The following is a 72,089-nucleotide window of genomic DNA, read 5'->3' as shown; positions in this document are numbered from 1 at the left end:
GATCATTGATGGCTTCTGTGGGCATAAGGCTTAGTTTTTATCATAATGTACATATTTTCCATTCCTCCTTTAAGGAATGTCCTCTCTGGTAATGTTAATGACTCCATGATAATCAGAGACAACATGGGCCCAGGAGGCAAAGGTGTGGCTAATGTCTCAGCAAAATGGTAATTGCTGGGACCTTCACAAAAGCTCTTGCGGCTATGGAAAAGAACTCTAAAAACATGGGTTTAAAAATATATAATTTCTCAACTATGCAAAAGATATGAATGCAATATGAATTATATAAGGGGCTTCACAAAAGTAGAGGAACAGAGGAAGCTACACTATACGCCTGTCAGAAAGATACAAAAGCAGGCAGATACAAATGCAGGCATATTGAGTTCAAAGTCAGCCTGGGTCAGAGCAAGATTAAGCCCATGTGTGGTAGAAATAGTAATTTTAGGACAGGGTCCCAACCAACTAGTTTATTGTCTGTGCTTAAGGGCAGGCAGATCTCTGAATTCTTTGCAATGATAAAAGAAAATGAGTGCTTACTGTCTCCATAGAACTGAAGAGCTGAGGCCATGTGATGCTGATTCATAGGAGAATCTAAAGAGAATGTGGAATAAATAACTGAATTGATATGCAAATAAAAAGTGGAAGGCTGGTTGGGGATTTAGCTCAGTGGTAGAGTCTTGCTTAGCAAGCACAAGGCCCTGGGTTCGGTCCCCAGATCTGGAAAAAAAAAAAAAAAAAAAAAAAAAAAAAAAAGCAGAAAGCTTTTGGTTTAGATGAAATGAGCTAGCAAAAAGTGACAGCAGTTAGTCTTTCTTTAGAATTTTTCTAGCCAGAGCTGGAGATCTCAGGAGAGCAAGAACAGCTCTTAAAGAATTGCTTTCTGATGGGAATTCTGGATTCTAGAAGATCTATGGAGAGCGAACAGATTTGTTTTTGAATCTTTCATAGTTCCTTTAGAATTTTTTCTAACAGGATTTCTTGCTCAGAAATTCCAAGAATTAAGAGAGCTGACACAATGTTTTAAACGTTCTTTTAAAATGTTTTCCAGCAGTTCTTCAAAGGCTGTCTGAAGAGCGAACACATCTCTTTGAGAATTGTTTGGGATGTTGATTGGAAAACCCAAAAATTACTTTTAGAATTTTTCTAACAGGATTTCTGACTTGCTTCAAAGATTTAAAAAAAAAATCATAACAGCTTTTCTGATTTTGGTTACAAAACCCATGAGCAATACAGAGAGCTTTTAGAATTTTTATGAGCAGAGAGAGCTGTCTCAATGAGAGAGTTTTTAGAATAGCAAGAAAAAGCTATGTAGAGCAATGCAGAGAGGGAGGGAGAGTGGGAGAGGAGAGGGGGAAGGCGGAGGGGGAGAGAGGGAGAGAGGGAGAGAGGGAGAGTAATGGAAAGTGATCTCAGCAGAACCTAGGTCACCAGCCTGAACCCATGATTTGACTGATACATGGTAAGTACACAGCACCATAGAATGACATTAAATAAATATCAATACTTTATGTCATATGGATTTTACTCATAAGAAATGAGTCTTGAGAAAAAGTGAGAGGCTGAGTCACACAGTCAAGTTTGGAGTGAGTTGTCAGACAGAGAGGTAAAAAGGTGGAGAGTTTCAAAGAATGTGAGCATGTGTTTTGGTTCTGTTTGATTTACGGGCATGAAACAAAATTAAGGCTGAAGTATGAGTTTATTTTTAAAGGCAGCAGGGAGGAAAAGCAGGAGTACAGGTAAAAGTTAAAAATGTACAAAAATATGGAGTTCAATCGTGGCTTTTTAAGTCAGAGAGAAGAAATAGGTCCGTTAAATGTAAATAGTTTTTATTATTTTCCTGTGACTAAGTAGCATTCACTTCAGTTAATCCCAGGGATGTCAAAGTCATAATGAAACGTGAAAGAGTCTTTGGAAATCATGACAGGTTCAGCCTGACAGGAGTTGAGGACTCCCTTCGAGACAGTACTGGCATGATTTGTGGGTATAGGCTGTTCTATAGTAATATGAGTCATCTGTTTTGCCCAAGATGCAAAATTCCAAGAAAAAAAATGTGATGTGTGTTTCAATGTTGATATCTTCCTGGCTGGGTAATATCTCTTTAAAGCCCAATGTGTTTCCCTCTAAATCATCTGGCTGTAGTCTTAAGCAAGAATAACTCATTTTTCCTTTTTGAAGAGAGAAGACAAGCACAAACATGGCCTTGTCTCCCCTTTTCTCTGGGTAACACTCTACTGTAAATAATCAAAAAGACTTCATTACTAAGCCACTCTTCTAGAAAAAAAAAAAAAAAAAGGTAGTGTGATTCAGTTTACTTCAGCAAGCAAAAGAAAGCACCTTACAAAAATTTATGCCTCATTCCATTCTACTTATTCCTTGTTCTTTCCCCGACCTCCACCTGTATCTCATAATTCTGATGAGCCAAGGTTTTCCATGAAGTCATCAGTATTTCAGTAAGCAAAGAGATTGTACAGAAATAGCTAGAGATCCCAAAAGAATAAGGGAATATATTTCCCCAACTTGAAGTGTTTATAATCTAGCTGATGAAAAAGTAAGCAAGGGGACATTTTTTTTTTCCTTTTTCTTTTTTTTTCGGAGCTGGGGACCGAACCCAGCAAGGGGACATTTATAACAGAGTTTATTTCTTATTCAAAAATATGTGCAGCTTTTTAAAAAGCTACTTACTGGGCTGGAGAGATGGCTCAGCAGTTAAGAGCACTGACTGCTCTTCCAGAGGTCCTGAGTTCAAATCCCCAGCAACCACATGGTGGCTTACAACCATCTGTAATGGGATCTGATGCTCTTCTGGTGTGTCTGAAGACAGTGAGTGTACTAATATAAATAAAATAAATCTTGTTTTTAAAAAAGTTATTCACTAGTGTGCATCTAGTTTTCTTTCTTCCACTTAAAAATGTAAGCTACCAAGAGAATCACTGGGAAATAAGAGCACAGGATATGTTACGTAGAAATATTTTTAAGTGATATAAAGGAGAATAAACTTGGTTTGGAAAAATCTAAATAAAGTTAAACATGGCTGTTCTACTAGCATGAAAAATTTATATAAAGCAAATTGTGTATTGTGACCATTGTTTATATCTTGGTACTTGAGAATACAAATACTTGGTACAGGTGAATACAAAGCAGTGCTTTAAGATCTAAGTTACACTTGATATGATTCTTCAGGAACCGAAACCAATAGGAAATGACTGAGAAAGATGAGGATAGATAGATGATAGTTAGATAGAAGTTAGATGACAGATGATAGGTAGGTAGATAAATAGATGGTTGATAGATAGATAGAGATAGATGATAGATAGAAGTTAGATAGATGACAGATGATAGTTAAGTAGATAGATTGATAGACATGATAAATAGAAAGATAGGCAGACATGATTAATAGAAAGAAAGAAAGAGAGAGAGAGAGAGAAAGAGAGAGAGAGAGAGAGAGGAAGGAAGGAAGGAAGAAAGAAAGATTGTTCCATGAGATTAGGGAGGCTAAGTTGTTTCACTATTGTAGTCGACCCATGACCACCAGTCAACATAGAGACCTCGAACAGGAATCTGGGAATTAAGGGACAAGGACAAGAGAAGAAAGGAGCCAAGACAAAGTTCTGATCAAGGCTCAACTTTATTGCAAAACAGCGGGCTTATAAAGGCAAAAATCCTAAACCCAACCCCTAGACATGACAGATGACATAAATCACCTCATGTGGGCTGCCGATGGCATAGGTTTCCATTTCTTGGCACAGGTCTTTCTCATAAGGCCAAAAGCAGAACTCCCAACTCGGGTGGGAAATTTCACCAAGTGCTGTGATAGCAAAAATAGCTGTATGTAACAACTCCTGCTATGCAGGTCAGGGCAGAACCTCCACACATTACAAGTTCTCTGAGACCTCAAAACACCAGTACTATAGCTTATCTCAAGTTGAAAAGCCTCCAAACCAAGGAAGCCAATGGGGTCACTATCAGTCTGATACTTGAGGGTCACTGGTACAAGTCCAGAATCCAAAGACCAGAAACTCAAAGTTCTGGTCTAAAGATCGGAGAAGAGTGTCCCAGCTGTAGAAGAAAAATAACAAAAACAAAAACGAACAACAAAAAAACCAAACTGACCTTCCCTCTGCCTTTACCCTCATAGGATTGGCACGTTCACTGCCCACATTGGATGACAGCAGATTTTCCTTACTCAGTTTACTAATTTAAACTTCCATTTCTTCCAGAAATACCTTCACGGTTAGACTCAGCAATAATGTTCTCCAACCATCTATGTACCCCTTAGCTCAGTCAAGGTGACAACTGAAAACAGCCATACAGTCTATAAGAACCAAAATGAAGAGTACTTGTTCAAATTCACAAACCCTCCAAGTATTCTGAGCATCTAATCTTAATCCCACAAGTTTATGTATTTTATATCTTATTATGCAATTAACAGAACTATATTTTTTGAATTATTACTGAAGAGTCCCCTGAATAAAGCAATAGCAGGCCCTAGAAAAAGTATGAAGTATGTATTGTTTTCATAACTTTGCTCATCGTAATTGTGGGACTATTTTTCAAGGGCTAATAGTCATACCTTCTAGTTCCTACTCAGTTTAATTAAATATAAGCAACAATAAACAACATTAAAACCACTTCCCAAAGTCCAGAAATGGTGGCACACTTTGTTAATATCAGCACTCAGAAGTTGAGACCTTTTCTCAAAAACAAATCAACAGCAACATTAACAACATAAGCATACCACTTTCCTAAATATCATGTATTAATTGCAGGTTATTTTGTTCTTATTTAACAATTTCATTATTTATTAGTCTTTACTCTGCCCACTACAAAAGGCATTCTAAAGAAAGAACACAACATTTTATAGTATCTGTTTTTAATTCACTATATCATTGAGGTATAAATTTTATTCAAATAAATCTCAAAATGAAGCCCAAATTGAATATAAGAATTATATAAAATAACAACAATAAATCAATGCTTTAAAATAATTCTTTCACAAAGCAAAGAGATTTCAATGCTTTCAGGAGAAATACATCTATACAAGTTATATTAGTGAATTATTTCTCATTGTCTTAGTTAATGTCAATGAGGGTGCTGAGGGTACCTGGAAGAGAATGAGGGCCAAGAGACACAAAGAAGGACGCCAAGACAAGAGTCTGATCAAGGCGACAATTTTATTTTTCCCCAAGGCTGAATTTATACCATAACAGAGGTAACAGAGGGAGGGGGGAAGTAAGAAACATTTACGCAGGCCAAGGACACAGTATTTGTGTGGTCAACTGATGTCAATTGGATGTCAGAAAGGTCATATCTATTAGTCAGTAGGATGTTGGTTTCTCAGAAAGGTTACAGGTTACATTGGGCATCTCAACGTCAGATGTATTTTTTAGCAAGGTCAGAACTTTATCATATCTTTATTCAACCTGACCACCAAATTTGTATTAGTCTTCTGCAGCTAGCTGGGTATTTTCCATGAACCTAGTCATACTTAATTCTAACCATAATAATAACATCAATAATAGAGAGTTTCAAGGGCATCGCTCCCAACAAGTTAAGGTTTCTGTTACTATGAAGAAACACTACAATCATGGCAACTGTTATATAGGAAAGCATTCAAGTGGGGCTTCTTACTGTTCAGAAATTTTGTCCATTATCATTTTGGCAGGAAGCATGGATGCAAGCAAGCAGACATAGTGATGAAGAGATAACTGAGAGTTCTACATTCAGATTGGCAGATAGCAAGAAGAGAGAAAGAGACACTGAACCTGGCTTAAGCATCTGAAATCTCAAAGCCCACCCCAGGTGACATACTTCCTCCAACAAAGCTACGTCTACTCCAAAAAGACCATACCTATTAATAGTGCCACTTTCTGGTGACCAAGCATTCAAGCCTATGAGTCCATGGGGGCCATTTTTACTCAAAGTACCACACCAAGGTTCTTTATCTTCCTTGTAACATAATTTGTAACATCAGCATGTGTTTGTTTTTTTAAAATTGTATTTTATTAAAGCTAATTAAAGATCTAAAGATTGAATCAGCAGTTAAGAGCTCTCATTGCTCTTACAGAGGACTTCGGTCTAATTTCTAGAACCCATATTGCAACCATCTGTAATTCCAGTCCCCTAGGCTCCAATGCCCTATTCTGACCTCCTCAGAACCAGGTAGGCAAAACACTCACATATGTAAAAAAAAAAAGAAAATAATAAACATAAAAGAAATTAAGGCTGGTTAAACTTAAGAATTTTTAATCCTTTTGTATCTGTGAGGGGTGTGTGTGTGTGTGTGTGTGTGTGTGTGTGTGTGTGTGTGTGTGTGTATTTAATCCTATTTTATAGTTTTATGAACTCAGTCTGGAGATCATAATTTCTCAAGTTAATATACACTTTAACCCACTATCTATAGTGCAATGTAGACATTGTACTTTACAGTACAAAACCTATATATATACCCCTACTGTCTAAATGTCCATCAAGTTCCTTTCAACATTATTATATACTGCAAGAAAGCTGTTATCTATTGAATGTTCATTCTCCAAAGGTCATGTGTTGAGATATAATTCTAATCCCTAGTACCTCAGAATATGAAAGAGCACATTTGATGATAAAGTCCTTATAAATGCTGTCTTAGGTAGGGTTTTACTACTGTCAACAAACACCATGACCAAGGCCAGTCTTATAAATGGCATTTAATTGGGACTGGCTTACAGCTTCAGAGGTTCAGTCCATTATCAAGGTGGGAGCATGGCAACATCTAGACAGGTATGGTGCCGGCAGAGCTGAGAGTTCTACATCTTCTTCTGTAGGCTGCTAGTGAAGACTGACTTCCAGGTAGCTAAAGTGAAGGTCTTAAGCCCACACCCACAGTGGCACACCTAGTCCAAAAAGGCCATACTTCCTAATAGGGCTACTCCCTGGACCAAGCATTTATAAACCATCATAAATGCTATCATTATTTTATTGGATATTTTATTTATTTCCATTTCAAATGTTATCCCCTTCCCAGTTTCCCCTCCAAAAATACCCTAGCACATCCCCTCTACCCATGCTTCTATGAGGGTGCTTCCCTACTCACCCACCCACTCCTACCTGACTGCTCTGGCATTCTACACTGGGGCATTGAGCCTCTTCGCAGGACCATGGGCCTCTCCTCCCATTGATGCCCTACAAGGCCATCCTCTGCTACATATGCAGCTGGAGCCAGGAGTCCCTTCATGTGTTACTTATTGGTTGATGGTTTAGTTCCTAGGAGCACTGGGGAATCTGGCTGGTTAATATTGTTTTTCTTCCTATGGGGTAGTTAAGACACATCATTTGAATTGGGCTCAATTCAGTATGACTGGTGTCTATGTAAGAATAAAAGAAATATGGAGGCACAGGGATGAATCTATGATGACAGGAAAAATCCAGGTAATTACAAACTGAGAAGAAAGATTTAAAAGAATATTCCTCAGAGTGCCCAGAAAAATCAACCCCCATTCAGATCTTGATTTTGGATTTTGAACCTCCAGAAATCCAAGTTAATAAATTTTGCTGCTTAAGTCATCTCATTAATGGTTTTACATACTATACATGAAATAGATCTTCTCTAAATCACATAAATTCATACCTGTACACTGATTCCTTTATCTCTTCTTTCATAGACATCATTTCTTCCTCTTCCCTGGTCTTGATGTTAAAAGGATTTGTACCTATTCTTCAAACTAGTATAACATGAACAGAGACAGAAACAAGTAAACACAGTCTGGATTCCTAAAACTTACTATAAAACTACCAGAATGTACTTTACATTGGAATACTTTAAGGAATAAATGGTAGAATCATCATGTTACTTGTGAATACAAAATTAGAAAACATGCTCTCAGTGGCCACTGACAACATCCATGATAAACTTTTGAAAGTGATCCATGTTTTTTAAAACATAGAAAAGTAAAAATTAGTGAGAAATTTAAATATAAAGCATTAAGTTATGTTTTTGGAAACCAATAATAAATTTTACCTAATGGAGAATCAGGAAAACAAACCCTATAAAACTCAAGAAAAATGTTAGGATTATTATAATATTCTGAAAACTCTGACCAATATAATAAGTAAAATAAATGAGGTACACGTAATAACAAAGTACTAGTATCTTAATAATTATGTGTTCCTTGGTCGTCAAAGAAATTGAATAAATAATATTCCAATTAAATGGAACATACAGTGAGGTGGCAAATTATACCATAAATAGCAGAGGATAGCCGATATTTATGAGACAGAAGAAATTTCTATAGCTTCAATAAGAAATGCAAATTTTCTGATAGTAAAATGTACAGGAAAAAGGAAACAATAAAAATTCAGAAAATGATGTACAAGTTTCTGTATCTCACTATTTACCTAAACTATAATAAAAGGCTAAGTTGTAACTCAGTTATTGGAATCCTTGTCTACCATGTGTGGCATCCAAGGTGCTATCCTCAATACCAAAACAAACAAAACTTCCTTCTGTTTCAAAATATAGCCTTTCTGGGGTTTGGGATTTTTGACATATGGATATGAATGTGACTTAGTTGATGGCATACGTATACAAAGTACTCACTTTGCATCTGTTCCTTGACTGTTCTAAACTGGGTGCTAAATAGAAGGATGCTTTGGCAAACAAAGAGTGTGGAATGAGAGAAGGGGAAGGTAGCCATACACAGCCTGTGAGATACTTCTCAGTCATATCCGCTGACTCCATTCATGAGGTTTCTATTTAAAACAAATACCCATAAAATTTCCTCCATCTTTCCATCCTTCCTACCCTCTTCCTTCTTTCTTCCTTTCCTCTTCCTTCCTTATTTCTTCATTCTTTTCAGACTCCTTTCTTTCATGTGTGATTGGGTTTTGTTTGTTTGTTTGTTTGTGTTTGTTTTATCTTTTTGAGACAGGTTTTCTCTGAGTAGCTCTGGCTATCTTCGAACTCACTCTTGAGACCAAAGAGGCCTCCAATTCAGAAATGTCCACCTGCCTCTGCCTCTTTAATGATAGGATTAAAGGCACATAAAAATATGCCCCACAGCCAGGCATATTTATTTTTTAAACAGTGACTCGATACTTTGTCAAGGCTGGCCTTGAACTTCTGACAATCTTACTTTTGCCACCCTCTAGAGTCTAAAGTCATATACCAAGAGACCCTGCACACAAACTTTCTTTTGACTTACTAATTAGCTTTTATTGTCAACTTGACACAACCTAGAGTCACTTTGAGTAACTCAGTTGAAGAACTGCCTAGTTCAGATTGGCCTGCAGGCTTGTCTGTGGAGCTCTGTCTTGTTTCCTAACTGATGCAGGCAGGCTAAGCCTACTGTGGGTACCATAATTTCCTGAACAAGTGGTCCTGGACTGTCAAAGAAAGCTAGCTAAGCAGGAGTTTGTGAGAAAGCAAGTAGCATTTCTCCATGGTTCTTGCCTCCAGGTTCCTGTTTTGAGTTCCTGCCTTCAATTCCATCAGGAATGGATTGTGACCAACATACTGTAAGCCAAATCATCCTTTCCTCCTCTAAGTTGCTTTTGGCCATGTTGTTTTACCACTGCAATCAAATGAAAATAAGATAAATATCAACACTAAACATTAATTTTTGATGCATCAGATAATTTACAGATATTAACAGAACGTTATTTAAATCATTTATTATTATCAGGGCCATATGTTCAAGGCTTATTCCCCAGTGTATTAGAAATGTTTTCTATTCTACCACCAAAACATCATGACCAAGAAGAAAGTTGGGGAGGAAAGGGTTTATTCAGCTTACATTTCTACATTGCTCTTCATCACCAAAGGAAGTCAGGACAGGAACTCTCACAGGGCAGGAACTCTGAGGCATGAACTGATGAAAAGGTCTTGGAAGGTGCTGCTTACTGGCTTGCTTCCCCTGGCTCACTCAGCTTGCTCTCTTATAGAACCCAGGACCACCAGCCCAGGGATGGCACCACCCACAATGGGCTGGGCCCTTCCCTCCTTGATCACTAATTGAGAAAATACCCTACAGCCAGTTCTCATGGAGGCATTTCCTCAAGGGAGGCTCCTTTCTCTGGATAAGTCTAGCTTGTGTCAAGTTGACACATAAAACCAATCAGTACACCCAGCCTGTGGCATCGTTAGGAGTTGGAAGAATCTGTAGAAAGTGTGACATGGTGGGATGATGCTATGTTATTGACCAGAGTCCTTGGAGAGTGTATTGCCACCACACACGCCCACCCCCTGCTCCTTCTCATCTTTCTCCTAAGGTACTCTCTCACAGGCAAACCCAAAACCTAGAGTCCAAAGAGCATGAACTGAAACCATAAACTAAATTAAGTCACACCTTTCTGAGTTGTCACCTGCTTTGTGAAATGAAAACTGACTAACACATCTAAGAAGAACCACACAAGACACTTTGCCCATTTGAGTTGGGTGTCTAACATTCTTTTCATCTCCAAATCTAGCTATCTTTATATCTGTGATTTGTTCCATCTCACAATGCAAGTGTCCAAAGAAAGACAATGTTTGACAAATTGTGTGCTCCCCATGAATACAGGAGTTTTTTTTTATTGCCCCCCTAGCTTTTTGCATCTAGAAAGTGCTCAGGATCTGTGTTTGTGTTAGACAAGAGCTGGACAAGAGTACTGAACTTGAGAGGAACAAAAGATTTGAGACAAGTGGCTCAGTTGACTTCTATTATTACATAGCTTAGGAATTTCAGCCCGAGGGAAAAGTTATTTGGCAGCGTTCATACAAGTCTTCACACAATGACATTTAGATAGGAATGGCTTCCTATCTTCTCTTACAGGGAAACCCTGGGTGGAAAATAAATTACAGTCTATGATCTCTAGCAGCTACTTGGCCATGAGCTCCACCTCTAAGCCATTAATGCACCATCTCCACAGATCAACATCCTCACTGTGGATAAATTATCGAGGTATTATTACCCTTCTCTACTCTTTCCTTCTCTTTCTCCATTGTCTATTTCTGTTGGGTTTTCTCTTTCTTTCTTTCTTTCTTTCTTTCTTTCTTTCTTTCTTTCTTTCTTTCTTTCTTTCCTTTCCTTCCTTCCTTCCTTCTTCCTTCCTTTCTTTCTTTCTTTCTTTCTTTCTTTCTTTCTTTCTTTCTTTCTTTCTTCCCATCCTTTTTTCTTTGCTTTTACTTTCTGTAGTTGGCACAGAGAGCTTTGTGCTCTGTTCACAGATAAACACTAGTGAAACCAGGAATGTTTAAACATGCTTCAAAGGAGAAAAGACTGGGAATGGGAGTGGTTAACGGCCTCTTGACATCCATGTTATCAGTATGGCCAGGCTGGACCAACCTCTCCCAGACTCTTTCTTACCTTACTCATCCTCTCTAGATTTGTATCTTTGGCATTGTTTCTCAGTCAATCTACACAATCCATTTTTAAGGGAGATGTCACATGTACTTTACGAACAGGAGCATCAGAGAAGACAATTGGAAAGACAGGACTGGACTGTAGGGAAATTTAATAGAAATCCACATGTGTCTTCATTCAGTCCACAGCTCACTAAACTTTCATTGGGAATTCATTTCTCCCTCCTTAGTAATCCTCTGCAAAGGTTGATTTCTCTGTTACTGACCTTACCAAACTCAGACTCTCTTAGAATCTCTTGTGCATGAGTCAGCTCCTCTGGACTAAATACACCATAGTAGGAGTAAGATATTTTTCTCTCCTGTTTTTCAAGATAATCTCTAGTTCAACATTCAATGTACATGAGCGAGATAATGACGCAATTTTCATAGTTCAATATTATCACACTATCTTGGTCATATTAATATGTATCAAAGCCTCACAGGACTCCGACACAGACAAGTTCACCTTACCTTTGTACTCTGAAAACACAAACACAAAATAGGTAGACACTGATACTTTCATAGCCAATCCAATTTTTCAAAGATAAGGTCTCTGGAAATTTGAACATTGCTATATCAGGTAACCTCTGTGACTGACCATCAAAGCAGTCTCCTTGAGGAGGGAAGGACTGATATGAGAGCCCTGACAGAAGCTGCACTGCTTTCATTTCCTAAGACAACCTGGAAAAAAAACAATTGAAACTCCAACGACTGCGAATCTGAGAGTTGTTTATCAAGCCCAGATGAGTGTTATTTCCTAGATTCGTGTGTATGTATCGCATATATATATATATATATATATATATATATATATATATATTATCCTATATTCCTCACTGTACATAGGAAAGTTTTTCCTTCTGATACAAAATCTGGAATTGATCTCCAGCACTGCCTATATGTATAGCATTATTAAATGAGAAGTACAGAATCTCCAAAATGTGATTTATCTGTGCCTTTGTTTTATTAACAGATTTTAACTAATTATGTATAATTCTGTGTTTTGCTATCTCATTTCATGCATGTACAAAATGTATTTTGATCATATTCACTGTTTTATTCCTCACTGTTGAGTGTGTGTGTGTCTGTGTGTGTGTGTGTGTGTGTGTGTGTGTAGTGGGTGGGGGTCATGCAAATGTGGAGACACAGGGTACCTTTCTTTTTTTGCTTGCCTTCTTAATTTTTGAGATACTATTTCTTACCAGACCTTGAGGTATTTTCTGCTGGATTGGCGGCCACTCAGCCCCTGTAATCTACCTGTTTCTGTTTCACTCCACCAATTCTGTGTGTTGAAATACAGGGAACTACACCTGGCATTTTGTGACTACCAAGGACCCTAATGCAATTTGTTCTCTTGATTGTACAACACCAACTTAATCCCCTCAGACATCATCTTGGTCCCATCCTTCCCTTTTACACCAGCCTAATCAGTAGTCACCTACTATTCTTCATCCTATGTAGCAGGAGAAAAGTTGCACCCCACCACAACCCACACAATGTGCAGCAGGTTAATGGTACTCAGGGTGTTTTTACTCTTGCTCTCCTTCCCTTTCTGAGCCCCACTCTACAACCAACATAACCATTCACCAAGGATTTCCAATTTCCAGTCTTTCAGCTGGAGTTCTACTATGCTGTGTGAAGACTTAGACATCTGCTATCTAATTCTAGGCTATGAGTAGTTAAAATGAAGAAACTGCTCATGTATTTTAAAAATATGTATCCTTTTATTATGTTTCATGTGATGCAAAATATCTACAGTAAAATAAAATTCAATTTCTCAGATAGCAATGACGCATCTGATACACACCTGAAATGACTCCACTCCGAAGCGACAAAGCAGCCTGACACTTGTTATGCACTGTCAGCAAATGTTTGACAATCTTACCTTCGTGTTTCTTTCATTACAAAGCTGGAACATGTAACATTATCGAACATCTGTCTTATCATTATCACTTTGTTAAAAAATCTACTTTTGGTCACATTTTTAACTTCAACAATCCCATTCAAGCCACCTATAGTTGTTAAAATCCAATGTGAAGGACAACTATGAATTTGCTGATGTATTCACTCTCCGTCCCACCATTAAGAACAGCTGCCTTTCTGACTCTGACCTTATGTGCTCTAAACAGCCTAGGTTGAGTTATGTGCGCGCCCAATGTTCACACCCCCCTTACAGCATAACCTGATGTCTTGGAGAGAAACCAATGCCTTTGAGACAACATTCATGTGTTGCTCCAGTGAAAATGTGCCCCTGGTCTCTAATTTGGTGAAGGTGTTGGCTCAAGTGTAAAGCCAGGTGAAAGAAAAATGAAGCCTAAACTAGGCGCTCCTCACACCTCGGAATTACTTTAGAATAAAGCTTTGAGACCTTCCTTCCAATTCTCATGCAGTATGCTATCAGCTCTGTCGCTGTCATGGGCAAAAAGCAACAATAAAAAGACAGTGTCGCTCTCCAGCTGTTAGCATTTAGTCCCTTGAACTTTTGTTTCGGTTTAACTGATTCGTCTTCTGAGAAAAACAGAACATTTAAATACTAGTTCCATGATGATGAATCTTACCTTTAAAAAAAAAAAAAAAAAAAAACCAAAAAACTAAAGCCGTGTCATTTATAGGAAATAAATTGAAATTTAAATGTTTCATGTGTTTTGTTATTTAATTTCTAGACAGCAGTGAGTACAAGACTTTTCAAAAATGCGACTTATATAACAAAAATCTGAAGGACAAAGTACCACATCATATTTAAACATGCATATCACACATGTAATCCTGTCATTTGGTGATGGAAACATGAACAAGAGCATAATTACAACATGAAAAGAGAGATTAGAAGCCTAGGAAACAGACTTTAGAAGTTCTTCTGGATTTTCCTCACTGACGGACAGGAGTGAGCTCTAATGTCATTATGTTTGGAAATGGCTTCATCCAGATCCAACTGTACCCCGTTGATGTTCACTTCCATGCAGCCGCTGTAAAAAGCATTCACTGGTGTGGCACTGAAGGAAATATCTGTGGAAACAGTGTCTGACAATTAACCCGATATTTCTGCATCTTATTTGTTTACAGTTAAAAGAATTATTCAGACTTCATAATTCCAAACAAATTCCTACCGGAAAAATTACTAATGTGAATCTATTCAGCAATGTTATGTTGGGCATGGAGGTCAGTGTATGAGTCCTTCTGATTTCATAACTGCTATCATTGCCAACCAAACTAAAGGGAAATGTTCACACTTGAAGAGGAGGAGAGAGCATATGCTTATGATATTCCACATTTACTATAAAATAATATATGTTGGTTTCTTTTTAAATGTGAGCAACATCTCTGAGTGATTTCACCACCTCTTCGACTCGAAATTGTGGGGGCTTAGAAATCCTTTTAGAATGCCATGGCAAACACACCCTTGTATAATTTCTGAAATAAAAACTGGTTTTCATATTTCTCAAGAAATAGTTGCTGGCTGAGCATAAAAGCAAGTCATAATAAGGGACTGACTTTTATGTGATACTATTGTCCCACAGAACAAAGTTTTGGATTGCTCCTAAGTGAGTCATTTGAGGTCATTGATGCCTTTGGGCTTCACTGCATTGGAATCCCATTACCAGGGTTTGTCCTAGTTGTCGATTTAGCTTCCTTGTCTCCTTAGAACTACACTCCAAGACACCTTCCACTCTTTTGGCATTTCCTCCTATGGATTTGAATTTACAGTGAACATCTCTTGTGCTTCTTTCTCAAAGCATATTATGCCAAAAATATATACCTTAAAATTTCTAAAGACAGTGACAAAATCTGTATCTAGGAGCTAAATGCATATTTTAGGAATCCTCTTCAAGCCTGGCTGATGTCCCTGACATTATATATACATTATTTTAACCACAATGTTATCACTCATTATGACATGGCCCCCAAGAGTATATATAATAACTACATATTATAAACAAAAATTAGTTTTTAAAAAAAATCTTTAAATCAATTTTCTTTTAATTTTCACTTATCAAAAGCAATTTAAACATGACTAATTTCTATATAAGTAATTTATTCAAGCAGTGGTGGTGCACAGCTTTAATCCCAGAACTCAGAAGATGAATGCAGGTAGATCTCTGAGATCAAAGCCAGCCTGGTCTACAGGATGAGTTCCGGTATAGCCAGGACTACACAGAGAAACCCTGTTTTAAAAAACCAAGTTTTGCCGAATGGCTGAGAAGCACCTAAAGAAATGTTCAACATCTTTATTTAGTCATAAGGGAAATGCAAATCAAAACAACCCTGAGATTCCACCTCACACAAGTCAGAATGGTTAAGATCAAAAATTCGGGTGACAATAGATGCTGGCAAGGATGTGGAGAAAGAGGAAAACTCCTCCATTGTTGGTGGGATTGCAAGCTGGTAAAACCACTCTGGAAATCAGTCTGCAGGTTCCTCAGAAAAGTGGACATAGTACTACCTGAGAAACCAGCTATACCACTCCTAGGTATATACCCAAAAGATGCTCCAACATGTAACAAAGACACATGCTCCACTATGTTCATAGCAGCCTTATTAATAATAGTCAGAAGCTGGAAAGAATTCAGATGTCCCTCAACAAAGGAATGGATACAGAAAATGTGGTATATTTACACAGTGGAGTACTACTCAGCTATCAAAAACAATGGCTTTATGAAATTCATAGGCAAATGGATTGAACTAGAAAATATCATCCTGAGTGAGGTAACCCAATCACAAAAAGGCACACATGGCATGTACTCACTGATAAGTGAATATTAACCCCAAAAGTTTGAATTACCCAAGATACAATCCACAGACCACATGAAGCTCAAGAAGGACCACCAAAGTGAGGATGCTTCAGTCCTTCTTAGAAGGGGGAACAAAATTATTCATAGGAGGAAATATGGAGATGAAGTTTGGAGCAGAGACTGAAGGAAAGGCCATCCAGAGACTGCCCTACCTGGGGATCCAGCCCCTATACATACAACCACCAAGTCCAGACAATATTGCTGAGGCTAAGAAGTGCATGCTGACAGGAGCCTGATATAGCTGTCTCCTGAGAGGTTCTGCCAGAGCCTGACAAATATAGAGACAGATGCTCATAGCCAACCATTGAACTGAGAATGGTGTCCCCAATGGAGGAGTTAGAGAAAGGATTGAAGGAACTGAAGGGGTTTGCAACCCCATAAGAACAAGGATGCCAACCAACCAGAGCTCCCAGGGACTAAGCCACTACCCAAAGACCATACGTGGACTGACCCTGGACTCCAACTGCATAGGTAGCAATGAATAGCCTAATTAGGGCACCAGTGGAACGGGAAGCCCTTGGTCCTGCCAAGACTGAACCCCCAGTGAACATGATTGTTGGGGGGAAGGCAGTAATGGGGGGAGGATGGGGAGGGGAACACCCATATAGAAGGGGAGGGGAGGGGTTAGGGGGATGTTGGCCTGGAAACTGGGAGAGGGATTAACAATTGAAATGTAAATAAGAAATACCCAATTTAATAAAGATGGAGAAAAAAATTAAAAAAAGAAAGAAAAACCAAGTTTTGAAAAAGAAGAAGAAATAACTTATTTGTTTGATAGTTTATATTCTAAAATATTTCAATTTTCGTTTCCTCTCAAGTTTGCCTCAATCTTTCTTTAAATTCAACTACTGTGTTATTAAAAATTTTGTATTTTTATATCTTTTCAATAAATTCATTGTTTATTTGATTTCCTAAAAATGCATTCAGCTAATTTGTGAGTAACTCTCAATACAGCCTCAGTTCACCCAATTTCACTGCTGTCATGCTTCCTAATAACTAACCAGACTGGTAACTTGGACTCTATATCCCTTTTCTACTTGTAACGTTTGAAACCCCTTCCCTTCCATGCCCCAAAATACTAGAAAGGAGGTCCACATGTGTGGCATTAACCTTGAGCATTTAGAGTGTAAAAAATCAAGGTTGTTAAGATTCCCAACTCAGAATTCTCCAAAAAAGAGTAATCTATGAGCAGGACTGAAAGAAAAAAAATGATCCTAAATATCTTTGTGCCCCCTTTTTTTTATTTGACATTTAAAGTAACATGTTGATGCTAATGTCAGAGGTCCAATATTAAGTTAAACATGGACCTGAGTTTCCTCCAATTTTCCCCACTTTGAAAATGTAATTCTATCACAAAACTATTAATGTCAGAGTTATCCTTTGCTTACCTGTATTCTGGTTATGAAATTATACTGATTTTACTTCTAGATCTCTATTGGATTCACTTGATTCAATGAAGAATGCTACCACCCTAGTCCAAAGCTTCCTTTTTGCCAGGTGAACCTTCCATATCACTATTATGAACAATAAAATAATTGAAACATTGGATGGGTTTGGCCCCTATAGACTCATGTTTTGAATGTTTGGCCTGTAGGGAGTGACACTATTAGAAGGTGTGTCTTTGTTAGAATAAGTGTGGCCTTTCTGGAGGAAGTGTGTCATTGTGGGGTTGGGCATTGAAGTCCTATGCTTAAGCTCTGCCCGTGGCAGAAAAGACCCTTCCTCCTAGATGGCTGGGGAATACTCCCCTCCTGGCTACCTTCTGTTCAAGATGTTGAACTCTCAGCAACTTCTCCAGCTCCATATCTGTCTACACACTGCCATGTTTCCTGCCAGTGAACCTTGGAAACTGTACCAGACCCAATTAAATGTTGTCATTTATAAAAGTTGCCTTGGTCATGATGTCTCTTCCCAGCAACGAAACACAAACTAAGACAAGGACCCTGAATGGTATGAAGACTACCATGCACTGGTAGAGGTACTGTGACGTTGACACTATTATCACTATGTCCTCAGGCTATCCTATAGCCCCTGAACTCAATTGAACTATACATACTTAGGCTTTCCCCACTCGGAATTATTCATCCAGAATTAAAATTTGAAATTATAATATTTATATGCCCTAACTTGTTTTAAACACTGTAATGACACGTCTTCCACAACAAAACCCTAACTCAAGTCTGTAAGTCACCCATTTAGCCATTTTATAGACTCATCTTGCACTACCTCCTGTCTCAGATTGCCTTAGTCATCCTCTCATATTCATCTATGCACACACACTGACCATTCTACCTATATACACTGCAGTATCCACCCATCTCTACCACCTAGTTAAGTTTACTTAAGTCTTTAAATGCCAGAGAGATAGATAAATTGATAGATGATCTTTTATTCAGAGAGATTGTTCCTGGCCCTGTCCTCACCACCAAGTCAAGTCCTTATTTTTATGCTCTAAACTTGATTTGTAATTACTTTCTTTCATAGAATTCATTATAATTTTAATTATTTTGAAACCTCTTTACTGAGTTGCTGCATGTCTACCTCCTCAACTAAACTTTAAAAGCCCCAGTTGCAGCAACTATAACTTTTTGCTTATTTGGGTTTATGCTCTTAATGGATGAATTAAATGTAGAGTAAACAAACATACTAGTGATGAATAAAGTCAATAAGTATTTATCTTACAATATTATCATGAGACTGGGATTAAATGACATATTCCCTTTGGTATAGATCACCAAATGCGCCAAAGGTATCACATTACCACTAAAATTATACCTATTGATAACATGCTGGGAAAAGTCTCCAAATCAAGTGTAAGGGATATTTCAAGTTTATCTTCATTTTCAATGCCTTGTTACTAAAATTCCAGGTTTAAGATATTATTGATTTGACCAGGCATGGTAGTATATGTCTTTAATCCCAGCACTCATGAAGCAGAGGTAGGTGGATCTCTGAGTTCAAAAGGCCAGTCTCATCTACATAGTGAGTTCCAGGACAGCCAGAACTATGAACAAGATATTTGCTTCAAAACATGCTTGTAGAACTGAAGAAAAATACCTGGAACGCCACCCAGGTAAGTGGCCACGGTTCCTTTCATTGTTTTGTCCAAGATGGCGAGTTGCCTTTGGAGATCTTTAGAGTAAATGACGTCTTTTCTAACTGGGGTCCACAGTTCCAGTCCATTTCTGTTAATGTTACATTTCAGCTGGGATGGCTGTTCCGAGCACAGAGTTATGGCTTCTAAGTGAGCTGCTATTGAATTTTCAACAAATACCAGAATATCCTAAACAGAAGAGCAAAGACTTCATATAAACAGCACTGAAGGCAAAGCCACCTAGGGATGACTTTGTGCTTTGGAAACTCCAACCTAAATTTCAATAAAAGAAAAAAATGATAGAGACTCTACATTTAAATGTAAAGTTGCTTAAATTTTAATAATTAATTTTCAAACATCAATTTATTTTACAAGCTCTAGGTATAAGACATAATGTATGCTGAATTCTGAAGATTCAATTCCATCATCTGAGTTGGGTGGCCAAACAGAAGAATGTAACATGATGTGCCTAAGTCATACTTAGGTCTCCAAGTCTTCCTAATTTCAAAAGTTACATATGAAAAAGGAAGAGTGAACTTTGTGTTGAGGAAAATTTGAGTTCTTTAGTACACATTGAAGGGTCATCCAAGTTATCACACAGACAGTGAAAGAGGCCTGAGAAAGAGACCTGCATTGTGAACCTCACTTACAGTAGGAAGCTGAAGTCTCAAAAAAGAGAAGAGTTTTATTTTGCTGGAATTTTCAAAATATTCGACTTGTTCGGAGTGACCTCTGTTGCTAACTTAAGATGGTGAAGAGGAAATTAAACCAAAATAGAGAATACTATGATGCTTCCCATACAGTAAATGTAGTCTAAAATGGCCTCCTAGGTTAAGATATTTATGGTGAGAGGGAAAAGACTATACTTCTTGACTGCAGATTACTTAAGGGAATCTTTAACTTTACAAATACTCATATCCTTAAGTCATTAAAAGAGAAAGCCAAGTCAGGTATTTGGTTAATTCCTTTAATCACTGCACTCTGCAATTGGGAGGCAGAAAGCAAGTGGATTTCTGTGAGTCTATGGCCAGCCTGATCTACATAGATCAGTTTAGCCAGGGATACATAGAAAGACTGATGGTGGGGCTTAGAGTAGAGGTTACTTAACAGAAACTCACTTCGAATTACACTCTAATTTGCAAAATGAACCCACTGTTTTTGTTGATTACAGTTCAAACAAGGAATCCAATCTTAGCATAAATTTAAGCTTTTTGCAATGCATACGTGCGGTACATAAACAGAAAGCTATTAGCACTACTAGAAATTGGAATAGCATAGATCTCCTAAGAAAGTTTGCTTTTCTTTGTATCAAAGACTCTCCTTTTCTCCCTAATTTTAAACTGGAGTTAGCAAAAAAGAAATCAAGTGGGACAGTTTCAGTTCTCTCTTCTTTTCTTCTGAATCACTCATAGGGTAAAAGATAAACAAGTGCAAAAGAGAACAAACAATGGTATACTACACAGTCGAGAGTGGACTGTTATCATGTCCTTATTCTATATGCAGATGAATTCCCATACTCCTTCACAGATTCTGTCTCGGTAGACTTCTAGGCACTTTGTCATACCTCCAAGCAGCTTGTGTATGAATCTACCAAACCAAAGATCCAGAAGTTAAGGTTTCTCAGTACCCCAATATTGTCTATTCCTTGCAAATCAGTCAACAAGTCAGGAAATAAAAGAGATTCATCTAGGTTGGAAATAAGGTTACCTGAGAAGTTCCAGAGCCAGAATCCACCAAGGACAAGGCAAAGGGCACTGTGTCCCCAGAAACTAAAGCAAGCATGACTCCAGTGCCAGTGGACGGGCGAATATTCAAGGTCACATTTATTTGCCAACCCTCTGCATTAGTTACATTATCTATTCAAAATGATAAAATGAGACAGAAAATAATTGTTTCAGTTACAATTGGGACAATAATAATTATTATAATCTGGTTAATATTCACAGGTAGTTTCTGAAGTGCTAAAAACTTTAATGCTTTCTCTCAATGACATACATTACCTAAGCAAATCAAAAGATGGTTGTTTTATTTGCTAAATGCAAGTGGTGTCCCCACATTTCCATTCTTCCAAGAGAAAAATTCTGCACTGTGGTAAGGAGTACTCCACACTTGCCATTTCCTCTTTAACAACTCTTCATTTCATGCAAATTCACCAGTGTTCAGACCTCAGAATGGTCAGACCTTACAGCACAGATTTATAAGGAAGTTTAATAGATTTCCTGTATTCTTTCTGAGAAAAAAAATAGAGGTACAGAAGTAACTGCACCCCATCATCACTAATTCTACAGCAATGGAAACAAAAAATATGTTCTATATACAGAGAAAGGTAGATAGTCTTAGGGGAATACCATGGAGTCCACAGTTAGTTTTCAAATTAGGTTGGGGACATTTGCTCTGTGATAGTTTTGTTTTAATCTTTTAATCTTTTAAATGTCTTGGCTAATTATCTACCAAAGTGGAGTGCAGGCAATCGGATGTATGCATCTCTATCATCACTGTTTTTCAAAGAAGACAATAAATATTCATTGAATTTGTGTTTGCAAAGTACAGTAATGCACCACATAATTATAATCTGGCCAATGATGGAGACATATATAAGTCTGTTCTGTGATGTTCACCAAATGATGAAACTGCTCGGTGATTTTGTGATGGTCAGCTATAATCATCACCTTAACATAACCTAGGATTAACTGGGAGAAAATTCTTAATGAGAGAATGTCTACTTTGGATTGGCCTATGGGCATAGCTGTGGAGGACAGATTGTCTTAATTACACTAATTGATATAGAAAGACCCAGCCCACTACAGGGAGCGGCATTCCCTAGGCAGGTGAACCTAAACTGTATAAGAGCAGCAAACCACTGAACTGAGAACGGGACCCCGTTGAAGGAATCAGAGAAAGGACTGAAGAGCTTGAAGGGGCTTGAGACCCCATATGTACAACAATGCCAAGCAACCAGAGCTTCCAGGGACTAAGCCACTACCTAAAGACTATACATGGACTGACCCTGGACTCTGACCTCATAGGTAGCAATGAATATCCTAGTAAGAGCACCAGTGGAAGGGGAAGCCCTGGGTCCTGCTAAGACTGAACCCCAGTGAACTAGACTGTCGGGGGGAGGGCGGCAATGGGGGGAGGGTGGGGAGGGGAACACTCATAAGGAAGGGGGGGAGGGAAGGGGATGTTTGCCGGGAAACCGGGGAAAGGGAATAACACTGAAATGTACATAAGAAATACTCAAGTTAATAAAAAAAAAAAAAAAAAAAAGAGTGACTATGTTGAGCTGAGCATAAACAAACAAGCAAGTACCATGCATGCATTCTTTTCTCTCTACTCTTGAGTATGGATGGGACAAACTGTTTCAAGTTGCTGCTCCTGTTATTTCCCTACTATGACCTGGCACTGCAAGCTGAAAGAAAACCTTTTCTCCTCTAAGAAATAAGGACATGACACATTTTTACAGGACATAGTCACTTATTAAAGTTCACAAAAAACTACCTAAACTAACCTCAACTGCTTTTAAAAATTAGTTTACAATATTCATAAGTCTTTCTCGTTTATTATTGTGAAGTAATAAATATATAATAAATTCCATATACTACTTGGAAATGTTTTTCTTTGACTAAATATTCTTCCATTTAGTTACATATAATGAGAATACACTTCTCATTATAATTCTTACCCAAAAAGAATTTATGGAATTATTGTGAAAAAATTAAACAAAGTATTTCAAATTCATATTAAAGTGAATATTAAAATGTGTGGAAGTTATAACATTAAACATTAGTTATGAAGTATACTGGTTTCAAATTATCCACAAAATAACTTAAGAAAGTAATTTTTAGCTACAATGTAACATTTAAATTTCTTTTTCTGGAAAATTTTCTTTAGCAAATCAGGTTCTGGGAAGGGGACCTCCAGGGATTATTTCTGCTTTGCTTTTTACCTGCAAGCCAGAGCTCACCAAAGCTCCAGAGTTACAGTGAATGACAATTGATGTCCTACTCACGCGTAAGAGATAGAGGAGCTTCCTACCTGTCCCTGGCGCATCAGGAAGGAAAACACTCTATTCACACTGCACCTGGGGTATAGTTTTTCTAACAATTACAAGGATAATACAAAGAAAACTCAATTAACAGTTTTACTAATGTTAAAAATAATTTGAGTTTTTATTAGCAAGGTTTCTAGTATTGGAGGATGGGCCATTTGACCTCTAGTGATCAAAGGCTAGTTGAAGTTGCTGAATTCTCCCTTATTGCCCTCACTGCCTTGAACAAAAAGTCTATCACTCTAATCCCTGCCAGACTTGCCTTATGCCAGCACTAGCTATTTAAAACACTCTGTAGATACTTTTAGGATAATTACACAACAACTGAAGGTAATTGCTCAGCTCTGGATAGTAAGCCTCTCCTGCCAGGCCTGTTTTGCTATCACAGCCCTCTGTGAATGACCTTCTGCATGACCCTGTAATGATTTCCACTTAGACCAGAGTAGGGGCACTGACCCTGGACAGCCCAGCAGAAACACTTAGAAAGCAAGTACTAAAGAGCCAAACATGGCGATTGGTGGGAAGGTGCCTACTGTGGCTATAGATGTAGGCTGTTTGGCTCACTGTGCTAAGTCCTCTGGTGTTGAAACCCAAGAACTAGCAAAGGGCTTTTCTGAAGTGGTCTTTTCTTCCCTACTTTTACCAATGTGCACTAAACTGTTAATATGAGTGAAGAAGCATTACAAAGAGCATCAAGGCAGCCAGGTAGAGGTTGTTGAACTACAGTGGCTGCAGGAACAACAGAAGAGTCGCCAGCAGGGTTAGCTGAAATAGCAAGGCCAGCAGCGCTTGACAGCGGAAGAAGTAGCCTTGGTGTGGAGGAGGAAGTAGAAAATAGCAGAAGCAGAGAGGGTAGAGAACTAAGAATGAAAATTAAAGGTTATAAAAAAGCCAGAAGAGAAGTCCTGTAGGCCATAGTTGCTGGAAAAGTTCTAAAAACTGTAATACCTTTAGGGACAAAGGGTCTCAGCCCAGAGCCAGGAATTATAAAATCAGCTGCTGTTAAGGATTGTGGAATTGTGGAATTTCAACTTCCTTGAGCTGTGATGACAGAACTAAGGATCCTAGTTCTCAAAACCAACAGAAGAGCTGTAGTTCTAAAGGGTGCTTGCTACCTGCTGCTGCTGCTCCGGCTGCCACCGTTTACCACTCACTGTCAAACACTAAAGCATGAAAAGCTGCCAAGGACAGGACCAGAGAGGCTTTTCGTTGCGCACTCTTGATTTCTCTGCAGGTAGAGCAAAGATCTCAGCTAGTCTGTGACTAAAAAGATCTGCCTCCTGGGTACCTGCTTTATCCGAAGTAAAAGCTGATCACGACTAATCCATTCATCACTAAGAATGAACATTGCCCAGTCTGGTCCAGATATTCTCTGTAAGTTTGAATTCCTCATTTGCACAAAAGGACCTGAACAGGACTTCCAGGCAAGACTCTTTCCTACACCAATAGACCTAGTCCTTTGTTCCTGAGGCTGCTACCTGGCTCACTGATGGTCAGAATCGCATCTTTCATTCAGCTCGAGCAGATATCCTGACAACCCCTTAGTGCCCAGACTCATGTCTCCTGTTCCTGAACCTAAGAATTTGATTTGGTCACACATAAGTAATCACTACTAATATGTGAAAAGGACTTCAACATAAATAGAAATTAGGACAGTAGCATTTAAAACTATAAAATGTAAATTCGATCAGATTTGGAAACTTTTGAGCATGAAATTTCTGCTTTTAGTAATTTTTGCAATTAAAAATCTTTAGAAGAAAATGCAGTAAGTCGGATACGAATAATATACCTGCAAGCTCTTTGACAGAGAAAATCTAATTCTAAGTTCTCTCATAAAAAGTGCAGGATGTGCATTCAGACATATCCACAGCAGGTTATTTGTAAAGGGGCACCCAATTTAAGGATACTTTCAACTCTCCTTACAGAAATAAAAATACATAAATAAATAAAAATCTAATCTCTAGTAAAGCAGCCCCGAAACAATCAAATTGTATTAGCACACTTTCCAAAGATATTAAAAAAAATAATAAGTGAAACTAGTGACATATTTTAAACAGACATTTATGTGGCTCAGAGTTGTGGAGGCTGGACATCGACATAACATGATGGTGGCTCTGGAGAGGCTTGAGGCAGATGGAGGGCCCACTACATAGCGAAAGATCTCAGGAAGGCAATGAATCTAGGGAACAGGATCCTTCATGAAAGGTTCTGCTCTATTATAAAATCCACCCCTCAAATAATAATTCAACAAACGGTTCAAATCCTCACTAAGTTAAGCAATGTCCCCCAACATTCAAAAAAGAGCTGTGCCTATTTCCAGACACAAGTAATATTCATTTCAGTCTCTACCACTGCATGTAAAATACCCATCCCTGAAGCAAAACATTACAGGACACACAAAAACATGTGAGAAGACAAAATACAATAAGCAAGCAACCTGACCACAGATGCTACAAAGAAAGATATGTTGATAGATTGATAGATAGATAAAAAAATTTAAATAAATAAATTTATAATTATAAATATGGCGAAGGCTCAGAGTGAGCTACACAATTTGTACATAGGCAATCAAATCAGAGCCAGAAAATTTAACACAGATAAATGGAAACGACAGACATGAAAATCAATGCCTTCCATGCCTTGACTAGTGAATTAAAACCAACTGAAAAACCAACTGAACTTTAAAACTGGTCAACTGAATCTACCCCCGGTGAACCAGGCTATATGCCAGTCAACTTTGAATAATAGTGTGTACAGTTAATTGTCCATATAGTTTTCCCTAAAACACCTGAAAATGTTGTAAGAAGTAGTTAACCTCACAAATAAGACAATGCCGGCCATAACAGCTACTCACTAGGCAATGCTAGCAGAAGAAATCATCACAGTTGGTCAAGGATGTGTTTAATGATTAATGAGAGAAGAGAAATGTGGCAGGAATCACTTACTGTAGTCTATGCTGAACTGAGCAATTCCTGAACCAGGGTAGTAGGAGCCCTTCTCCACAGTGAGGAAGCAATGTTTATTTTGTTTTCCTTCAACTATTTCCTTTGCACCCAAAGCTCCTTGTTTCATCAAATTCCAGCCTCGTATACATCCATCCAGACGAGGATTAATCTAATGCAACAAGATATAAGTCAAGGAGTAGATTTTCAACTTACGCAGGAATGAAAAATGGCTTTAATTGATTCTCAGTAGAGGTTGCATTTGGAAGGAAACCCCTTTTCTTTGATAGCTTATTAAAATACTTTTAATTGGATCTAATTTTTTCTCCTTTTCTGATAGATAGTATTTGTCAGTAAAATAGACTGTATCACTGCAGGCCTGGAGTTGGATCCTGATGATATTTATAATCTGAGTTCCAATCTGCTACTTGACTTCAGCCAGATCCAGCAGTCTTTTCTCTCTGTGCTTCTGGCGTGGCCCTGGGTTCTAAACCACTTCCTGTCTTCTTGCTGTATGTGCAAAGGTTCAGGTGGCCCAGGAATTTTCTAATCTTCTTCAGGAACAAAAGACTCACATTCTTTAGGCTTCACCAAAGCATCCAGGCAGGTTCAAGATGCGTGGTAGCCATTTTATAAATGGTTGTTCTTTTTGAATAATTTGCTTTCTCATTAAAGTACCATAATTTTTCAATTTCAAAAATTTGGAATATTCATCCTGGCAAGGTTTCATTAATCCAATTTGATGCTACATTGAAATCTGTTAAAAGTTAAAGCAACTGCAAGTTGTGAAGACAGAAGAGTAGATAGATATAGAGTAGTAAACATTTAAATTAGATCAACCAATTCATCTGGCAGAACAATGAATTCAAATGACATTTGAAAACTCTTCAAAGATGGTGATTAATTTCTTTAATTCTATTCAGTGGTTATTTGAGAGGCATTGTATTCAGAACACTGTATTCATCTGCTGTAACTAATATTTCTTATAATGTGTTCAATCCATACTATGTGCTTGTACCTGTTACCCCAAATTTATGTCTTAAAATAAAGCTAAGAAAGATGGTGTGTGTGTGTGTGTGTGTGTGTGTGTGTGTGTGTGTGTGTGTGCATTCTTTTGTAACTTTAATGGCTGAGTGTACAATACTATAATGAATACTGAGCTGACAACTTGAGAATGTAAAATACCCACTGCTTAATGAACAATACAGCAATTTAAATGGACACAAACCCAAAAGGATCATTTTCTTATTTTCTTTCTATACTTCCAATGGTCTAAAGTTCTTTTGCATGTTCAAGACAAGTTGTCACACTTGCTATGTGTAGCAAAATGACTTTCCAGCAAGTATCATGAAAACACATCTTTGAACCTATGGCAGATAAAGGAATCCACCCAAGATGAGAGGAGCAAACCGCATCATTACCGGCTTAATGAGTGCACTTTCCACCTTCCGAGGTAATCCTGCAAAGTATATTTTGGTGTCCAGAAATCCATCGGTAGGTTTAAAAAGACTCCCAAGTTTATTAATATTCATCACGGCCTCCTTAGCTATTTTAATGCTAACACTGTCGTCTAATTCTTCCACAGACACCTACAATTAAAAAGACAGAGCCACATGATATATTGGATTGAAAAAAATCATAGAATTCCATTATGTAATTTTATATAACAATTAATTTAATATAATTTCTAATTTGTTCAAACCCACTAGGAGAGCATAACTGTGATAAGTGTGATTAAAAAAAAACATCTTTTTTTTTAATCTTAATTAACTTCAGTATTTCTTATTTACGTTTCGATTGTTATTCCCCTTCCCGGTTTCCCAGACAACATGCCCCTAACATGCCCCTTCTATGTGGGTTTCCCCTCCCCATCCTCACCCCATTACCACCACCCCCCCAACAATCACATTCACTGGGGATTCAGTCTTGGCAGGGCCAAGGGCTTCCCTTCCACTGGTGCTCTTACTAGGCTATTCATTGCTACCTATGAGGTTGGATCCCAGGATCAGAAGATGTGTAGTTTTTGGGTAGTGGCTTACTCCCTGGAAGCTCTAGTTGGTTGTCATTGTTGTTCATATGGGGTCTCGAGCCCCTTCAAGCTCTTTCAGGCCTTTCCCTGATTCCTCCAACGGGGGTTCCGTTCTCAGTTCAGTGCTTTGCTGCTGGCATTCGCCTATGTATTTGCTGTATTCTGGCTGTGTCTCTCAGGAGAGATCTATATCCGGTTCCTGTCAGCCTGCACTTCTTTGTTTCATCCATCTTATCTAGTTTGGTGGCTGTGTATGTATGGGCTACATGTGGGGCAGGCTCTGAATGGGTGATCCTTCTTCCTCTGTTCTAAACTTTGCCTCCCTATTCCTGCCAAGGGTATTCTTGTTCCCCTTTTAAAGAAGGAGAGAAGCATTCACATTTTGGTCATCCTTCTTGAGTTTCATGTGTTCTGTGCATCTAGGGTAATTCAAGCATTTGGGCAAATAGCCACTTATCAATGAGTGCATACCATGTGTGTTTTTCTGTGATTGGGTTAGCTCACTCAGGATGATATTTTCCACTTCCAACCATTTGCCTATGAATTTCATAAAGGCATTGTTTTTGATAGCTGAGTAATATTCCATTGTGTAGATGTACCCCATTTTATTTAATTCATTCCTCTTTTGAAGGTCATTTGGGTTCTTTCCAGCTTCTGGCTATTACAAATAAAGCTGCTATGAACATAGTGGAGCACGTGTCTTTTTTATATGTTGGGGCATCTTTTGGGCATATGCCCAAAAGAGGTATACTGGGTCCTCAGGCAGTTCAATGTCCAATTTTCTTAGGAACCTCCATACTGATTTCCAGAATGGTTGTAGCAGTCTGCAATCCCACCAACAATGGAGGAGTGTTCCTCTTTCTCCACAATCTGGCCAGCATTTGCTGTCACCTGAGTTTTTGATCTTAGCCATTCTCACTGGTATGAGGTGAAATCTCAGGGTTGTTTTGATTTGCATTTCCCTTATGACTAAAGATGTTGAACATTTCTTTAGGTGTTTCTCAGCCATTCTGCATTCCTCAGCTGTAAATTCTTTGTTTAGCTCTGAACTCCATTTTTTTCTGAATCCCATTTTTAATAGGGTTATTTGTCTCCCTGCGGTCTAACTTCTTGAGTTCTTTATATATTTTAGATATAAGCCCTCTATCTGTTGTAGGATTGGTAAAGATATTTTCCCAATCTGTTGGTGGCCGTTTTGTCCTAACAAGAGTGTCCTTTGCCTTGCAGAAGCTTTGCAGTTTTATGAGATCCCATTTTTTGATTCTTGATCTTAGAGCACAAGCAATTGGTGTTTTGTTCAGGAAATTTTCTCCAGTGCCCATGTGTTCGAGATGCTTCCCCACTTTTTCTTTTATTAGTTTGAGTGTATCTGGCTTGATGTGGAGGTCCTTGATCCACTTGGACTTAAGCTTTGTACAGGGTGATAAGCATGGATCGATCTGCATTCTTCTACATGCTGACCTCAAGTTGAACGAGCACCATTTGCTGAAATTGTTATCTTTTTTCCATTGGATGGTTTTGGCCATAGGTGACCATAAGTCTGTGGGTTCATTTCTGGGTCTTCAATTCTATTTCACTGGTCTATCTGTCTGTCTCTGTACCAATACCACACAGTTTTTATCACTATTGCTCTGTAATACTGCTTCAGTTCAGAGATAGTGATTCCCCCAGATGTCCTTTTATTGTTGAGGATAGTTTTAGCTATCCTGGGTTTTTTGTTATTCCAGATGAATTTGCAAATTGTTCTGTCTAACTCTCTGAAGAATTGCATCGGTTTTTTGATGGGAATTGCATTGAATCTGTAGATCGCTTTTGGTAAAATGTCCATTTTTACTATGTTAATCCTGCTAATCCATGAGCATGGGAGATCTTTCCATCTTCTGAGGTCTTCTTCAATTTCTTTCTTCAGAGTCTTGAAGTTCTTATCATACAGATCTTTTACTTCCTTGGTTAAAGTCACGCCGAGGTATTTTATATTATTTGGGACTATTATGAAGGGTGTCGTTTCCCTAATTTCTTTCTCGGCTTGTTTCTCTTTTGTGTAGAGGAATGCTACTGATTTATTTGAGTTAATTTTATACCCAGCCACTTTGCTGAAGTTGTTTAGCAGCTTTAGTACTTCTCTGGTGGAACTTTTGGGATCACTTAACTATACTATCATATCATCTGCAAATAGTGATATTTTGACTTCTTCTTTTCCAATCTGGATAACTTTGATCTCCTTTTGTTGTCTGATTGCTCTGGCTAGAACTTCAAGAACTATATTGAATAAGTAGGGAGAGAGTGAGCAGCCTTGTCTAGTCCCTGATTTTAGTGGGATTGCTTCAAGTTTCTCTCCATTTAGTTTAACGTTAGCTACTGGTTTGCTGTATATGGCTTTTTTTACTATGTTTAGGTATGGGCCTTGAATTCCTATTCTTTCCAGGACTTTTATCATGAAGGGGTGTTGAATTTTGTCAAATGCTTTCTCAGCATCTAATGAAATGATCATGTGGTTTTGTTCTTTCAGTTTGTTTATATAATGGATCACGTTGATGGTTTTCCTGTATATTAAACCATCCCTGCATGCCTGGGATGAAGCCTACTTGATCATGGTGGATGATCGTTTTGATGTGCTCTTAGATTCGGTTTGCCAGAATTTTATTGAGTATTTTTGCATCAATATTCATAAGGGAAATTGGTCTGAAGTTCTCTTTCTTTGTTTGGTCTTTGTGTGGTTTAGATATAAGAGTAATTGTGGCTTCATAGAAGGAATTCAGTAGCACTCCATCTGTTTCTATTTTGTGGAACAGTTTGGATAGTATTAGTATGAGGTTTGGTATGAAGGTCTGATAGAATTCTGCACTGAACCCATCTGGACCTGGGCTCTTTTTGGTTGGAAGACTTTTAATGACTGCTTCTATTTTGTTAGGAGTTATGGGGTTGTTTAAATGGTTTATCTGTTTCTGATTTAACTCGGTACCTGGTATCTGTCTTGGAAATTGTCCATTTCCCACAGATTTTCAAGTTTTGTTGAATATAGGCTTTTGTAGTAGGATCTGATGATTTTTTTTAATTTTCTCTGATTCTGTAGTTATGTCTCCCTTTTCATTTCTGATTTTGCTAATTTGGAGACACTCTCTCTGTCCTCTCGTTAGTCTGGCTAAGGGTTTATCTATCTTGTTGATTTTCTCAAAGAACCAACTTTTGGTTCTGTTGATTCTTTCTATGGTCCTTTTTGTTTCTACTTGGTTGATTTCAGCTCTGAGTTTGATTATTTCCTGCCTTCTACTCCTCCTGGGTGTATTTGCTTCTTTTTGTTCTAGAACTTTTAGGTGTGCTGTCAAACTGCTGATACATGCTCTCTCCTGTTTCTTTCTGTAGACACTCAGAGCTATGAGTTTTCCTCTTAGCACAGCTTTCATTGTGTCCCATCAGTTTGGGTGTGTTGTACCTTCATTTTCATTAAATTCTAAGAAGTCCTTCATTTCTTTCTTTATTTCATCCTTGAGCAGGTTATCATTTAGTAGAGCATTGTTCACCTTCCATGTATATGTGGGCCTTCTTCCCTTATTGTTATTGAAGACCAGGTTTAGCCCGTGGTGGTCTGATAGGAAGCATGGGATTATTTCTATCTTTCTGTATCTGTTCAGGCCTGTTTTATGACCAATTATATGGTCAATGTTGGAGAAAGTACCATGAGGTGGTGAGAAGAAGGTATATCCTTTTTTTAGGATAGAATGTTCTATTAATATCTGTTAAGTCCATTTGGTTCACAATTTCTCTTAGTCTGTCTATGTCTCTATTTAATTTCTGTTTCTGTGATCTGTCTATTGATGAGAGTGGGGTGTTGAAATCTCCTACTATTATTGTGTGAGATGCAATGTGTGCTTTGAGCTTTAGTAAGGTATCTTTTATGTATGTAGGTGCCCTTGTATTTGGAGCATAGATATTTAGGATTGAGAGTTCATCTTGGTGGATTTTTCCTTTGATGAATATGAAGTGTCATTCCTTATCTTTTTTGGTGACTTTCAGTTGAAAATCTATTTTATTCGATATTAAAATGGCTACTCTAGCTTGCTTCTTCAGACCATTTGCTTGGAAAGTTGTTTTCCAGCCTTTAACTCTGAGGTAGTGTCTGTCTTTGTCTCTGAGGTGTGTTTCCTGTAGGCAGCAGAATGCAGGATCCTCATTGCATATCCAGTTTGTTAATTTATGTCTTTTATTGGGGAGTTGAGACCATTGATGTTGATAGATATTAAGGAATAGTGATTATTGCTTCCTGTTATATTCATATTTGGATGTGAGATTATGTTTGTGTGCTTTTCTTCTCTTTTTTAAAAACACCATCTTAAGGTGTTAGATCTTGATCTCAAATTAAAAGCACATCTTATTAAAAAATAACTAACATTCTTAATTATAATCCCATATGCAATATAGTAAACAATTTCCAAAAGAAACATGAACCTATTTACCTGAGGAAAATTTTAAGCAACTGCTGTATTGTACATACGGAATCAATAAAGTAATAAGTTTATAATACAAATCATAAGAAATCAATGTCCAGGATTCTGAATAGCTTATACAAATTGTATTTTTTTCAAAATAGAAAACTTCCTGAAAATCAAATGCTTGTTTCCATTCATTTTCCTAGCCCTTTGGGTTTCTCTCTAGTCTTCTCCTATATGTGGGGCTTAGAGGGACATCTGGAAAGTCTCAGAGACCTGGGATGTGACAGGCTCCCAGAACTTAGTGGGGATGACCTTAGCCAAATGTCCAACAGTGAGTGGAGATATGGAACCTGAGGAGAACACTTCTAGTAGATAGACAGGCCCCCAGTGCAGTGTTAAGGACACCAACCCACCTTCTAAATTTTTGACCCAGAATTGCTCCTGTCTAAAATACGTGCAAGGACAAAAGTGAAGCAGAGAATGAAGGAATGGCTGAACAGTGACAGGCCCAACTTGGGATCCATTCCATGGGCAGGCACCCATCCCCGACATTATTACTGTTGCTGTATCTATTTTGTGCTTGCAGTCAGGATTGCTGTCTTCTGAGGGGCTCTACCAGCAGCTGACTGAGACAGATGCAACTACTTACAGCCAACCATTGGACTGAAGTCAGAGAGCCCTATGGGAGAGTTAGAGGAAGGATCGAAGGAGCTGAAGGGGATGGCAACCCATAGGAAAGGTCAACTGTGTCAACTAACCTGGACCCCTAGGAGCTCCCAGAGATGTGTGACAGCTACAGGACTCAAGTGGCTAGCAATTAATTGTCAAGAAATCAATATAAGCCAAAGAGAATGAGAACAGTTTTATATCTTACTGTGTCTACACGCTATGCTTTTCTTTCTGTTCTTGATTAGTAAGCCTTTGCATCCCAAGTGCGGCAGTTAAAAGCAACTTTTGGTTTTTGAGGTGTGTAAACCACTTCAATATTTTCAAGATGTAATTTTTGCATTTCTGTGTTTTTAAAAATATGTTGGGTTATAATTCAAGACATATGCTTCTTATTCCTGTACCTGTACATGTGACCCATGTGAGTAGAAATCTGCATGCATAAGCTGGGCTCACTTGTAACTTTAGGTGTACACTGCATATAACACATTCCTGAAATGATTTTAAAACACGAACAGAACATTAAATGAAGACTTACAATAAAAAATTGTCCCCAGAATGTATCCACTGTCCCCCACCCCACGAAGAGCACTCCCAACCAAAGCTAGTCTTCTTTGCTTTGGGGAGTCGCAATGCTCTCCCAACCTCCACCCTCCTCTTCACTGAGTAGCTTCCAAAAAGCCATCAGATTTTGATCAGAATCATTCTTTACCATGTAAATCACACTCTGTCTCTTTTCAGAACTATTGAGAGACTTCCCACTTAGCATAAAATCCAAGTCTTCACTATGGTCCCCAGAGACCTTTATCCAGAAGGTCTATATTGTAGACCTCAGTTCTGACTTGGTGGTTTTTAAACTCTTCTTCCTTTCCATTCCAATGCATCTTCACCCATCTTCATGCTGTTTGTCAAACACCTCAAAATCTTCATCCCTCTTGGGACTGGGAAATTGCGGTTTACATTGCACAGAATCATTTTATAATCTCATCCATATTTTTCATGGCTTGCTGTCTCAAGTCTCTTCCCAGATGTAACGTTATCAGATTCTTCTCTCTGATTTCACAAGCTCACTGACTATGTGTCACACCATTACCTTGCTGTGCTTTCCTCTTCACAGCATCCATAAGCACTGGACATAATTTATATATAATTTGCCACTCAGTATTACAATGTAAGCTTCATGTGAACAATAACTGCTTCACACATCATTGTAGGCTTACCGGGTAGAATAAGGATTAGCAAATATAAGGCTCAATAAATGTCCACTGAATAAGTTACGATACTAGTATTGGGATCATACAAAATAGGTGACAAAATCACTTATAAAGCAACATTATTTCATTAACTTTTAGCCATGATAGTTTGTTTAATCACTACACAGCCTACATAGTTCTTATGAATCATAGAACAATTCTGCATCATGTGTTTTAATTTTAATCTAATTTTAAAATATATTTTGAAAATCAGAAGTAATTTAAAATTAACAAAGCAAATGCTATGGAATAGATGTTCAGTTTATAAATTAATATTTTTCAGTTAAAGTGACACACAAGAATGGAGGCCTGAGCTTGTTTCCCTAACACTCACTGCTGGTTAATATGATGAACATCAATAATTCCAGTGCTGGGAAGGCAGAGACAGACAGATGCCTGAAATTTGATTTGGCAATTAGTCTTGGCAAATCAGTGAGCTCCAAGTGAGAGATCCCCAGCTCAAAAAATAAAGTACAAAGCAAGAGGAAGACACCAGACTTCAGACTAAGCACATGTGCACAGGTAGGCTAATACTCATCCACACGTATACACACACAAACATAGGTTCACACAAGCAGACACACACACACTCACATATTATGTAAATTTTAAATAGGGTGATTTAAATTAAAGCATAAACATATCACTAAATACTAGTCTAACAATGATCACAGGTACTGAATATAAAACATGAAACTGAAGCTACTTCCCACCATCTATTTCCTTACCTCCAAGAGCTCCCCATTAAGGTGGAGACCTTGAAAGAATGGCAGAATGCTGAAAGAAGCTGTGGCTCTCCCACACTTCTCCCCACTGTCAAAAAGGGGTGATATTTTCTTTAATAAAAATCCCATTTTTAGTTAAACTGGTTAAAAAGATTAACTTAATTATTGATAGAAGAGAAATTGATACTATTATATGAAAATGTTAACATGCTTTGGCTATTAAATCTAAGTATATGCTATTTGTTCAACACTGGTTATTTATCTGTACACATATACTTAAAATTGAATTAATCTCTTGGTGCTGCTACTATATGCATCTCTCTAATTAAAAAAAAAATTCTCATGACAACTAAGGGTGGTTTTATTTGATCAGTCTTTAAATTAACTATACCTGCAGAACTGGTTCCTGACCTACAGGGGAAAGCCAATAATTCATCCAAAAATCAACTACTAAAAAGAATAAAGATTTAAAGACATGAAACTGAGCACTTCAAATATACAACATGGAACACTTCCTCAAATCCATACCAAGATTAACTGAGTATAGAATGCAAGTCATAACATAGCAAGTGCGTTTGCTCCCACTTACCAATCAGATTATAATTTTACAAAAAGTGCATCAAAATAAAGAGATTAATTCTGAAATCCCAAACTTACCATATTCCATATACCATTGTTAATAACATTGCCTCCAGTTGTGATTTGGGTTGAAAACTCATTCTTAAACTGAACTTCAATCTTCCCTTCACGAAGTGCAATCAGGAGCCAATTTGAGTGATCGAGAGATTCTGCATACAGTATGATGCCCTCTGAATCATATGTCCGAAAATCAAATTCAGCTGAAAACCTAAACAAAGAGAAGGTTCAAAGGCTCCCCCAACACACACACACACACACACACACACACACACACCTTGTACTCACAAACAGGACTATACTAAAGGAGGGGGAAAATGCCCTGAGATTTAAAAAGATTTTTTTAAAAAGAAATTTCAAGGATCATCATTAAATTGTTCACAGGTTGTTTCTGGTTCCATCTTTTTTATTCTTGTACTCTTTTTCTCAATGAATCAATGCTATTTTTTTCATTCATGATATGTCATTTGAGAGCATGTTTCAGGTACTAATTTAATGTAAGTATACAAGAATATTTATACACTCTACATGTAAGAGTAAGGGATGTATGTGTGTATGTATATATGAGCTTGTGCATGTGAATGTGTGCACTGCATCCATGAGTAACTAGTGAAAGATGTTACAATGACATTCTTGGTTTATCTGGCAAAAATCATATGATTCCTATGACGTTACATAGTTCAGAGAAGGATCACGCACAGGCTCCACAGGATAGCTTTTAGATGATTAAAAATATAAGTAAACTTTCCTGTAATCATTAAAAAGGAGCACCTACCTTACCTCAGCCGCAAGGGTTGACCAAAAACGATGTGACCAGACAGAACCACTGAAGGTGCCCTGAACAGTTTATATAACACACCAAGCTCATGAGAGACATAATCAAAGTGCTCTCTGTGCCTTTGTTCCTTCTAAGTATGCTACTGTGTCTTGCAAGGTTTCCAGAGACTAAAAAGGCCATGAGTTCATGAGGAAGAAGAGGGTAGGAACATATTGTGGTGTCAAAAGGCAGCTAGAAGAACTAAGCCACCATGAGGAAAATGGCTGCCAGAAAAGTCTGGGCCCCTCCTTTCAGGTGCGTAAAAAATTTCACAGAAAAGACAGGACGGAACTGAAGGAGGGGAGGTGGGGAAATAAAAGGAGAAAAGAAGGAAGAGAAAGAGAAAAGCTGTCTAAAGCTTTCCCCATGTCGTAATAGCATAAATCACTGAGGGAGGATGTACAAGAGCTAAGCTCAACAAATACAGCCTAGCTAGTTGTTGGGGGACAGTGTACTTTAATAAAACTTGATATTATCAAGACTTCTGGGCATGTGTCCAGTACAGCTATTACCAGGAAGGACAATCTTAAGGATTCTGTGTGTTGGCTGCTTGCCTCCCCTTAGAATGTGTGCATGAGAATCAGCATGAAGATCCTCAAGGCACTAGTTAAATAAAGATGTTTTTAAAACAAAGACAAATGGGAAAAGGGAAAAATAGTTGTATAGTTAGTTTATCATGTAAGCTAAGGAAAAGAATTTGAGTTAAAGACTTAGGACTTCTCATTGTTCATAATAAGCCAACAAAAAAATAATCCTATATAGATATTCCATCTCATGTATCAATAGTCACAAAGGCAAGATTTGTAATGAGGACAGACTGTCCTCAAAGGAAACAAAAGAAAAGAAGGCAGAACAAATATCCCCATAGTTTGAATTTCCAAGAAAATATCTGAAGGAGATAGAATGTGAACTGTGTTGGATGCTAGCACTGTAACAGGATTACACTGGCCTGCTTATATGTTTTAAAAAAAGAACTATTTCCTTTGGCATAAAACCTTAAGTCCTTCCACACAATTGTCTAAGCATTTGGCTGATGTTAAAAATGAACTATCTTGCCAAAAATTAAATCTGTGTTTAGTCATGATCTTCCAGAAGTTGATCCTATTATGGAGATAATTTCCTTTTCTTTGAAAAATAAAGCTAAATGGTATTTCAAAGAGTCATGCTCTGCATATGTTCTTGCTGGAATACATCATTGCATCCTAACTCATTACATTGGGGATCCATTCATTCTGTTTCAAAAGTACTGCAAAGTTAAAAAAAAAAAGACAGAATTTGTCAACATTTGTCAGGGCAAAAGGAAGCAGTTGGTTATGGAAAACAGAGTTGAAGAGATTTGCTTCAAGCAAACCACTTTATAAATTTTCATCAACTTGTGCCTTTAATATGTAACGTAAAAAAGATACTACACTTCTGAAAGTGCAAAATAAATAAATCAGTGAAGAAACTAAGAATACTGGAAAAATGTTTTGCTAATTCTGATCCAATGTTAGATATCAACTCAAAAATGAGTTGTCATAAATAATGTCAAAGAAAAAAAACATATATTTTAACAGTTTTCTCCCTTATTGTCCTTTTTCTTATAGCAAAGTAGAATTTCCTATAATCTTGATCACTAAAAATAATATTTTGTGAAATATTTGTGGTGAAACCAGATATTTAAGAACATGAAATATCCAAAAAAACATATCACTTAAGTGAACCTTAGAATAAATTTTAATGCTTGTTCATGTAAGACAAGAAAATTCTAATTTATTGCTTATAGTTTGGACATGTATACATTGAGAAGTTAACCTGTATATATATTTGACAAGTTAGAATCATGACTGAGAAGCACACATAAAACGCTCTCCCTAACATCAATCTAACTACAAGAACAAAAGTTGAGGCATTTGAATTGCCAAACTAAGTAACTATTTCTTTAGTCCATTATTCAAGCCACCTTGTTAATCGTTCTTATTACATTGAATGTAGTGATACTCCGTCAATACAATGATTTTTTTCACTTATAATGTATAAAAAAAGAATGAACATTTCACAGGAGGGTTAGATCACCCTTCCCAGCTTCTTAGTAAATATGTAACCACTGGGAAATGGGACCTGATGGGGTAAAGTAAGTTTGCACTGGCAAAGTCAGCCTGGGCAGATTTGAAAGGCTTTAGTGTGAAATCTGTATATGTAAGATCATCTAAGTGGTAATATACCCAAGTTAACACATTGATAACAAATCTACAGCTGTCTGTCTTCTGCTTTCCCTTTATACTCAACTATTAAACCTGTACAACTTCTTACCCACCGACTTTGATTCCTCACCTGGTGATATCTGGCAATCGAAATTTTAGATATAAGACAACTCCTGCGAACTGTTCTGCCAAATATAATAATTCATAATTTTTGTCAAGGTCCAAGGAAAGGCACACTGGAATACCCTAGAGAAAGTGAAAGGTGTGGATTAACATGTGCTGTCTGTCTTCTCTCTTTAGTATTCACAATAGTCTCTGAAATTCTCACACGATAGAATGTCTTTGCAAACAGCAATGATTGCCTTCCAGTTCCTTAAATAATTTTTCTCCCCATAAAACTCATGAACTAAGCCTCCAGAATACACGTGTGTGGCTTTAGATCATCTAGCATTTCTTGCACACACCTCAGTGCTAAACACAAACTTTTTCATCAAGTTCCAGCAAGTATATCATCAATAAACTGGACAATGCCTTGCATTAATTATATCTACAAATTATTCATTTGGCTATTTAAAAAACTATTTATTGTGAGGGAAAATGTGCTATCTAGATACTCAAGAGAATACTGATAACTCAGGAGGGAGTCTAACTAAGTTACCATCTCAGTCTCTAAGACATTTGCATAAAAATGACGAAGTCATGTGTTTTGTTTTGTTTTTTTTTTATCGAGTATTTGTTTCTTAAAGTTCAATAGGAACATTAACGTAGAAAGTTACTGAGAGATGAGAGTTTGGATTCAATGAAGGGCTTTTACAACTAATTCTGCAGTTATTAAATAGAGGCCTCCCTGGGGGATTTCCTACCCAGTCCAATGTGAATAGTGGTATTTTCTACAGGACATATGGAAATAATAAGGAATTAATCTACAGAATAAGAAATCCTACCTCATGGCCTTTCGAGTAGCCCCAGAATTACTATTTACATCCATAATTCTCCTGATCTTTCTCAATACTTCTTCACATTGGGCAGCATGATTTTTTCTGAGGTTATACTGACTCATGATCATCATGTGTGTGTGTGTTAGTGTGTGTCTGTGTGTATGTGTGCCATGCGCTCATGTGTGTACATACATACAGTTATAGTTAATCATAGTTATACTCAGTGAAATCATTATTTAGGTATTTTAAACAATCTGTTTCATAATCATATATAATTTCACCTTTATATGTTTTAAATTGCAAGAATAGAAAGAATCACTAGCATATGTGCCTTATTATTTCTAAAAGAAATAAAAAGGAGGGAGATGGGGGGTCAGATGTTGTCTTGTTTATTCAATAAGGGAAAAATTAAAACCTTCCTGCCAATTGATCTCTTGGGTTAATTATGCATTAAATGTGAGTGTTTAAAAGTGTGTTTGAGACACTCTGGTGAACACAATCGGTCTCTTAATTGTGATACATTTATTTTCACTAAATCTTGGACAATTTTGTTTCCACCAGGAAGTATGTGAACACTTATGAGCACAATCAAGCAATGGGGACACTGGCCAGAATGTGAAACAGAAGGACACCATAAAATATTCTCACTAATTTCTATGTCATATCCTTTTAGTGGAACTAGAGGACATCAGAGATGAACGCCTTCTTTATAATCAGCTCCTTGGAAAACCAGAGTCCATCTGCCAGACATTAATTACTGGCCAGAGAAATGAGAGCGGAGCCCAATCAGGAAGGCTGGGAGGAGAGACATGCCACAGACATGCAGAGAGGTCATTACTTGATAACTATCTAAAGTGCAAGTGTTAAGACTCCAGGATCCTACCACTTCATAACAGATAACTATCTGGCTTTCTGACAGAGAACAAAGGCATACCATTGCCCTCTCAAGGGAGAGTCAGCCAGATAGGCCTGCCAACCATGTGGGCAGGAAAATGGCACTAGGGAAAGCTGTCTGTTCTAGAGATTTTACGTCTTTAAAAAGATACAGAAGAAGAAGAAAAGGAAGAGAAGGAAGACTAAACTACATACATAAGGACACAACATTCTATCTAGCAATTGTCTACTCTCACCTTGTGAGAATGTTCTTCATTCTGATCCATCAGATCTGCAATGTTTTCTCTGGCTACTTACCACTCTTACCCTCTGTGAATATGTTTCCCTATTCAATAATGAACTCGCCTATCTTCCACATTGTGTTCTATATTTCAACTTTTCAATGATGATCATTAGGCCAAGGACCAGGGATCCTTGTAACACCTGGATCTCTCATTTCCGAAAACAGGGAAGAAGTTTGGGATTGTTTTTTTCTCACTTCTCTGTGTAGCCTTGACTGTCCTGGAACTCACTCTGTAGACAAGGCTAACCTAAGAGATTCTCCTGCCTCTGCCTGCCAGGTGCTAGGATTAAAAGTCTGCACCACCATCCCCAGCTCCGTAAGAAGTTTGGGATTTAGAAGGTTTACCTCACAACTCCTCTGATCTTGGGCAAGTTTGAATCCTTTCTTCCCATCACAGTAACAAGAGTAGCCTCCGGGGTAATTGACACACAGTTGAGCACAGGTGTTTTCAGAGCATTCATCGACATCTAAGATGAAAAGAGAAGAACCCTTCATAGCTTCTAAATGTTTGGCCCAATAGACACAGATCCAGTTCCTTAGAAAACAGAATGGCCATGACAGCATATGTAAACATTTGACCTAGAAGTTTCAGGGAACTGCAAATGCCATTTTTATGTATATATTCAAAACAATTTTTATCATTTTCATTCTCAATAAATAATAGTGTAGTAATTACGTTAATTTTCCGATTTGCAACTTAAACAAACATTGTTCAGGGCCCCCACTGATATTTGTGATTATAAGAATTTCATTAAAATCATCTCCCAATTCTTTGTTTTGAAAATAAAGAATAACTGTAAAAGAGAAGAAAACAGGAAGCTAAAAGTGAAGACATGGGAGGAGAGAGAATGAAGGGAAGGAAAGCTGACCTTAATGGACTAAAAGTTAAATCAGGGGATAAAGTGACAATAACAAAACATCAAGCTCTTTCTAATAGTATAGTAAGACGACAATTAATACTGGTCATATTGTTTTTTATTCAAAAGAGATAAGGAATGGCTTATTTTCTAATCAAATAGGAGTAATACTGTCCAAGGACACAGACTGATGTGAGCATAAATCTCAGGCTCCAACACAGAGCCCTTTAATGGATTTTTTAATAGTAAGAGAACAAAGAAATTTACAAGTCAAGGTACTTGTTAAATACACTAGTGAAAACATTAAAAACCTAAAGTGGATAGACATCAAATGTTACCTTTTGTTTGTCAAAGCTAAGGTTTTGTTAAGTTTATGAATTCCCAAGAGAGTCTATCTGTTAGTCATGGGATATTGAGTCTAACCAGAGGTGGCTATTAGAGAACTCGCCTGAGATAAATTATAATTAGGCTCTAGACCTGCGACAATTAGAACTCTTCCCAGTCATTGCTGTTTTAACCGATCTATCACCTTTTATAGTTTCTGCTTCTTTCTAATAACTCAGATCCTCAGGACTGTCTACCACACATATCTAGACCAAGTTCTCTACCCATTCATTTGCTATCTGGTCATTTGCCATTGATCTCTGACTTTCAGGTTCAGTGTCCTTCTATATAATGGATCAATGCATTGGCCGCATGAGCTCATTTCCTCTTCCCTGGTGATGATGCCCACCTTTTCCACATTCTCTTCTCTTCATCACCGAGATGCTTTGACAAAACCAACTCTACCTCTCTCACAAATCCTTTATCTTCCAACAAATTAAATACCTTTGGTTTACGTTTTAGAGTAACTATATTTCACTCTCTTGATTCAGATTGGAGATCATATCACGTATTAGTACTTGTTGATTTAATCATACGTCCACACCAGTTGGTATTTCTAAGTGAAGAGAGTGCAAATTTGACTCATCACTTTTTTTTCCATAGTAGAGTATGACCATAAAAAATGAATATTTGTCGTGGTTGTGTTGGGTAATATTGAGAGCTTGTGACCGTAAATTTAATGGCATATATTAATGTTCGTTGTGTTTCTCAAACTTCCCTGTGCTATTACCTTCCATAATTTGAAATATTTTAACTAATCTGTCCCCAACTCTCCACCTAGCAATAACATGTCTAAGCTAAAAACTATTCCCAGGCAATGGAAACTTCTTGAAATTACATTTGATATACCCTATTATAAATTTATGAAATTCTTATTAATGTTATCATATAATATATGCTCTTTAAATACTTTAAGATACATTTCCAGAGTTAATCATACTTCAAATGCATTAAAATTATGATATAATATTAAAATAAGATATATGTGTACTCATTTATCAAACATTTAAAAATCTGTCCTTTAGCAAATTTAACTACAATCTAGGCAATAAAACACCTGACAATAGTGATGACAGCAGATAATAGAAGCTGCTCAGGCACTTTAAGGACAAGAACTTTGATGCTTATCCTTGGCCAGAGGCTAGAAACGTTCATGATCTTGTCATTGTTGGAGGCTCCAGAAATGCCAGAGTTTGGGAGTTTTTGTTTCTGGTCTGATTTTTTTTTTATCTTGCCTCTCCTTTTACACAGCTGCCTAGAAGCTGTATCTGAGGCTGTGACCAAAACTGGACCTCTGAGACCTGAAGTAGATATTGAGGCAGGTGACTAGACTGACACACACTGCCCATTTTTCAACAGTTTCTGCCAGAAGTCCTCCAGTAAGCCCCTAATCAAGCAACTCAGTGGTACCCCAATTCTTTTTTTTTTCTTTTTTTTTTATTAACTTGAGTATTTCTTATATACATTTCGAGTGTTATTCCCTTGGCCGGTTTCCGGGCAAACATCCCCCTAATCCCTCCCCCTCCCCTTCCTTATGGGTGTTCCCCTCCCAACCCTCCCACCATTGGTGCCCTCCCCCCAACAGTATAGTTCACTGGGGGTTCAGTCTTAGCAGGACCAAGGGCTTACCCTTCCACTGGTGCTCTTACTAGGATATTCATTGCTACCTATTAGGTCAGAGTCCAGGGTCAGTCCATGTATAGTCTTTAGGTAGTGGCTTAGTCCCTGGAAGCTCTGGTTGCTTGGCATTGTTGTACATATGAGGTCTCGAGCCCCTTCAAGCTCTTCCAGTTCTTTCTCTGATTCCTTCAACGGGGGTCCTATTCTCAGTTCAGTGGTTTGCTGCTGGCATTCGCCTCTGTATTTGCTGTATTCTGGCTGTGTCTCTCAGGAGCTATCTACATCCGGCTCTGTCGGTCTGCACTTCTTTTGCTTCATCCATCTTGTCTAATTGGGTGGCTTGTATGTATGGGCCACATGTTTTATTAGGCTCTGAATGGGTGTTCCTTCAGTCTCTGTTTTAATCTTTGCCTCTCTCTTCCTGCCAAGGGTATTCTTGTTCCCCTTTTAAAGAAGGAGTGAAGCATTCACATTTTGATCATCCGCCTTGAGTTTCATTTGTTCTAGGCATCTAGGGTAATTCAAGCATTTGGGCTAATAGCCACTTATCAATGAGTGCATACCATGTGTGTTTTTCTGTGATTGGGTTACCTCACGAGGATGATATTTTCAGTTCCTATCATTTGCCCTACAATTTCATAAAGCCATTGTTTTTGATAGCTGAGTAATATTCCATTGTGTAGATGTACCACATTTTCTGTATCCATTCCTCTGTTGAAGGGCATCTAGGTTCTTTCCAGCTTCTGGCTATTATAAATAAGGCTGCGATGAACATAGTGGAGCACCTGTCTTTTTTATATGTTGGGGCATCTTTTGGGTATATGCCCAAGAGAGGTATAGCTGGATCCTCAGGCAGTTCAATGTCCAATTTTCTGAGGAACCTCCAGACTGATTTCCAGAACGGTTGTACCAGTCTGCAATCCCACCAACAATGGAGGAGTGTTCCTCTTTCTCTGCATCCTTGCCAGCATCTGCTGTCACCTGAGTTTTTGATCTTAGCCATTCTCACTGGTGTGAGGTGGAATCTCAGGGTTGTTTTGATTTGCATTTCCCTTATGACTAAAGATGTTGAACATTTCTTTAGGTGTTTCTCAGCCATTCGGCATTCCTCAGCTGTGAATTCTTTGTTTAACTCTGAACCCCATTTTTTAATAGGGTTATTTGTCTCCCTGCAGTCTAACTTCTTGAGTCCTTTGTATATTTTGGATATAGCCCTCTATCTGTTGTAGGATTGGTAAAGATCTTTTCCCAATCTGTTGGTTGCTGTTTTGTCCTGACCACAGTGTCCTTTGCCTTACAGAAGCTTGGCAGTTTTATGAGATCCCATTTGTCAATTCTTGATCTTAGAGCATAAGCCATTGGTGTTTTGTTCAGGAAATTTTTTCCAGTGCCCATGTGTTCCAGATGCTTCCCTAGTTTTTCTTCTATTAGTTTGAGTGTATCTGGTTTGATGTGGAGGTCTGTGAGGAGCTGTCCGAGGAGCTGTCCTCACAGATGTGAGGAGCTGTCCGAGGAGCTGTCCTCACATATGTGAGGAGCTGTCCTCACATACTCCATTACAAGATGGCACCTGCATCCGCAGAACGCACCTAGTAAAAAGGGGTTGAGGCGCCTGGTAACTTCCCTACTCAAAGGGACACGTACGTTTGGTACATCATCTGGCATAATTGGCAGCGACCAGTCAGAGAGTGACACGTCCTAGGCGAGGATAGTTTCCTATATAGGGGACGGTTATTCCTCACTCGGCGTCTCCGCATTGTAAGCTTATGCTCTCCCTCTCAAGACGCATTAAAGCTTTTCTGCAGAAGGATCCTGTGTGTGCCGCGTCGTTCCTGTTGGCGAGACGTAGCACGGGACTGAGGTCCTTGATCCACTTGGACTTAAGCTTTGTACAGGGTGATAAGCATGGATCGATCTGCATTCTTCTACATGTTGACCTCCAGTTGAACCAGCACCATTTGCTGAAAATGCTATCTTTTTCCCATTGGGTGGTTTTGGCTCCTTTGTCAAAAATCAAGTGCCCATAGGTGTGTTGATTCATTTCTGGGTCTTCAATTCTGTTCCAATGTTCTATCTGTCTGACTCTGTACCAATACCATGCAGTTTTTATCACTATTGCTCTGTAATACTGCTTGAGTTCAGGGATAGTGATTCCCCCTGAAGTCCTTTTATTGTTGAGGATAGTTTTAGCTATCCTGGGTTTTTTATTATTCCAGATGAATTTGCAAATTGTTCTGTCTAACTCTTTGAAGAATTGGATTGGTATTTTGATGGGGATTGCATTGAATCTGTAGATCACTTTTGGTAAAATGTCCATTTTTACTATATTAATCCTGCCAATCCATGAGCATGGGAGATCTTTCCATCTTTTGAGGTCTTCTTCAATTTCTTTCTTCAGAGTCTTGAAGTTCTTATTGTACAAATCTTTTACTTGCTTGGTTAAAGTCACACTGAGGTACTTTATATTATTTGGGTCTATTATGAAGGGTGTCGTTTCCCTAATTTCTTTCTCAGCTTGTTTCTCTTTTGTGTAGAGGAAGGCTTCTGATTTATTTGAGTTAATTTTATACCCAGCCACTTTGCTGAAGTTGTTTATCAGCTTTAGTAGTTCTCTGTGGAACTTTTGGGATCACTTAAATATACTATCATATCATCTGCAAATAGTGATATTTTTGACTTCTTCTTTTCGATCTGTATCCCCTTGACCTCCTTTTGTTGTCTGATTGCTCTGGCTAGAACTTCAAGAACTATATTGAATAAGTAGGGAGAGAGTGGGCAGCCTTGTCTAGTCCCTGATTTTAGTGGGATTGCTTCAAGTTTCTCTCCATTTAGTTTAATGTTAGCAACTGGTTTGCTGTATATGGCTTTTACTATGTTTAGGTATGGGCCTTGAATTCCTATTCTTTCCAGGACTTTTATCATAAAGGGTGTTGAATTTTGTCAAATGCTTTCTCAGCATCTAATGAAATGATCATGTGGTTTTGTTCTTTCAGTTTGTTTATATAATGGATCACGTTGATGGTTTTAGGTATATTAAACCATCCCTGCATGCCTGGGATGAAGCCTACTTGATCATGGTGGATGATTGTTTTGATGTGCTCTTGGATTCGGTTTGCCAGAATTTTATTGAGTATTTTTGCGTCGATATTCATAAGGAAAATTGGTCTGAAGTTCTCTTTCTTTGTTGGGTCTTTGTGTGGTTTAGGTATAAGAGTAATTGTGGCTTCATAGAAGGAATTCGGTAGTGCTCCATCTGTTTCAATTTTGTGGAATAGTTTGGATAATATTGGTATGAGGTCTTCTCTGAAGGTTTGATAGAATTCTGCACTAAACCCGTCTGGACCTCGGCTCTTTTTGGTTGGGGGACCTTTAATGACTGCTTCTATTTCCTTAGGAGTTATGGGGTTGTTTAACTGGTTTATCTGTTCCTGATTGAACTTCGGTACCTGGTATCTGTCTAGGAAATTGTCCATTTCCTGCAGATTTTCAAGTTTTGTTGAATATAGGCTTTTATAGTAAGATCTGATGATTTTTTGAATTTCCACTGAATCTATAGTTATGTCTCACTTTTCATTTCTGATTTTGTTAATTTGGACACACTCTCTGTGTCCTCTCGTTAATCTGGCTAAGGGTTTATCTATCTTGTTGATTTTCTCAAGGAACCAGCTCTTGCTTCTCTTGATTCTTTGTATAGTCCTTTTTGTTTCTACGTGGTTGATTTCAGCTCCGTGTTTAAATATTTCCTGCCTTCTACTCCTCCTGGGTATATTTGCTTCTTTTTGTTCTAGAGCTTTTAGGTGTGCTGTCAAGCTGCTGACATATGCTCTTTCCTGTTTCTTTCTGCAGGCACTCAGCACTATGAGATTTCCTCTTAGCACAGCTTTCATTGTGTCCCATAAGTTTGGGTATGTTGTACCTTCATTTTCATTAAATTCTAAAAAGTCTTTAATTTCTTTCTTTATTTCTTCCCTGAACAGGTTATCATTGAGTAGAGCATTGTTCAATTTCCACGTATATGTGGGCATTCTTCCCTTATTGTTATTGAAGACCAGCTTTAGGCCGTGGTGGTCTGATAGCACACATAGGATTATTTCTATCTTTCTGTACCTGTTGAGGCTCGTTTTTTTTGACCAATTATATGGTCAATTTTGGAGAAAGTACCATGAGGAGCTGAGAAGAAGGTATATCCTTTTGCTTTTAGGATAGAATGTTCTATAAATATCTGTTAAGTCCATTTGGCTCATGACTTCTCTTAGTCTGTCTACGTCTCTGTTTAATTTCTGTTTCCATGATCTGTCCATTGATGAGAGTAGGGTGTTGAAATCTACTATTATTGTGTGAGATGCAATGTGTGTTTTGAGCTTTAATAAGGTTTCTTTTACATATGTAGGTGCCCTTGTATTTGGGGCATAGATATTTAGGATTGAGAGTTCATATTGGTGGATTTTTCCTTTCATGAATATGAAGTGTCCTTCCATATCTTTTTTGATGACTTTTAGTTGAAAATTGATTTTATTTGATATTAGAATGGCTAGTCCAGCTTGCTTCTTCCGACCATTTGCTTGGAATGTTGTTTTCCAGCCTTTCACTCTGAGGTAGTGTCTGTCTTTGTCTCTGAGGTGTGTTTCCTGTAGGCAGCAGAATGCAGGGTCTTTGTTGCGTATCCAGTTTGTTAATCTATGTCTTTTTATTGGGGAGTTGAGGCCATTGATGTTGAGAGATATTAAGGAATAATGATTATTGCTTCCTTTTATATTCATATTTGGATACGAGGTTATGTTTGTGTGCTTTTCTTCTCTTTGTTTTGTTGCCACGACGATTAGTTTCTTGCTTCTTCTAGGGTATAGCTTGCCTCCTTATGTTGGGCTTTACCATTTATTATCCTTTGTAGTGCTGGATTTGTAGAAAGATATTGTGTAAATTTGGTTTTGTCATGGAACATCTTTGTTTCTCCATCTATGTTAATTGAGAGTTTTGCAGGATACAGTAACCTGGGCTGGCATTTTTGTTCTCTTAGGGTCTGTATGACATCTGTCCAGGATCTTCTGGCTTTCATAGTTTCTGCCAAAAAGTCTGGTGTGATTCTGATAGGTCTGCCTTTATATGTTACTTGACCTTTTTCCCTTACTGCTTTTAATTTTCTTTCTTTATTTTGTGCGTTTGGTGTTTTGACTATTATGTGATGGGAGGTGTTTCTTTTCTGGTCCAATCTATTTGGAGTTCTGTAGGCTTCTTGTATGCCTATGTGTATCTCTTTTTTTAGGTTAGGGAAGTTTTCTTCTATGATTTTGTTGAAGATATTTACTGGTCCTTTGAGCTGGGAGTCTTCACTCTCTTCTATACCTATCATCCTTAGGTTTGATCTTCTCATTGAGTCCTGGATTTCCCGTATGTTTTGGACCAGTAGCTTTTTCCGCTTTACATTATCTTTGACAGTTGAGTCAATGATTTCTATGGAATCTTCTGCTCCTGAGATTCTCTATTCCATCTCTTGTATTCTGTTGGTGAAGCTCGTATCTACAGCTCCTTGTCTCTTCTTTTGGTTTTCTATATCCAGGGTTGTTTCCGTGTGTTCTTTCTTGATTGCTTCTATTTCCATTTTTAATTCCTTCAACTGTTTGATTGTGTTTTCCTGGAATTCTTTCAGGGATTTTTGTGTCTCCTCTCTATGGGCTTCTACTTGTTTATTTATGTTTTCCTGGAATTCTTTCAGGCATTTTTTTGATTCCTCTCTGTAGGCTTCTACTTGTTTATTAATGTTTTCCTGTGTTTCTCTAAGGGAGTTCTTCACGTCTTTCTTGAATTCCTCCAGCATCATGATCAAATATGATTTTGAAACTAGATCTTGCTTTTCTGGTGTGTTTGGATATTCCGTGTTTGCTTTGGTGGGAGAATTGGGCTCCGATGATGCCATGTAGTCTTGGTTTCTGTTGCTTGGGTTCCTGTGCTTGTCTCTCGCCATCAGATTATCTCTAGTGTTACTTTGTTCTGCTATTTCTGACAGTGGCTAGACTGTCCTATAAGCCTGTGTGTCAGGAGTGCTGTAGACCAGTTTTCCTGTTTTCTTTCAGCCAGTTATGGGGACAGAGTGTTCAGCTTTCAGGCATGTAGATAGGAATATCTACAGGTCTTCAGCTGTTCCTGTGGGCCTGTGTCTTGAGTTCACCAGGCAGGTCACTTGCAGCAGAAAAGTTGGTCTTACCTGTGGTACCCCAATTCTGGAGTGGCTGCTAGCCCACAGAAGCTCTGCTCATTTGCATCCTCTTAAACACTACCTATGAGCTCATCATAAATTCCTTTCTAACACTTAACTTCCCTGTGGTCTATGAGATTTGCCTTTGTTAGAGTTAGGGCTAGGGCTAAGGTTAGTGTTTGGGTTAGGGTTAGGGTTAATTAACAAGACAAGGACCCGACTTGTGGAGGTTCTATGAATATAAACTAGCACCTAACTCCTTCATTACACCCATCTGAATTTAGGAAGTCTCTGTTATAATCCGGACCCTGCTTATCTCTGTTTCAGAGAATCAGAACTCCTAAGTTTCCTACAGAAATTGCCATGAGAAACAGTGAAAAGCAGACGTATGAGTGTGGATGAAGTGTGAAGTAATGCTTCCACATTTCAACAGCACTATAAACAATTAGAAAAAAAGTCCATATATTATAAAACCACTTTCATTTATATAAACTCCAGGACAGAAAGGTTCATTAGAGTACCAGATTGTAATAAGAAAACCATTAAGAGAGAGCTCATATCTGCTTCATGGTTTGTATTTGGAGTTTTGAAAACAGTGTCATGTGGAGGCTGCAGAGGTACAGTGATTGATTAGTGTCACTGAGCTCTCTGCTTTAAAATCATTACAATCATACAGTGTGTTCTATTATCATTGACATGATTAGTTTTAGATATGCTGTTAATTTGGTTTGAATTTTTAATAAAATATTTAAAGGAATATGTGAGATAATTCATAAACAATCTAAAGCAAAAGCAGACATAATGAATTTAAGCTACCCAAGGCATCCACACTGACACTGTGGTAACCTTACAAAGAGACTGTAGCATCCAAAAGGGCTGGTCTTCACCATAGGTCTTGGCATCACAGATCTGTAATATTCAGCTTTCTAGAGCTCCCTTATAATATCAATCCAGGTAATAAATGTCTCACTTCAACTTTCTCATTATTATTTACCTTATTTTATTTTGTATGCATATGTGTGCATCTGAGTACATATATATGTGCGCCGTGTATGCACAGGCATGGGAAGAGGCCAGAAGAGGGAGTCAGACCAACTGGAACTGAAGTGACCAGTGGTTGGGAGCCTAGGTCATGGGCTTTGGGAAGTCAATCCAGATCCTCTGCAAGAGCCTCTGCAATGATCTTAACTGTTGAGCCATCTCACCAGCTCCAATTTTCTATTCTAAACCTATACATGCACAGAAAAAAAGACTAAAAATATGTGGAATGAAATCTAAGGTGCTAAGAGGGCTCATGGTTTCAGTCCCGCAACTAAAGCTTGTGCCATTTATCCTTGTCTATATGAATTTTTCCTTTCCTATTCAAGTTTTCTTTTAAGGTTATCTTTAGGCTATAAAAATGTGTTCGTTTTGCTTTCACAACAAGGGAGTCTAATTGCTGTATTAAATAAGTTGCTGTATTAAATGGGATGAGTAATATTAAACCCCAAAAGACCATGAGTCTTACTTGGTATTTCTATTCTGTAAGAAAGCCTGTAATCACAAATCAACCAAGCCACATCAGGGGTTAGCAAAAGCACTGCTTTGTCTGGTATTAACACAGGGTTCAAACCCACCATCTCTACCATGAGCAGTGACAGCGTCCTTAGTCTACCTTTACAAGATTTTGATGAGGGATCATATCTGTAGCCATTGGGACATTCACATTCGAAGTCTCCTGGAATGTTCTTGCACACAGCTGTGCCACAGACACTTGGCTTTAGAGAGCACTCATCCACATCTACAAATAAAATCAATATGTTAAAATTTTCCAATATCAAATAAATGCTTATTTAATTTCTGAATCATATTTGATATTTATATCAACAGCTTTAGACCAGCAAAATAATAAATTTATCATCATATTTGAGTTCCCTAAATATGACTTTTGCATGAATCATGGGAATTTGCCTGATATTCCTTTATAGAAATGAAACAAATCATTTTTTAATGATTTTCTCATCTTCCAGGGAGAAGTATAAAAACATGAAAGAAGAGGCTTAATTATATTCTTTAAATATACATCTAAATCTATATTTCTGAAATTTGTTGTAAATGTAGATTCATTTAATGCCTCATTACAAATATTTAACAAATGTGAACTCATCTGTTTTATCTTTTATCTATCTTGTCTACTTGGAAGTAGACAAATACCTAATTTTTTACCTGTCTTTCCTACAGTAATCAATAATTAACATTTAAGGTGGAACTGAATAAAGTCTTAAAGCATTTCTAAAACTTCACTTATTCTAGTATCCTTTAGTACCTTTTAATATTCTAGAAATTTCAGATGCATTTGTTGTCTTATACAGTATAGTGGGAAGCAAAAGACAGGTTGTTGGGGCCAGAAGGTAACAGTTCCAAGCCAACAAAAACAGTTCTGCATAGATGGAACTATTGCTCATCTTTGGTCATGTAGGTTAAGGAGGAACAAAGTCAATCAGGAAATGCATTTCCAACTTTGAATACTGGCATGTTTATCTGGGCATATGAACAGATGAAAATGTGCTCTGTTTCAAACAACTCACTCCCAAATAATAAAATTAATCCCTGTAGTAAGGAAATGTTTCTATATCCCAAGTATGTCTATGCCTGTGTTCTAAATGTGGATAGAGTGATACAAGGATTATGTAAAGATTGCTAGTTAGGGAAACCACCTCATACTTATATAATCTCTAATATTCTGCAAAATTTAATATGAATCCTCAGTTAAAGAAAAGTTAGGTATCATAAAGTCCATATGTTTAGAAGAAAATAAAAACACATTACTTAAATTACTTGGCTTTTGGCAGATGTGTAGGGAAATACATAGCTCATAAGAATTAGGTGCAGCACATAGATATGGTGACACTGTATCCACATCTAATGTCTACTGAAGTTTTAGACATTCATATTTAGTCATTAACTGCCAACCAATTCCATGTCTTTCCACACCACAGCCAAGGTCCTACTGTTATAGTTTTCTACATATTTTTCTGTAAATTCTGTGTTCTGCTGCATAGGTCACATAAATCATGTAAAGAAAGAGCTAATCACATATGTTCTGATCTGCAGAAACAGTCTGTTGGGAGTTTGGTAGCTCTGAGAAATGCACCCAGGGCTTCCACATGCCAAGTGTGCACTCCACCAATGAACTGTATTCCCAGCAAACAAACAAGCAAGCAAACAAACACCTTTTTAAATAATTGTACATGCATGTATTAACTCAACATAAAAATATCCACAAAATTTGAATAAGGATATTATTAAAGTAGGAACATTAAAAAATATTAAAGTAGGAATGGTTACTATCTATATAATGCATGTGATATCCTGAATTATAATGGCTTTTGGTAACTGCTTATTCTAACGATGCCTATACTCTAACAGCCAAATTAAAACCTTTAAGTGAGTTGTACAGTCACAAAGTGGATAATGGCTTGGAAGAGACTGTTAGTAAATGCATTTCATTTCAGCTTCATCCACAGCACTTTAAATTACACTGCCATGTACTATACAATACTGACTACTACCAAGCCATTGGAAAGTACCTTAAATATGAGTTCAGATGGGAGATTGTCTAAGACAAAAATAAAGGCTTACACAATGAAATTTCACACATAATCTACTGAATTTTTAACCTCCTAACTAAACAAAAGAGAAAGAAAGAAATCTTTTTTTAAAGGTTTATGCATTGTAGAAAGATTTCACAGCAGGACCAGAATACTGGCTTCAACGGTATATTCTCACCTAGCATAAATATTTGTAGGTTTCTAACAGTAATTCAAGCACTCCAATGGTGCAGGATGTGAAAGGAGAAAAGAGGAAAACTTTGAGAGACAAAGATTTATAAAGAAAACCAAAAGCTACATACAAAAAGCTAACCCGACAGATTATTTAAATCCAAAGGGGGGAAAAACACTTAAGAGCAATGGTGGAATAGTTGTAAAGGAATAGATGTAAAGAAATGAAAAATAGATTCTCCATCTTTCTCATAACCATGACTGGAAATGGGGTACAAAATAATGCATTTATTTTGGAAATCAGAAAGATATTTCTGAAAAGCAAAGGGAAGATATAATAGTGAGGTTATTAAGAACTGTAGGTTTCTTTGTGTAGCCGCTGTTCTTTTTTTTTTTTTTTTCTTTATTAACTTGAGTATTTCTTTTTTACATTTCGATTATTATTCCCTTTCCCAGTTTCTGGGCCAACCCCTCCCCCTTCCCTTCTCTATGGGTGTTCCCCTTCCCATCCTCCCCCCATTACCACCCCTCCCCCAACAATCACGTTCACTGGGGTTCAGTCTTGGCAGAACAAAGGCTTCCCTTCCACTGGTGCTCATTGCTACCTATGAGGTTGAGCCCAGGGTCAGTCCATGTATAGTCTCTGGGTAGTGGCTTAGTCCCTGGAAGCTCTGGTTGCTTGGCATTGTTGTTCATATGGGGTCTCAAGCCCCTGCAAGCTCTTCCAGTCCTTTCTCTGATTCCTTCAAAGGGGGTCCTGTTCTCGGTTCAGTGGTTTGCTGCTGGCATTTGCCTCTGTATTTGCTGTATTCTGGCTCTATCTCTCAGGAGAGATCTACATCCAGCTCCTGTCGGCCTGCACTTCTTTGCTTCATCCATCTTGTCTAATTGAGTGGCTGTATATGCATGGGCCACATGTGAGGCAGTAGCCGCTGTTCTTAAGGAACAACAGAAGGATAGTAGCTGATTCTGAATATGGAACAATGTCTTTGCAAAGTCAGTAGCACCAAAGACTCTCCTTTTATTTATGCTTAAACTACCTTTATTTATAACTAAATGAATCCTTGAAATATGCACTTGGGTATATGCACACACAAGAAGAATATGAAATACTCTTGTCATTGGTATCATAAACTAAGAATTACACAGCATCTGAACATAGAGGCACATGTACTGTCAGTACTTTCTGACCAGAGTGCTTCGCAGAACTTGCCCAGGGAAATTCCCCTACTGGCCTCACACAGTGAATGCATTTGTATTCAGTTTCTGGGCTCTTACCTTTGCAGTCTTTCTTATTTGTGAGCATAGCAAAGCCAATTTTACAGGAGCAGTGGTAACTTCCAGGAGTATTGTCACAAGTCTGGCTACAGCCCCCATTGATATTTGAGGGATCTTTGCATTCATTTATATCTACAATAGAAAACTATGTTATTTTTAAAGAAATACGACCTTCGGATAATTTGTCATGCAGCCATTCTAGAAAAGCCAGTGGGTGTGGATTTTGTATACATACCAAACTGACACTTGTCTCCTTGCCAGCCTGGTTTACAGATGCAAGTAAAAGCACCTTGGCCGTCTTTGCAGCTCAGATACCCATCTTCATTGCATGGCATAGGGTCACATTGGTCTGGGATGGCTGAAGGAAACAGACCTGTACTTAATTTTCACCTCAGCAAAGGAAAGTCAATAGCAGACCTGGAAATGTACAATTGCATACCTACAACCAATAGGGGTATGATGCATTCCTTCGCCTTCTTTCAAACAGTGCTTGCTCATTAAAAACGGAGTGTAGCCTGGATTGTGTGGCTCAGTTGGTAGAGTTACTGTCTAGCATGTGCAAATTACTCGGTTTGATATCAACCACTGCATATACTTGATGGGGTGGGCTCATGCCTGTAATCCCAGTACTCAGGAGATGGAGAGGGAGATCATGAGTTGAAGGTCATCTTTGGCTGTACAGCCAGTTCAAGGCCAGACTGGGCAAGAAAGAGAGAAAGGAAGGAAGGAAGGAAGGAAGGAAGGGAGGAAGGAAGGAAGGAAGGAAGGGGAAGGAAGGAAGGAAGGAAGGGAAGGAAGGAGAAAGAAGAGAGAGAGAGAAGGGATGGAAAGAAGGAAAAAAAAGAAAAGAAAAGAAAAGGAAGGAAAGGAGAGAGAGAGAGAGAGAGAGAGAGAGAGAGAGAGAGAGAGAGAGAGAGGCAGAAGAAATGAAATAGTGATATAAGGCTCTGACTGTCCTCAAACTTACTATGTAGACCAGGCTGGCCTTAAACTCACAGAGATCTGCCTGCCTCTGCCTCCCAAGTTAAATACCACGGAGCCAGGAAAACATTTCACTTGATTTAAGCCTTAAAACACTTTCATGTGGAAGACAGGCCAAGCAAATTATTCTCTGCAAGACAATAGAATTTGACAGTATTTGACTTGAAGTAAGGTGGAATAAAAGGGACCTTCTTGCCTTAAACAAGTAGAATTCTTATTAAAATACATGAGATAACGGTTTTCCAACACTGGAAAATGACTTGCAGAAAAACGAAAGAAAATGAGCACAACTGTCAAATGGTGGTCACCGTAGGCCCTGTAGAAACTTCAGAGAATAACGTGGGCTGTTATCATGCACATGTTTCATATTTATATCATCAGTGTCCGAAAGTTAAAAGAATGCACGTGGCTTTCCTCTGACCTACCAGTTAACTATAATGTTTAGTCATACTATGTGATTATATAATTCTAGCCAAAATAAAGATGCTAGAAATAAAATTTCTGATAGCCAGTAATTAGAAGCCTAATCTCACTGACAACCACTCAGTTGAAATGTTCAGGGAATTTTTCATTCTAAGTATAACAGATGCATTTACAATGGAAAATTAATTATGCTTCTATATGCAGTTCAAAAATGCATTTCTGCTTGGCGCAGCGCCCCCTCCAGGAGTTCACTTATTGGTTATCAAACATCGTTTTTTATCAGCACAGTGTATTTTACTTACAAGGCTTCTATGTACTTTTGTTTGTTTTTGTTTTTTGTTCGTTTGTTTGTTGCTTTTTTTCTGTGTTGTTTTTAAACAGTGGCTTACCATTGACACAGCTCCTGAGGTCAGGGTAAGCATTAGCTGACTGTCTCCCAGCACTGAATGCGCCAACTCGGAATGCGCCCAGACAACCTGAGAAAAAGAAAAGATATAATTGTATCACAGCATCCTTGATCAGAACTCACCATAGAAATTAACCTAAAGCCAGGATATTTCCATTCCTGTTGCTTCACAAAAGTTAGTACTAATGGATCTCCCTAAAAGTTTCCACCTGTGCTTTTGTTCTGTCAAAGTTCAAGAGAATTTCTCAGTTAAACTGAAAGATGCTATGTGTACCAGCTTGGCAGCATAGCAGAAGAAAGTCTTTTTATGGTTCAAGTGCTTGCTTTCCTCTTCCCTTGAGTAACAGTATTTTATCTAAAACATGCTTTGTTGAGTATTGAGTTTTAAATGTTATGTATAAACGGATTGACAGATATGAATAAAATACAACATTGATAGTATGCGGGATAAGATTTTAAAGCTATTTATTTAAAGCACACACACACACACACACGCACAAGTTCATGCATGCTTCTGTACTAGGACATAAGGAAAGCATAGCACAACTTTTTGAGAGTCAGTTCTTTCCTCCTTGGTTTGAGGTAAAAGATCTTGTTATTTCTCCTGCTGTGCTATCTCCGGAGCTTCTGCCAGTTCTCCTATCTCTGCCATCCATCTCCCTCTAGGGGTGCTGGGATTGCAAACATGACCCAGCATGTATCCCTGGTTTCTGGGCACCACACTCAGGTCATCAGGGTAGCATACAAGTTTTTTGATCTGCACAGCTTTTCAACTGTTTCATGGATGCACTGAAAGAAAAAACAAGTTCTGGTTGGTCTCCATTGAGGAGCCACACCGTGTAAACGGTGACCAGGTAGCCAAACAGGTAGAAATGGTGCCCGGGGGGGGGGGGGCACAAAGACCATGCACATGGCATGATATCCATTTATCCTCTCCTCTTGGGAGAATGGATTATTGCTGTTGAGACCAAATCAAAAGAAAGAGACCTTAGATAAGCTTTCTTTCTTTCTTTTTATTTTTAAGACTTATTTTTACTTTTTAAATGATATGTGTACAACTTTGGGTTATAATGTATAGGTGTCTGTGGAGGGTTTATAGGTATTAGATTCCCTCAATTCTGAACTGAACTTAGGTCTTTTGCAAGATCAATTAATGCTCTTAACTTCTAAGCCATCTCTCCAACCCTCATGATCCTCCTGCCTCATCTTCTTATACACTGAGGGATTTCAGGCATGCAATCACCACACCTGTCTTACACCTAAGCTTTCCATTTCCATAAGATACCAAGAGAATACATCCATTTGCTGTACTGGTTGTGGATCAAAACCCTTTGTACACTATCAATCTTAAAAGAGATGAACTGACTGGGTTATGTTCCCATTCTCTGTCAAGTCTTTGTTTGCCGGGAACTTTTTCTGTCTTATTATCATTAGCATCTCTCACAATTAGCCTTTCATTATAGTACATTTATCTCCCTGAAAAGTAAAACATCTACAAGCCAGCTTGCAATAAATAAGAGTCATGAAACATAAGTTTATAAATGTATGAAAGTAATGGCTTAAATGGCTAGCACTCTAAGAAATAACACACGCCATAGAAAAGATAAAATACTTAGAGATTTTAATGCTATTAACAGTTCTCTAAACATATGTCCTAACTGACATAAATGACATTTATTACTTCTTTGCTTACTCAATAATTAGTTATCTTTTGCAGAATAGCAAGCCATCCCCAAAATTACTAGTTTATAGACAGGGCTACAGTCACTAAGGGTAGAGGGAGCAGGGAGAAGACAATTGGCAAGGCTTGTAAAAGGCCCAAGTATTCAAACAAAAAAATAAATAAATAAATAAAAAAGCACAATATAGTAAACTCCAAAAAGCTACTTGGATTTGATTTTGGGATCAAATATCTAAGAAGAAATTAATTCACCAAGCTAAAGATGTCTGTGGCATGTGCAGTCGGCCAGAGCATTGGATTCCAAGGTAAGTCATTCCAAGGTGAACTATGACAGCTCATGGTGTCTGACACCCCACTTCTACTGGTATATAAAATGTTGTATGTCAGAGTCTATTCATGTGACTGAGTATTCTTCACCATACTGGTCTTAAAGTGGCCCTTATTCCATAGCACCTAGCACCCAAGGAGAAAGCAGAGACTGCAGGACCTTGTATGAGATACTGTACTGCTGCTACCATGTATTATGATGTAAGCCATTTCAGGACCACCCAAGGATGTGTGGGCAGGGAAGACAGCATCTACCTCTTGATAGGGGAGTGGGGGAAATGACACATCAGAGAGTATGAGGAGCAGTAGACAGTTCCGTGCCATCTTTGGAAAATGCAGTCCATCACTGAGAGACGGAGAGGCCCACTGGAAGTCACTCTAGGCTTCCAATCCTACGACAGTGAGCCACAAACCTTTCCAGAGTACAAATTTTGGTTTTATCAATTCTCTTTGCTGTTTTTCATTTCACCTACTTCTATTCGTACTTTATGTCTTGCTAGTTGGAGTTTACTCTATTGTGTGTACGTTTTTATTTTTGTTTGAATGCTTGGGCCTTTTACAAGCCTTGCCGATTGTCTCCTCCCTGCTCCCTCTGCACTTAGTGACTACAGCGCTGTCTTTTACTGGTCAGGCTACTTCTTGTTTTAGGTTTTTCTTAACATTAGTGCCAAGATTCTTAATGTTTCTCTAAAGATGATTTTAAAGATGAAGTAAGAAGTTTGGAATAATTCACTAGCTTGGCAGGACCTGCAAGCTAGTGTGTGTGTGTGTGTGTGTGTTTAGGAATTAAACCTAAGGTCTTAGGCATGTTAGGAAACCACTCTACCCATGAGCTACATCTCCAGCCCTAAAGAAAGATTTCTAATATTTACATTTAGGCTCACAGTTTACCATTCTCCAGAAAATTTATTCTCTATGAACAAAGTCATTTAATTTTCCAGGTGATATTTTCCAATGCCTATTTAGATGTTAAGCTTATTTTTCCTACTTCCTCTGGAAAAAAGGAATGCTAAAAAAAAAAAAAATAAGTTATAATGATATCCTGGGGTTATAACTCAGTGACAAGATACAACCTAGAACATACAAGGACTGAGTTCAATCTCTAGTTCATAAAAAGTTTGTAAACTTGATTTTATAAGTTTATATATAAACACATGTTTGTATCATAAAACTTCATTTTAAAAGTTCTTTGCACCCATTATCTGTTTTCATTTCTTGAAACAAACTAATGCCATCAATTATTTCCATCTATGTAAGCCCCGGGTATTTCTGAGTTGCGTGTTCTAAGGGCAGCAGATGGCAAGGGTAACTACATGAAGTGCTTTATACGGCCCTGAAATTTTAAGTCTAGACACTGTCCAAAAAGTACTGACATCAGTGGTCTAATCTGCTGAATAACCTTCTTTCCTTATAAGGAAGAATACATTGCATTTTTTTGACCCAATTGATAAAATACAATTGCCCACTTAAACATACAAAGCCCGGTACCATCCATCCCTTGAGAACATTAATAACAACCTGTAAATACACAGAGCAGAATCTTAACATCACCCTCCATTGTCCTGCTACCACTTCTCCCCCTCTCTTCTCTTCTTCCCTTTCCAGTCTCCTCCTCCTCCTTCAAACTTCTCTCCCACCCATCCTTCCTTCTCCTCCAATGACAGGCCTCCTTCTATCCTGTACCTGCCCTCACCTGTATTTTACATATTCAATGGGGGGGGGGGAGAAGTTTCTGGTGAAGTCACCAGATTCCTGAGACTACGCAGCTGTCCTTGGGGCCGTGGAATTAGCATCAAAATAGATAACTCCAGGGCAAACCACAACATTTCCCCCTTCTCGTCCAGTTAAAAAGCATTTTCACTTATATATAAATTGAGACAATTATCACCATTCTACAATTTATAAAACATATGATATACTCAACAACCAGTCCATCAATTTTGTCCATTACCTAAAGCACCTTGTCACCTACCCTAAAAGACTCTAATTCTACACCTGACTTATATCTTGGTTAGAGATCTTATGCCATCTGAAAAACCACCCTCAGGGGACTGTACTTGTTGAGATTTGTCTCTACAGCCTCTCAGTTCTGGAAGCCGTGTTAGGCTTGCTATGTATATAGTTATTTGGTCATTCAAAGATTTCTGGCATGGTTGAAGACTAGTAGTCTCATAGACAACCCAAGCTGTTTAACGAGCACCATGGCCCCTCTGCATATCGAGTAACAGAACATCTAACTTAGATAAGGGATTTTCTTTTTCTCTTTCAACAGTAAAACTTACTACTTACACATACAAAACAAAATATAAGGTTTCAATCAAAAGCATTTTTGTTCCATCTAAAGGATTAAAATAATAACACCTTCCATTAGAAGAAAGATTGACAATAAATCTATTACCTATCTCCTTAACAATCCAAGAAATGTAAAGTTAGAAATCAATTTATTGATATTCTACATATAATAAATATAAACCTTTTTAAATAGTTAAAAACAACAACAAAAGCAAAAGTGAAAACATGTCACCAGCTAAGGGCTATTCTGAAACTGGAATGCACATCTCAGATTCCAGGTTTTGTTTGTATTTTAATATTCTACCATGCTGCAAAGGCAGTCATGGAAAGAGAAGAGAAAGTTGGATGGATCCAGAAAAAAAATTAGAACAGATAAAAGGAGAAAAGTCTTATTTAAGGAACCTCTCCCAAATACATAGTTCTATATTAGAACATTATTCATATTTTTTCAAATGTACTGTAACCAAAGAATGTTTATTTTAGATGATTGCTCCTGCACATATACCACCTCATTACATGGCCTCAAGAAACAAAGTTAATATAACCTTATAATTTTAGTAGCTTAATAGTATCGCCTTTTATTATTAAACATTTAAATTGCCTTCTAAATATGAAAGGCTTGAATAGTCTTGATAACTTTTCTTTTCTCAATTTTTTCCGCATTGTAAATCCTTGGCTTCTGTTTTGTAAAGTGGTGACTCATAATGTATACAAAAATAGATTCTTTTCCTGGATGAATGCTTTTATCCATTCTCTATCCTTTAAAATGGGCAAAGGGTTTTGTTGTTGTAAAAATATAACTTCAGGGCAAACCACAACAGGGTTTTACAAAACCTTGTTGCACTTCATACTTGTAGACACAAATAACAACAACTCCCAATTACTGTTCATGGTGTGCTATTGAAAGAAACCATTCAGCACTGACATTAGTAGGTAGAGAAGGAATGAAAGGATGTGGCCTTACCACCCTGAATGTATCCCATCTCATCTGATCATGGAAGTTAAGAAGGATCCAGCCTGGGTAAAACTTGGAAGGAAGAAAGGAAGAAAAAGAAGCAAACAGAAATTGCACATCAGGGGAGAAAAGTGGAGAGGAGAAAAGAAATACATTTTAATAAGTGCTTTGGAATCTTGTTGAAAACCTACCTAGAGAGGTGACAAATGGTCCCATAGACATTGGGAAGCTAAGATCATTGCTGTGCTCTATAGAGAATTGATACCATAGAATAGATCAATGTCTTTAATTGGTGAAAGGATGAGCTACAAGGATCCTAACCATCATGTACATTAAAAATGCTGAAGAACAGTCATGGACCTGTTTCAAAAAGATCTTGTACCCAGTTGTCCTGGACTTTTAATCTACTAATTATCCTATAAGACAAATACAAATCCATACCAATTTTTTGTATTTTTCCCTTAAAGTCCAAAGTGTAAAAATTCTTCTCAAAATGCCTCTGGAATTGCTACAGACATACACAGGGTAATATATGAAAATAAATAAAACATATAAAGTACCTATGCTCAAATTCTAAGATGAATAAGTTAATGGCTTAATCATCTATGAGACTATATTAATAATAATATCAGAGTACATTTCTATATTTTCCCAAAGATTTTCCTTCTCTTTTAGTTGGCTAGAGGTAACATGATGAAACCAAGCATAGATAAGCGGTATTCTGAAAGAAAAAGGTGGGAAAAAAGCATAACATTGTTGTAAACATGGAGAATCCCATGAGAATTAGATGCAGAAATTAGAAACCCTAATATTTGGAAGCAGAAACAATATTCCCAAATAATATTAACAAGAAACATTTCTACATTTGCGTTAAGAAAGCAAGCTCTGTTACTTTGAAGTAGTATTTAATTGAAGTCATTTAACATATAGGAGTGTTCAAATATTACTACATCAAGAGCACAGAATCCAAAACAGCATGAATGGGAGAGTGCAGGAAGTGATGAGATGACCTGTGAATGACTTTTACAAATGGATCTGGGATAACTGTATACCACCTTATTTGATGAGCTTATATATCTTTCATTTTTGTGAAAGACAGCCCATGAAAACATGTTTGTACATAATGTCAGGGTGTCTGAAGATAATTGACATCAGACTAAAGATATTTTAGCAGAAAGACTGAGAAAACTAACATTGACAGTTCAGCATATTAAAGAGACATTCCAAGTCAGTGGGCGTGACGTTAAACACAAGAGCGTTATAGCTCTTGCATCTTCTCAAGAGCGATGAGTTAGAATTGGATGGGTACATGGGCAGAAAGGGAGGTCTGAACATATCTAAGTTCCCGTCAATTTCCAAGATTTTATGCTTCAGATACTTAAAACTTACCTAAATACTTTGGATAAAAATAATCCTAGAAAAAAAATAAAAGAATAGATATATTAGCAAACCTAAATCTCACCACAGAGTTAAATATTAATGTTTTAGGGTTTTCATACTAACATGGGAATAAATTATATGTTGTGTGTTTTCACATTCTAATTTTTCTATAGGAAAATATTCCAAGAAAAAATAACTTGACAAGTATACTTGACAAGTATATATACCTAGGCTTAAAACACCACTGAATGATTAAATAACACTTTAAAGCATCTGATTGGAAAGGTTGTACTTAAGGTGATAAATATATGCCCTCTTTTATAAGTAATTTTTTGATGGTGATTAAATATCCATGGATGCACTTTTTTTGTACTGAAAGGGTCTCTCTACATAATCCTGGCTATCCTGGAACTTACTATGTAGCGTAGGTCCACCTCAGACTCACAGAGATCCATACGCCCCTTCCTCCTGAGGGTTGAGATTAAAGGTGTGTGTCACCACATCTGGCCTTCATCTGATACACTTTTACATCCTTACAATTGTCTACACTAAGGCCACAATGAAACAATCTGAAGGGAACTATATTAAACACTTACCTTATTTGAATCTAATGCACATGGAACACCTTCCTTATAAACTGGTGGTTACCAAAAGTAGTTAACAAAAGGTGGAGAAAGGAATGTATTTTATGAAGGAAGAGCATGCTATAAATTTCTGACAGTAAACTCAGAATATATTTCATTTGTATCATAAATAACACAAGAATATTTCATTCAGAACCAAAATTCTGTAGACAAAAATATTCAAAGTTCTGGCTCAGACAATGTAGAACATGTTTTTTTCCAACTCAAAGTCCTCACTTTTTCCTATTACATATAAACCTGTACTACAGGTTTCTCCTAGCTTATGAGAAGGGTCTGACATTAAATCATTCAGACAACATTGTTGTTTATGGCAGAAGCAAAGCCAAACAATAAGGAGCAATAAATGGGGTTCAAGAATTTATGATATGTTAATGACAGGAATACATTAGAGACAGTGAAGAGGTGAGCAAGAGGGTAAACACTGGGAGTATGGACTAAGGGTATGAGGCATATGGACAGGGAGTGTGTGAAATCTATCGACAAAATCAATGTTGGTGAAGGTGAAGAAACATGAGTGAGTCTTCCTTCTCCATCTCTTTCCCTCCTCCCTCCTTTGTTCTGTCTCCCTTTCAAATTACTCTTTGAAGTCTGACCTCAGAACATATGTACAATGCAGAACTATACAGTCAAGTATTTATGGATGACATAATCATGTGACATGAATGCCCAAAGCATTATACCAAAGCCATTGAGTAGATGTGGTGGACAGGCAAAATAAAATGGAGGACTTGATCATTATTGGAAAGAGGTGGTGTATTGGAGTTTATTGTATTGTTCCCCCTACTTTTTAAAATGTTTTCATAGTGGAAAGAAATATATGTATATATCTAATAAATACCATAATCTCTGTAAAAGTACATACACATTCCTTTTTAGTATAAATATGTAAAACATGATATGTACATATGTATATATATATGTGTGTGTGTGTGTATATATATATATATATATAATATTTATATATATAAATGCTACAGTAAGCAAGTTTACTACATTGTGTAGGAGAGAAAATTTTTTATGACTACTGTTTATGCTGGCTAGTTTTATGTCAACTTGACACAAGCTAGAATCATCTGAGAGGGAAGCACAATTGAGAAAATGCCTCTACAAGATAGAGTTGTAAGCAGACCTGTAGGGCATTTTCTTAATTAGTGACTGATGGAGGAGGTCCCACCCATTGCAGGTGATGGTATCGTTAGGATGGTGGTCCTGAATTCTATAACAAAGCTGACTAGCTAAGCAAGTCACGAGGAGCAGGGCAATAAGCAGCAGTCCTCCATGCCTCTGCGTCAGCTCGTTCCTGTTTCTGGGTTCCCATCTGGTTTGGATTCCTGCTTCAGCTTCCCTCAGTGAACCATAATTCAGGATATGTGAGCCAAACAAACCCTTTCATCTCCATGTTTCTTTTGCTCTTGGTGTTTTTTTCACATCCTGGTCCCTATTGTAAGTACATTTAAAACTAATTGTTGGGTATTTGCAGAAAATTCCTTCTTCAAACCTTTCAGAACATGTAGAGATAAAAAAGGGCTACAAGAACAGCTACAGAGAACAGGAGTGGCTACAGTTTGGGACAGATTTTCTAACTATGAACAAAGTGTTCTTGTTCATTATCACTCAGCTATTGTCGTGATGCTGGGAGCTGTAGGAGAGGCACAGGAGAACCCTTATATGTTATTTCCTTTTCTCCAGATTGTGTAATTAGTCTCAGGAAAAATATCTGAGGAAACCCTTAAGGGTATGAGCTTTAGACGCTAAAGGTGATGCTTATACCACTTTTTAGACGTATTAATGCTATTCCTGCTAGCTACAAGCATGCTACAGAGCACCCTCTCCTAAAACACGTAATGGGTAATAATTCCTATGTTGCTGTGTGATATTTAAGTCTTTATGGTTAAATTTGGGAAGTGGATAACTTGTAAAATTTCATACCCTGAAGATATATGAGCTATTATCAGTAGCCTAGGGGAACTTTCCAAAGGTTATAAAGTATACTCAACGTACAAGACACTGTAATAAGTAGTCTCAGATGGCCACATTTCTAGAAACTTCTAAAGATAAATGGTGAGGTTGTGTATGGTAGTATACACCTACATATAACCCCAGTATTTGGGAGGCTGAAGCAGACGCAGCAAGGGAGTGAGTTTCAGGGTAGTTGGGACTACAAGTAAGAGACTACCTCAAATGCAAGCAATCAACCAAAACAAGATAAAGGAGAAGCACAGTGGTGATAGAAATACCCACAGTTGCTTACATTTCAAACACATCTTCTCTTGAAACCTCAATGCTATCAAATTTGGGTCAGGATAAAATCACAAAGTCAACACTAGTTGTTGACAATGAGACTTAAGGGAAATCTAGTTAAACCAGATAACCTGTCTTTGGCAGTCCTCCTGCAATGGCAGGGCAACACATAGAAGGTGGTCTACAGAACCATTAGCTTTCAAATGGTGCCAAGGAAACATGAGCTGACAATGTTCAGTCTGTAACTCTATATCTAGGTGTGTGGACTCAACAGTTTCCATGAATTCTTACCGTTTCAGGATTATTTTCAAAGACCTCCCTGGCTTCCTCCTTATTGCACAGTTCTTCAATGCACTCTCTTTCAAGGTTGCCCTTTTTAGTTTCTTCGAGCAAGGTATTTGCACGGCGCTTCCTCACCAGGACTTGTGAAGCTCGTTCTTTTGACAAGACTGTAGAAACACAAGCTTATATAAATAAAAATTTTCATTTTCCCCTAAGATACATCATGTTACTAAACAATACATGTTGAAATATTATGTGGACAAATATCTAGAAAAAAATGAAGATATTCTTAAACTGTGAGTACCAATTATATTTGAAGAAAATAATAAAAATGTGAACTTTTTTATAATATTAATACGTAGACTGGACAATAGTTTTTAGTAAAAACAATTAAAGTATAAATGAAATCTACAATATTTTAGATTTTATGCATTACTAATTCTGTTTACTATGAAGTCTATAAACATGGATTTATTTCATGTCTGTGTGTCATAATTATAATAAACAATATATACTCAAAAGCTTAACAAAAGAAGGGGGTAAAAGGAAAAGGGTCGATTGATAAAGAGTCTACCTGAACCACTGAAACTCTTTTAAAAGTGAAATAAGTCAGAGGAAAAAGCAGGGAATACACAATCTGATTGGGGGAAGGTAAAAAGAGGGGGAACCTCTGACTAGGGATAGGGAAGTGAGACAAATACAGGAGAGATAAACAGTGAGGATATCTAAAAAAGTCGTAAGTAATCATATTATTAACCTAATCATATTATCTGCCTAAAAATAGTATAGTATATGAAACCATATAACAAATAAAAAAATATATGTTACCAGGTATGAGAAGCCCTCCTTTGTACATGAAACTTGAATAACATTAGATGGTATTGGTATGGCCTTTGGTTGGTTGGTTCCCAGAGGTGGAAGTCCCTACTGCTGAAGACACTGTGATTGACACATGGGCCCCAGAGACTCCTGAACTGGAACTGACATGAATTCTTCTTCTATGACAACTAGCTTTTATGATACCGGAAGGTGCCATGCAATCTTCCAAAGGAGAGAAGCAATCAACAGTCCTACCCAACTATGATACCTATAAACCACAACAGCAACCACCATGGCAGGATAACCCTAAGAGTGAACTAGTGACAAACAACATACCTATGCACTAACCAACATCTCTCATACTAGACTTCTTCAGCAAGACAGAAACAAAACCTGGTTCTGGGAACCTAGCCAATTACCCAGGGCTAGCAAAGTCATGGATCTTGGAAGAGATCCTACAACCACGACTTTACTAAACCAACATAGTCCATAACTACATCCTAAATATTTGTCCTTATGCATATAAGATAGTCTTCTATCAAAGAAACTCCTCGTTGCAACACATAGAGACTATTTCTGAAAACAACAACTAATCAAAATGTAGACATGGGGAACCTGATCCCAATGGATACACCAAACAACTTCAGCACCCAAGACTCAGAGAACATTGTGGAAGATGGCGTTTCCAAAAGCCAAAGAGGATCAGAGAGTGTGCTATGAGATTGTATCTCCTAGCACTGTCAGAAGATACATTGATAAAGGCTCATCAACATGGCTGCCTAAACATGAACCTAACAAGGACAATAATAGCCATGCCAGAGTAGACAGGGGAAAAGCCCAAGAGACCTCAACCCTCCATAACTACAGTCAACTAAGGAGTGCTGAGACTGATAAAAATACTCTGCCTCAAGGATGGGCCTTGTCAGGCATCAATGGGAGGAGAGGACCTTGGTCCTGTGAAGGTTCTATGCCCCAGTGTAGGAAAAAGCCAGGGTGGGGAGGCGGGAGGGAGTTGGTGGGTGAGTGGGGTAGCATCCTCATGGAGGCAGAGGGTGGGGAGATGGGATGGAAAGTTTCCACAGGGAAAACCGAAAAAGTGGCTAACATTGAAAATATAAATGAATAAAATATCTAATAAAGAAAAAAATAAAATACTCTGCCTCTTCAAAGGGCACACTAATTGGTTATCCAGTATGGTCAGTACTGAAAACATACATACAAGTAACAATATACAGACCAAACTAGTTATACTTAGGTATATATATATATATATATATATATATATATATATATATATATATCAAAAAGGGGTCATGAATTTTAAAAGGAAGGGTATATGGGAGAGGTTGGAGGGAGGAAACAAGTGGAAATTGTTTTATTATATTATAATCTCACAAGAAAAGATATTAAGAGCAAGTGAGATAGTAATGCTGCTTTAGATCTCTTACTTTCTGAAACAGAAATGTAAATGAGATGGCTAAATAAATAGTTGGGGTTGTATTTATAATTCTTATCTCTGGTCATTTCATCACTGCTCATTAAAAGATAAAGACTCAAACAAGGCTCTGTGTGCATAAAGGGTAACGCTGAACTTGCTACCTGCCAAGTGGATTACTGACTGAGAAATGGCAGCACTGTCAATAATGCCTGTCCCACATGAGCAGCCCTTTCATTACTTGGAAATTATTTAACAATGCTATTTTGTAATACACATAGCAAAAACATCAAATGTCTGAACTTCAAAGCAAATACGTAATTCTGAGGAAAATGGTAACATAATTGGCTCAATAACAACAACAATAAAATCAAGGTCTAAATACATTTTTTAAATAACACAATCACTTTCCAGCAATTCTTCCATTAAAAATACTAAACTTATGCTTGCACACAGGAGTCTTGTATGGCTGTGTTCTGAGAGGCTCCACTCAGCAGCTGATTCAGACAGATGCAGACACCCACAGCAAAACAGTGGATGGAACTTGGGGACTCTTATGGAAGAATAGGAGGAAGGATTGCGGCCCCTAAGGGGATAGGAACTCCACAGGAAGATCAACAGAGTCAACTAATCTGGACCTTTAGGACTCTGAGAGACTGAATCACCAACCAAAGAGCATACATGAACTAGAACTAGGCCTCCCCTCACAAATGTAGCAGATGTGCAGTTTGGTCTTCATGTGGGCCCCAAACAACTGGAGCAGGGGTTATCCCAAAAGCTGTTGCCTTTATGTGGAATATATTCTTCTAGCTAGGCTGCCTTGTCTGGCCTCAGTGGAGAAGGAGCACCTAGCCTCACAGAAACTTGAAGTGCCAGGATGGAGGTATACCCAAGGGGAGGTCCCTACTTACTCCCAGGAGAAGGGGAGGGGGGTGGGGAGATGAATTGTGGGACGGTGACTCAAAGGGGGCAGTGAGTTGGATGTAAAGTGACTGAATATAATAAATAATAATAATAATAATAATAATAATAATAATAATAATAATAATAATAGAATACTAAACTTGTGGGTCATGCAATAAGATGGCTCAGAGGGTAAAAGCACTTTATATGGAACTCTGATTATGCGATTACACCCTCCAGAATCTAGATGAAGGTAGTAGGAGACAAAAACCTCCAAAAAGCTATAATTCAGCCTCCACATGTATGCAGTAGCATGCTCACATGTACATGTCATAAACGGTCACAGGTACACACAATTATAATATTTTTTCTTCGTCTTTATTAACTTAGGTATCTCTTATTTACATTTCAACTGTTATTCCCTTTCCCAGTTTCCAGGCAAACATCCCGATAACCCCTCCTCCTCCTCTTCTATATGGGTGTTCCCCTCCACATTCTCCACCCCATCATTACTGCCCTCCCCTCAAAAATCACATTCACTGGGGATTCAGTCTTGGCAGGACCAAGGGCTTCCCCTTCCACTGGTGCTCTTACTAGGCTATTCATTGCTACCTATGCAGTTGGAACCCAGGGTCAGTCCATGTATAGTCTTTGGGTAGTGGCTTAGTCTCTGGAAGCTCTGGTTGATTGCCGTTGTTGTACATATGGGGTCTCAAGCCCCTTCAAGCTCTTTCAGTCCTTTCTCTGATTTTTTTCAACGGGGGTCCCGTTCTCAGTTCAGGGGTTTGCTGCTGGCGTTCGCCTATGTATTTGCCATGTTCTGACTGTGTCTCTCAGGAGAGATCTACATCCGGTTCCTGTCAGCCTGCACTTCTTTGCTTCATCCATCTAATCTAGTTTGGTGGCTGTATATGTATGGGCTATACATGGGGCAGGCTGTGAATGGGTGTTCCTTCTGCCTCTGTTCTAAACTTTGCCTCCCTCTTCTCCCCTTCTTGTTCCCCTTTTAAAGAAGGAGAGAAGCATTGGCATTTTGGTCATTCTTCTTGAGTTTCATGTGTTCTATGCATCTAGGGTAATTCGAGCATTTGGGCTAATAGCCACTTATCAATGAGTGCATACCATGTGTGTTTTTCTGTGATTGGGTTACCTCACTCAGGATATTCTCCAGTTCCATCCATTTGCCTACGAATTTCATAAAGTCATTGTTTTTGATAGCTAAGTAATATTCCATTGTGTAGATGTACCACATTTTCTATATCCATTCCTCTGTTGAAGGGCATCTGGGTTCTTTCCAGCTTCTGGCTATTATAAATAAGGCTGCGATGAACATAGTGGAGCACGTGTCTTTTTTATATGTTGGGGTATCTTTTGGGTATATGCCCAAGGGAGGTATAGCTGGATCCTCAGGCAGTTCAATGTCCAATTTTCTGAGGAACGTCCAGACTGATTTCCAGAACGGTTGTACCAGACTGAAATTCCACAAACAATGGAGGAGTGTTCCTCTTTCTCCACATCCTCGCCAGCATCTGCTGTCACCTGAGTTTTTGATCTTAGCCATTCTGACTGGTGTGAGATGGAATCTCAGGGTTGTTTTGATTTGCATTTCCTTATAACTAAAGATGTTGAACATTTCTGTAGGTGTTTCTCAGCCATTTAGCATACCTCAGCTGTGGATTCTTTGTTTAGCTCTGAACCCCATTTTTGAATAGGGTTATTTGTCTCCCTGCAGTCTAACTTCGTGAGTTCTTTATATATTTTTGATATAAGCCCTCTATCAGTTGGTAGGGTTGGTAAAGATCTTTTCCCAATCTATTGACTGCCGTTTTGTCCTAGCAAAAGTGTCCTTTGCCTTACAGAAGCTTTGTAGTTTTATGAGATCCCATTTCTCGATTCTTGATCTGAGAGCATAAGCCATTGGTGTTTTCTACAGGAAATTTTCTCCAGTGCCCATGTGTTCAAGATTCTTTCCCAGTTTTTCTTCTATTAGTTTGGGTGTATCTGGTTTGAAGTGGAGGTCCTGTATACATTTGTACTTAAGCTTTGTACAGGGTGATAAGCATGGATCGATCTGCATTCTTCTACAAGTTGACCTTTAGTTGAACCAGCACCATTTGATGTGAAAGAATAAACAAAAAATGCAGCT

At 37.9% G+C, this 72,089-nt stretch overlaps 1 protein-coding gene across 1 annotated transcript; it reads right to left on the bottom strand.

Annotated features, from left to right (window-relative positions):
* Window positions 1-13,053: 13,053 nt before the first annotated feature.
* On the bottom strand, window positions 13,054-66,947 carry Pros1 (protein S). The gene is made up of 15 exons (XM_032915355.1): window positions 66,796-66,947; window positions 63,629-63,653; window positions 62,249-62,311; window positions 56,968-57,054; window positions 55,410-55,532; window positions 55,175-55,306; window positions 51,790-51,915; window positions 41,427-41,548; window positions 39,097-39,212; window positions 35,988-36,177; window positions 27,649-27,816; window positions 26,231-26,399; window positions 20,945-21,093; window positions 19,201-19,426; window positions 13,054-14,359 (listed from the first exon to the last, which is right to left on the bottom strand). The coding sequence occupies exons 3-15, from the start codon at window positions 62,265-62,267 to the stop codon at window positions 14,199-14,201; spliced, it is 1,788 nt and encodes a 595-aa protein (XP_032771246.1). The 5' UTR covers window positions 62,268-62,311; window positions 63,629-63,653; window positions 66,796-66,947; the 3' UTR covers window positions 13,054-14,198.
* Window positions 66,948-72,089: the final 5,142 nt, after the last annotated feature.

Source organism: Rattus rattus, chromosome 10 (genome assembly GCF_011064425.1).
Source record: "Rattus rattus isolate New Zealand chromosome 10, Rrattus_CSIRO_v1, whole genome shotgun sequence".
Classification (NCBI taxonomy): Eukaryota; Metazoa; Chordata; class Mammalia; order Rodentia; family Muridae; genus Rattus; species Rattus rattus.
This window is presented reverse-complemented; position numbering and strand designations above follow the sequence as displayed.

Excerpts from the sequence above, each read along its gene's own strand:
- Pros1 (XM_032915355.1), bottom strand. Across the intron at positions 41,549-51,789 it reads CTCATCAAAATCTTGTAAAG|ATGTCGATGAATGCTCTGAA; the intron begins GTAGACTAAGGA and ends TTTTCATCTTAG. Across the intron at positions 19,427-20,944 it reads CTGGCTCTGGAACTTCTCAG|GATATTCTGGTATTTGTTGA; the intron begins GTAACCTTATTT and ends TCTTCTGTTTAG.